Below are 72,089 nucleotides of genomic sequence, written 5' to 3'. Positions count from 1 at the left end.
TGACCTCTGAAAGGTCACCGGAGGTCAGGTATGATTTTTTTTAACATCTGATCATTATATCCATTGCCTGAAAACCTCTGACATAGACTGGGGTCATAGGAAAGTGGTGTTTTCAAGAACAAATAGTATAAATAATGTATGTAAAGTTCATTGACCTCACAAAGGTCACCAGAGGACAAAAATGAAATGTCTCCACATCTGAAAATTTTCTTCATGGCATGAAGAACCAACATGCGAAGTTTCATGCTTTAGTCACAAAGTGCACAATCGTATCACTCAACAGCCCCACTATTAAGGAAATGACCTTGTTTTTAGGAAATTTCAGAACATTTTACGCCCGGAGGGATTTTCTGAGGAAATGAAAAAAAAAAACCACTCATTTTGAGAAAATCCGATATCTGCAGGAATTTCAAAAAATATGATTAAATAAATGTAAAAATCATTAAAAAAAACGCTAAGGACACCTTACGGTCTTTTAAGAAACACAGGGGTTGAAGCTAGGGCTTGAGGGACGCTTCTGGCGAGATGAGCATATGGGTGTACGCTATAGCGTTTGGTCTTTTCTTTTCCAATAACATGAGAAGAAAAGATAAAATTAACCAATACAATTTCATTCGATTGTATGAAATTCGCACTTTATTTCCCTTTAAAAAAAATCCCCCAAAGCCTTTTGTAAGAAAAGAAAACAAATTGGGCTGCAAAACGGTGACTCGAACCCCCAACCTTGCGTTGCAAAATCACAGCACTATCGTAGATGGTGCTAAACAACCACGTATGTGGACTTAAAGGGGAAATACAACATTTGCAAACATCGACAAATAAAACTACTAAGTTTTTACACAATACCTTACTAGGAAATTGTCAAATGACAGTCTTATCCATCCTGTAAAATAATGACACCTGGTGTGAAGTCATTTTCAAAAAAAATGGAATTTTTGTATACATTTCCAACGGTGGTCGGCCGACCACTGTTTGAAAAACCTATTTTCAACTACTGCTCCAAATTTATCATTTTTTTTTTCAGTCCAAATTTTGTTTGCTATTGGTTACATGTTCGGGTGCAGGCCAGCTAGACTGGTTCCCTTACTTCACAATTTTCCGGCATCATTGATCCATTTAATCTTTAGTGGAGTCACGGAACCAGACTACTTGAACATTTTTGTTTTTCTTGGTTTTTCCAGCATTTTCTAACACAAAACTTCAAACATTTCAGTGTAACAATATTTGCTCTATTATATTAACCCCTCAAATAGTTCATTTCTGAATATTACAGCAAAAGCCAATGATTTACATTCCCTTTAATTTGGGAAAAACAAATTCGCTGGCTGGCCAGCCATCATCAAGAAAGCGCCGAAACCCCGCACTGTATACAAAATGTATACAAATGAGGGTAAATTATCAGTGTAGGAGGTTTCGAAGAGAAGCTGCATTATTTTGAGAAACTGAGAAACTTAACCTGTACGAAATATCTATTTTTGTTGTATTTTACGAAATTGCCAATATCAAGTTTCCAAAGATTGTCAGAAGTCTGGGGCGAATTGACCGTAAACATGCTACAGCGTGTACCAATAAACACTGTGCATGAAGTAATCGCTGATTTTCTTAAAGTTGGTCAGAATAGCTTATCAAATTGTAAAGCATTTTCAAACCTATGGTCTTGTTTATAAATGGTGAAAAAATGGTGGTAAAGCTATGTATTTTTCTGACCTGCACAATGTAATGTCCTCCCTCAGTATTTGCTTGTATATACCAATTATTGGGTTATTGGTATGTGTTTCGCAGTGCTTGAAATATTGCATGGCCTTTATTGCATTTGGATAAGGGTGTTCACAGCTAATATTTTGGATGCATAACATTATATTATCAAATCTGATACCACTTGGAATGCCCAATAATATATAAACTTTGACAAAAAGTTTGAAAGGACAATGAACATGCAATCTTTTTTTGACAGCTAAAATGTGTTGGCCTAAGCTTAACAACACGATTCTAATTGTGTAGGAGGAAATATATAGCCTTACAAAATCGACGATATCTCTGGTTTGCATTGATGGATTTTTTTGAAATTCGCACCAACTATAAACAAGACCATAGGCTTTAAAATAATATAAATTTTGATTAGCTAGTATAACCGTCACAGACTTCTCCATGCACAATGTTTGTTGGGACACGCTGTATTTAAAGTATGTGTCACAAACGTCAATATATTTGAGAAATTAATTATTTTGTGTGATCTATTTGATTATGATTGTGATTGTATAAGTTTGGTCCTTATAATTGGATAAGAGTCCTTGTTATTGTTGTATAAGATTATTGTTTATGATTATATGAAATTTGGTGAAGAAGTGTTAAAATCATGGTCGTTTAATACATGTAATGAAACTCACTTTAAACTACAAATTTAATGGTTGATTTGACACTAGTTGCCACTTTAAACCATGTGCATTCGCGTGTTGAGATATCTTTTGTCAACTACCACACAGGGAAAGGTTTACTTGTTTGGGTGTAATACAAAGAACTCTGTTCCTTATTTGGTTTAAACATGCAAATTGCTAAGGTGAACCCCACATTTGTAGAATGTCATTTGAAGAATGGTTTAAGAATTTCAGAGCTGCAATGCTATTTGTCTGTTAGGATCGGGTTGGTTAATCCCAACAAATATGTTTGAAGTGGTATAAAATGAAAATGTTTGGAGTGATGCGTCACTTAGTAGCTTACTCACCGGCTCGAGGACACGGGGGTATTGAGGCCCTTGTTTTGCTCTCCAGTTTGGGGAAGGCCGACGGATATGCGCTCAAATTTGTGTATTGCCGGCCTGATGCCGATGAATTTCGAAGACGCCCGTTTGGCAATGGGTTTGCCGAGTTCGGAGGGCTACTAAGTCACTTACCTAAAAAGCCAGATTTATTCTGTAAGTATTCATGTCATGCCTGTATCATTATTTGAAACTTGAGACGGCAATTTTTGAACTGTAATAGGGCCATGCTAAGGACACAAGTTACTGGTATTTATTTTGGATTAGAATAACTGAGTGAAGCATGAGATTATGATGGATTTCTGTTTAAAATGTTTGGGAAAGAAAACCTGTGTGAAGTAGAATGAAATTATTTAGAGGGAATATTACTAATTGAATTTCAGGGTTTTTTTGGTTGGAACGGGGACACGCTTTTTCACCTGAATGTTCTATCGATGAGCTACCGGGAGCGCCGCGCCGACGACCAGGATCCCGTGGACTGGACGTCACCCACTGGAGGCCGTCGACACCCGTAACCCGATGTCTCTGTTCGTGTCCGTGCCGGTATTCTTATGTTGGTGGTGGGGATTTATATTGTAATTAAATGTCAATTGTAAGTATTGTAATTTATTTTGATTAAGTTAATTGGTTGTATTAAATTTCTTTATTTCCATACAATTGGTCAAGTGTCTCGCATTACTTTTGTTGGTGAAGTTCATTTTCCGAAGTTTCTTTTACACTGTATCACCCTCACAGTTGTCCCTATTATGGTGGACCTTGTGAAAGTATGCTTTATAGTAGGCCTAGGTCTGATTAGAACAGGGCAACGATGTACTGAACGCACAAATTCACGTGGAAATATTTTCACACAAAAGTTATTTATTTTCAATGATGACTGATTTTACAAGCCGTCTAAACAGCAATGTTTGAGTGCTTTGGACGTATCAGGATCTCGGCACCATACCTCCAAAAAATTGACTAATTTATTCTAGATTGCAGCTACGTACTCAAATATTTCGGGAGCAGTTCTTTGACCGTAACAAAATGGGCTGAAAACTTAAGAAGGGGTTCGGTTTCGTAAACATTCTTAAAATCGGGTAAAGAAAATTCAGCTATTTTGCGTCATTTTACGAGTACGAAAGCGAAATATTTATCACAAGTCTGGTTACTTGCCCTTACCATTCATACAATTATGAAATGTTGGGGATGAATTATTAAACTAGGTCATTGACAAAAACGAAAGCATCTTAATATAAACAAGTAAGCAGTGGCGTACGAAGCCGGGGGATTGGCCGAAATCGAAATTGGGACGCCGATAGAAGCAAAATCAGGACGGCAAAAATAATCTTAGTTAACTTGACGTCAAAACTCCGACTACGCTGCTTTCCTAGTGTAATATATTATACGTACTAATAAAATACTGATAAATAATCATCCGTATAAATATTCAGTGATTGTACCAAATATTGATACGAAATTAACATCTTCGTATTATAAGTGGTACGTTGATAGAAATGGTACTGGTAAAATACAAGATATTCTTCAAATCACTCGAAGTTGCAAAATTAGCCTCGTTACATATGCAAATGTCTGGGCTAAGATATCTGGAGTCTCGATAGCCTCAGATTTAGATAGATACATGAACATACATGAACACATGGGATTACACTTGGTAAGAGGAATTTTGAAACAAATAAGAGTAATATTTCTTAGTAATATTCGGCATGTTTGGAATGTAATGTGCTACGTACCTTGTATTGACGCGTTGTCAGCCCTTCCCAACGAGTCCAAAATCCTTCAGAGACTGGTCTCAACCAGCGGTGACTTATCCTGAAACAAACGTCTATGTCTCTCCTGTCCTTGTATTGGCAGGTTGTCAGCCCTTCCAAACGAGTCCCGAATCCTTCCGAGACTGGTCTCAACCAGCGGTGACTTATCCAGAAACAAATTTCTATGTCTCTCCTCTCCTTTGCAATTTAGACCACCGATGGGTTTTGCGATGCCCATGCATCCATGATACGCTTTCGTCGGGGGTCAAGCTCCAATGTGACTCGCTACTGGCTTTGCGAGGTCTTGTAAGTGACAACCATGCAGAAGTGGCATGCTATTTTTCGCAAAGGCACAGAGCCTCAACAGAAGGCATCACAGGCCTCTCCCTGACGCGCTCGATGGAGTGTTTTCATTGGCTGTCTAACAACGGTTTTGCATAATTTGACTATCAATACCATTTTCTCCTAATAAGGGCATGAAATCGCTCCACAAGTTGCAAAAACCCGGATTTTTGGAGGCTTGCCAAATATGAGCAGCATGCGGCAGGACCGTTTGCCGGAGGTCAAAGATCGTATCTCTCACGCGCTGTCTGATCTTTGGTAGAGATAACTGACACATTACAAACACTTAAACACTTATTTTCCCCATTTTGCCCTGATACTTTGTTGATAAATCCTTTAAAAGCCGCCCCCTGACGCTTTGACTGTGATTGTTGTTATCATTGTTCATTTTATTTGCCTACTTGGCCGTCTAAGTCACCAGGGTACCGACTATTGCATGTGAAGAAGCTATCAACGTTGGACCCGTGTGCAAACAGTATTTTGATTACTTCTTTACGAGTTCAACAATTGAGTTTACCATCTTTACCACATGGGAAAATTCAGTAATAACGGCGCGTAGCGTAGCGCCGGAAAAACTTCGCTGCGCAACAACCCCTCGTCCGATTTTTATGTTTTTGGTGTCAAAAGATGCGCTTGAGGCTAAAAAGTCGTAAAAGCTCGGGTCGCGAAAATTTTTTTTTAAAGGCTATCGCAGAAAAAGTCCGGGGGGGGGCGGATTCCGCCCCCGGCCCCTTTAGGGTTAAAGTAATAGAAAATAATACTGAAAGAAGAAGGGCAACAGAAAAAAAATATCTGCGATATCGTCTGTCATGTCTGCCATATGTGTGCTGTTTGGTTCTCATTCATTGTTTAACTTTTAAGGGTAGTTACTAGTCATAAATTAAATACAAATATGCAAAAAAAATAGCTATTATACAGGCGTGTTACTTTCCGGATGATAAGGTGATTTCTTTTTGATTTTATATTGTGTCGCAGAAAATGGAAAAACATTGTACAAAGGTGTGTGTTCTTGGCAATTTCGTCTGATGTTTCAACTACAAACGAGACCTGGAAAATTCAAAGCCATTGAAAACTTATGAAATGGAAAGCATTGACATACAATATTTGGGGTGTGTAGGTAGCTCAAACATTAATTAAAAAAAAAATCGAAATTAAAGAAAAAAAGATTATTCTGAATGGCCCCAAAATACAGTTATGTTTGCTCTCAGCAACTCTAAAAGTAGCCCACCGACAAATATTTTGTCATCAACTGTTTTAAAGTTTCAAAAACACAAAAACTAGTTGAAGTTTTATGTTTGCCTAGTTGTATGATTGCCTACTTCCTTTTAAAAACAAAAGAGACAGGGCCTAGAGAGGGTTGCAAATAGGCAAAAAAATTAGGGCTTGTGTTTTAGGTGGTAGGGTAGTCAGTGCTGGTCAAATCAGATCTATTCCAAACTCATGTAAATTTAAACATAATTATTACCCAATTTTATGTATACTAAATTTCCAGCAACTTTAAAAGTAGCCCACCAAAACAAGATTTCGTCACAAACTGTTGTGAAAACAGATATGAAAACAGTCCGTAAAATTAAAATGTTATTGCAAAAGAATATTAAAGCATCACATGAAAATATACCCAAAGAGGTTTTTTTTAAGCTGATATCATGTTTCCATTCTGTCTCTGCAGCCAAAATACTAGAATGATGACATTGGATGCAGGCCTTGACTTGTGTTTCTTATTTCATTTCTAGTCCCAGCAAGTCTTTGCAAGGTGAGGCAGACCAAAATAAGAGGCAAAAGGACGCATCAACTTATTCCACAGCAACCCCGTTTTACAAAATTTCGCCGGATTTAGAAAGGGATCTTACTGTAATTTTTCTCAACCAGATGGTAAAACAATGAATAGCTTACAATGTGTACATCAAACGCAGCAGTTGTAGCGTAATCGAAAGAAATAAACTGAGGTTTGTTTATTAACCCCATTTTGTTTCTCCACGGATTTAAATACAGTTATGTTCAATTACATATTACACAAGTACATTCACACCCACGCAAACGCGCACGTTTGTTTTTGGTGTTAATTGAAGGGTTTGTATTGTATCTCTTCCCTTGTCCTTGTTTTCATACTTAAAAAAGGTTTTTTTTAACAGCTCTCATTGGCTTTGTACGGTTTCTAACCAAGGAGTCCTCCATTTGGTTCCTGTCCTCGATTCTTCGATGATCTTGCACGTGTGTGTCCTCGATTAAGACCATAAACAAGCGCACCCACCAATTCAATTCAATTCAATTCAATTTCCGTTTTATTCAAAATACCAAATAAAAAGTCCGAAGACTAAAAATATTAAGTTTACAAGAAGTAACATCAAAAATTAAGTAATACAAATTAAAATAAGACAACTTAGAAATTACAATTAAAAATTACAATCAGTAGAGGCTGCATTTAAAAGGCTGGTCATAAAAGGAATTGGGGACTGTTTATATCTAGAAGTTCTGGTTTTGGGAATACCTAGTTGTTGAGAATTTTTAATGTTACGACTTGATGCTGTCTGTCTGGTTGGTGGGAAGAAGTGGCGGTGTTTATCAGATAAAAGGCAGGATTTGGCAAATTGGGAGACTAATTGATTACGTCTGTAAGACAGAGGTTTGACATTAAGAAAATTAAGCAAATCATTATTTGGCAAGATTTTGGGATAAGCTATAATACGCAGAGCCCTTTTCTTGATGCGCTCAATATTTTGAGCTTGTGAACCACTTGAGCCAGATGACCATACAGGAGCTCCAAATTCAAGTATAGGCCGAATGTACATCTTGTAAATGGAGACGAGATCTTCAGTTTTAACACCATTTTTCCTCAGTTTACTCAGGATGTACAAACGGCGAGAGGCATTACTAGTGATGTGTTTGACCTGTTGGTCCCACTGCTTGTCACTCTTAATAAAAACCCCTAATAGTTTAATGGATGAGACAACCACAAGCTCAGTACCTTTGATCTTTAAATTAATGGCAGGTGGTGGATTGCGAAGGAAAAAAATGCATGGATTTTCATTTTAATGGGTTTGGCTTCATGTCATTCACATGACACCAATCAACGAGTGAATCAACGTGCGATTGTAAATTTGAAAGTCCGTTCCAACTTATCCAGAAACAAATTTCTATGTCTCTCCTCTCCTTTGCAATTTAGACCACCGATGGGTTTTGCGATGCCCATGCATCCATGATACGCTTTCGTCGGGGGTCAAGCTCCAATGTGACTCGCTACTGGCTTTGCAATCTCTTATAAATGATAATCGTAAACTAGTGGCGTGATATTTGTCGCCAAACCCAGAGCCTCCACACAATGCATCACAAGCCCCTTCCCGACGCGCTTGATGGAGTGATTTCATTGGCTGTCTAACAACAGTTTTGCATAATTTGACTATCAATAGCATTTTCTCCTAATAAGGGCACGAAATCGGGCCACAAGTTGCAAAAACCCGGCTTTTTGGAGGCTTGCCAAGTATGAGTAGCATGCGGCAGGCCTGTTTGCCAGAGGTCAAAGGTCGTATATCTGACGTGCTGTCTGATCTTTGGTAAAGATAACTGACACATTTAAAATATTTACACACTTTTTTCCTCCGTTTTGCCCTGATACTTTGTTGATAAATCCTTTAAAAGCCGCCCCCAGACGCTTTGACTGTAACTTTTGTTATCATTGTTTATCTAATTTGCTGACGTGGCCGTCTAATAAGTCACCAGGGTACCGACTATTGCAAGTTAAGAAACTATCAACTATGGACCCGTGAGCAAACAGTACTTTGATTACTTTTTTTACCACTTCAACAAGTGTGTTTACCATCTTTTTTCAAAATGTACACAAATTAGCTCTTGGCGTCTTCATGTGAGCACCAGACGCCGTTGATATTCATACAAATAAATATGCGTGTCGAAGAAAGATTTTCCCCTTCTTTGGCCAAGTGATATAATGCTTAAATTGATAAGTTTTGAACATGTATCCGAATGTCATTATTTCTGTCATTTTAACATTGACATTCACCACAGGGTGTATAAAAAAAGGAAACCCAGAATCGAATGTGAATTATGGAAAAAAAATATTAATATTTTCAAATAAGTTAAAAATCATGTAAAAGACCTTGACCGAAAACAACGATTGCTCAGTCATCCATTGCCACACACACAGTCAAGGTATCATTGGAAAGAGGACACAAGAAAAGAGTTTCCTTTGAGACATCCTGTACTGAACTGACATGAAAATCTACAGTCCGGGGCATCCCCTGCGTTTGTCACAAATACAAACGCCAACCATTTAGTAGGATTTTGTTTTCCAGTTTTTTTTTACTCTTAGTATGATTTTGAAACTGAACAAACATCAACCCTGATCCCAATGTGTCCATATTACTCTGACATCATGATGACTTCGCTAGGTATCAAATTGCAAATGACCTTGGTTATAATTCCTGAACCACGTGACCGATCATGTTCATAATCTGATCATAATCATAATCCGATGTAGAACATATGACAAACATTTGTAGATTCCAGAAAGAAACCACAAAGGAAACTGACTAGATGTAATTCAAAGCTTAGCAAAGCTCATTTGGTAGAGCGCCTGGACGGTATCCGGAGTTCGCAGGTTCAAACCCGCTCCAGTAAATTTCTTTGTTTAGCTCTAAAACTGGTCGTTCAGGCCACTTTTTGATGTTATTTACCCACGATTGACGTGGACACTTTCCAGGATCTGGCCATTCCACACCTCTAATGCTAATGCCCATGATGTTTGGACAGCAGTACCAAGGAGAGAGAACAGCCAGTGGAAGCGTACTTCTCGACGCCGTGGGGATGCGGTTGACTTGCAAAAGATATTCAAAAGCCGCCGTTCTTGGACTTTTTAAAAGTTTAACATATTATTTTCACATTTCCTTTTAGCTGGATTAAATAAGAAAGGTTTAATTTATGGATTTCACAAAGCCTCAAATTTGTCCCTTGATGGTACGTTTAGGTGATTAAACGAATTTAAACGTCAATATTCGTTATCTAATACGTGACTGCGATACTTGACCCTGGTTAATTATAAAAGGGTTGACGCACATCAGCGAGTTTTATCTTGACAATTCTTGCATTGCAATGTACGTCTGGACCAACCTGGCTCATCTTCCCTGCTATTTACTGAGATAACAGGAATTTAAGTCGAAATTGCAGGTTCCTTTGTCTTTTTGCACGTAACCCCCATTTCATGGTGCGTGCTAAGAGGAAACTATTGACTCGAATTCCCGTCCCATAAAGAACGATTGGGGTGTTAAATTTATATCATTTCTGAAATAGTGCAGTTTAATTTAACCCCCTTTGCATGGTGTATGGTATCAGGTGATTGACAATGTCACAGGGCATTGTGAACTGGTGATAAGACTGTCTGAGTAAAGTGGCGAAGCTGTCTCAAAAGAGTTTTAAAAAGGCAAATATTGACTCAAACTCGAAAATGATCGTCAGGGGAGATAAATGCACCTGTATTATATTGCTGAAATAGTGCAGTTTAACTTTAACCCACTATGCATGGTGTAAGGTATCAGGTGATTGGCAATGTCAAAATCACAGGGCATTATGGACTGGTGACAACAATGTATAGGTAGCGTGTTAAGGCTGTCTCAAAACAGTTAAGAAAAGGCAAATATTGACTCAAACTCCAAAAAGATCGACAAGGGTGTTATCATTTGATTGGCAATGTCCAAGTCTCACGCATGGCTTTATGGAATGATGATCAGAATATCTGGGTGAAGTACTGCGGCTGTCTCAAAAGTAAAAAAAAAGAGAGAAATGTTGACTCCTGTCCTAAACGTACCAGTGTTAAAATAGTGCAGTTTCACACGTTTCTTTGGATGTGTTTGTGAAAAAAAAGCAATATTAAATTTAACATTAAACAAAAAAGTCAAGAATAACAATTATTGTGAGGTTACTTGTAACTGCTTTTGATCGTTTTCAAGTAATCATAGGTACCCTCCGATAGTGAGGTGTTTTATCGCCATCGTATCGATCGCCAGGCTGATTAACTATTGTAGTCAAGGATTATCGTTCCCTTTCTCAGTGAGTACTAATAAAAACCCGCCTCCTCCAAAAAAATAATAATAAAATAAAAATAAAAAAGTAAGACTTGTTTTTTGGGGTTTTTTTTTAAATTGACCCCTTTAAACAGCAAAAAAGTCAGCTCCAACGGAAATGTATCCGTTTAATTTCAGTAATAATAATAACCGTATTTATATAGCGTCTTTTCCAAAGGATACAAAGCGTATGAGAGAATGCAACCAAAGACAGGTAAATGAAGTACATGAACATATGAGGCCCATTATGTAGCACCTCTCTTGCTAGGTGCTGCGGCGTATATTGCTGTCAATGCCAGAAACACTGGGGCAAACCCTTCTCTTAGCGACAAGTGTTACTAAGTTATTTAAGACCAAAAAAAAAAATAAGTCGGTCTCTGGTCAGCGCGCGCGTCGATTTTAATCATACGCGTCAATCTTTTTTTTTCCAAAATGTTCCGCGGTAGCTCCAACAGCGCCCTCTATTGCCGCACCTCCTCAATTTTTTTTTAACAAAGAGCACCAAGGAATGTAAAATTGCACCAAGGCAAATTATGGAGAGCAACAAGGCATATTATGGAGGACACCAATGTACATGAGGACACCAAAAAAAGCAAAATAGTACCCCACCTCGTCTGTACAATCCAAGCTTGAAGAAAATAAAAAAAGCCCCCCCCCCAAAAAAAAAAAGCCGCGTCCCCGCGTCAATTCCGGAACTTTGGTCTGACCAGAGACCGAATTTTTTTTTGGCCTAACGTGCATAACACAACACATGGGACCTAAGGCTTTACGTCCCATCCTAAGGACGAAGCAATAATGGTAAAGTGCCTCGCTCAAGAGCTCAATTTTTCATTGATATTATTCGGTCTGTCAACATCCATGTCCAAAACAAAACGCTACTCCATTCTAATGCATCAATGTCTATCCCGAGAGCCTGAAATGATGTCAATAATATGTTTGCCTTCCCCTACTCAAAGAGCAGTGACAGTAGCTAGTAGAAAAAAGACAATAGGCAAGCAATCATTAGGGCTTGGGGTTTGAGTGGTGCGCTTGTCATTTTAAAATGTATTAACTATTGCCCAAGGGGCCTTTAGAATAATCAAAGTTAACGAACAAATGTTCTCTCGAAATTGTGTGTGAGTGGGTCAAAAGAAATCAATGAAAATCAAAATTCTGTTGTTTGCTATTAACCCTATCCGCGATAGCCTTTCAAAAAAAAAAAGTGTTCTGACTTTTCAGTCTGGAGTATGGCGCATCTTTTGATACCAAAACATGAAATTCGGACGACGGGTTGCTGCGCAGCGAAACATTTTCGGCGCTATGCGCCGTGAAAAATGAATTCCCCCATATACGGAGTGTGCTCAAAGCAGAATTACCATTCGTGTAAGTGAATATTTAATAAGACATAAATTCAAACCTTTTAGAATTTGGGAGGCTAATCATCCTTTCTTGCAGCTGGTATGCTGAATTGCGAAGGACACGGCTAAAACGTGGTCGGGCCGCTGGCACGTAAAGGTGCCTATGGCTTCCGGCCACATCGACCAATATATGACCACGGAGCACAGCCTGAGATCGAAAGTGTTTGAAAACCGGAGGGCCCGGAGAAAAACCCTCGTGGCACAGGAGAGAACCAACGCACAACTCTACTCACATGCGATCCGCGGCCAGGTTTCAAACCGTGGTCACCTTGGTGAGAGGCAAACGCTTTACGCACAAGCCACCCATGCCACCCGATAGCCACGAAAGCCTTTGACCTATAGCCATGAAATGTCTTGGGTATGTTTATGATAAGTCATTATATGTATGTTTCAAGTTTCATAATTTTTCGTCACCAATCGCCGATATCTTGGGGGGAGGGGCGGAATTCCCCCCCCCCCCCCCGGTTGTGAGATGGTCAAAATAACCCAGCCCTTTTTAGGGTTCTTGCTTGTTTCATTTAAAGTTGTTCACCGAGTACACGCATGCAGATTAAAAATAATCATTACTAACTGTTCATTTGTCAGATATTTACAAGATACGATTATAAAAGATCCATTTTATTGACTAGTATTTGTTGGCAAAATAAGCTGGGTTAAGGTTTTGTGTTAGTTCAAATTAGACAGTAAACAAATAGTTTAGTACTAGTGTGATGGGTGCGGCAGACCTTTGTCTGTCAATTTCAATAACACATATTTTTTTTCCATGTAGCCTATAGCTACTACCCCTTGCATTCCCACTTTACAGTCGATACTTATCAACATGCTAATTTATTTATTACTGGATATCTGAACACAGTCTATACCATCATGAATCTGGATTTTAACAAAATATACATCTGATTAATATACATTGTTTGAAACCTTTTGGGGGGGGGGGGCTCAAGAGACTGTTATTATCAAAAACAGTTCTTATTCTTCAATGAGGGAATAACATATTTATTTGTTGATTATACGTGTCTTCCCATCCCATATCCAAGCCCAAACTAAACGCTACTTTAATTAAATGCATCCACATCTATCCCAATAGCCTAAATTTGTGTCAGTAATGCTGTGTTTGCCTCCTCCCTCTACGGGCACAGACAGGGCTATACAAAGAGTGGCCAATAGGCAAAATAATTAGAACTGGTATTTTGGGTGGTAGATTGTCATTGGTTTTCAAATCAGACCTATTCTACACTCATATAAATGTCAACATAATTATTATCCAACGTTAAGAACTATAATTAGTACCAAACGTTAAGTACTATAAAAAATATCACCCAACGCTAAGTAATATATGTTTGCTTCCAGCAATTGTAAAGGTAATGCACGGAGGCTTTTCTTGTTCTCTATTGTTCTAAGAAACGTGTTCATGGAGTACTTGTATAAAGCTGTACATAGACTATCGACATGCTGACTATTTTAAGCTAATTATGAGAGAAGATGTGATATAGTGATATGAATATAGTCCATTTTATTTATCTAGGGTTTATTCAGGAAGAAAGCAGGACTAAGGTTTTGTGTTAATTCAAATAAGGCAATTAAACAAATGTTTTAACTCTAGTGTGGGGGAGTGTGTGGCCTAGTGGTAAGGATTCGTGACTCATGATCAGAGGGTCGGGGGTTCGAATCCCGCCATTCAACACTGAACGCAGAGCTTCCACTGAGATACGCACCACTGAACACCGACCAGCCATTCTTTCACGCAAGCAAAGGGACACCATCCTTTGTGGTTTATCACACGTCCGCTTCCCAGGCACATATACAGGCTCGGGGCACTGTCTTGGCCATCCGACATCATGTCAACCCAAGAGTCAAGCCCTCCAAGTTCGCCGTTCCCTTGTGCCCAGGTTATTCCCGAAACTGATCTGTCTGACTCAGACTCGTCTGATAACAGTAAGAAATCTCTCTTTAATAGTCGTCTGGCCCATGAAGTGCAAACTTCAATAAGTCAGATCTCATCAAGAGACACAGAAAGTAAGGACAAACCGGCACCCAGGAAAAGAGATAAGCAACAAACCAGTAAAGACCACCGACTAGAACACGAGGACTACAAATTTGTCCGAAGTCTAGCGGGACCTCTCCAACAAATGGTTTCCAAGCGAGTCTCCCTGAACAAACAAATCAACCTGCTGGAGAACGCCGTCAGAACCAAGAACCCACCGAAGTACCTCCTGAGCCAAGTCCCAGTACCTACTCCACCCAGAGGCCACCGAATTCAATCGAATTTGGCGAACGTGTGGAAGGAGGTAGCCGTGTCAGCTGCACTCGGGCGAGCCCGACTCAGCCTACGGCAACTACAAAATGTTAATTAGCCAACCAAAATGAACAATTCATAACCAACCTCTCAAAGCTATCACTCTCCCCTACCGAGAAAATAGCTTTGGGCAAAGGTTTAAACTTTGTTCCCACCCCGGCTAAACCAACCCGTCTCTCACTTATCCAAGATATCAACAGATATCAAAGACGAATGAGAATTGCATTCTTGATGCACAAAAAAGTTCTAAAGAAGAGGCCCTTCAAACCTCCATCCACCTGGCAACCCAAATCCACTCAAAACCCCACACTTGAGAATTATTTGGAAGCTATCAAGATGGAACTCGCCCATGTCAGACTGAGGAAACCTCAGACAAACATGTCCCAAGCTGAATTATCAGCAATACGCAAACTCAAAAACAACCCATCTGTTGTTATCAAGCCTTACGACAAAGGCCGAGGCATTTGCATCATGAACCGTGAGGACTACCTAAACGTTGGTGCCATAACCAAACCCCCTTCAAAACACATCCGCACTCTCCTGGAACTCGTTCTGGGCCGCAACTATTTCCAGTTCGGAGGAAAATTCTTCCGACAAAAAATAGGATGTGCAATGGAATCTGTGGCTAGTCCAGAAATTTGCGACATTACGTTACATGATTTTGAGTTACAAATCTCAGCCCTCACAGACAGAATCCTGTTCTGGGCAAGATTTAGAGATGATATACTTATCGTCTACAACGGCCAACTCGAATCCTTCACCCAATTTGTTCACCAGTTGAATCAATTGCATCCCACCCTCAAATTCACATTTGAGGCATCTGAAACTTCCATCACATACCTGGACCTTACCATTTTTAAAGGCCCGCGTTTCCTCTCCACGGGTACCCTAGACACACGAGTGTTCACTTGGAAAGAACATCATCCCATCCAAACCATGTGTTCCAAGGTTTTATCAAAGGAGAAATCCTACGATATGCCAGAAACACAAACAATGAGGACGACTTCTTACAAAAAGTACAAAGTTTCGAAGAAAAACTACTGAAAAGAGGCTACAATCAAGCCGATATTCACAAGTGCAAGCAATCCATCGATTTCTCACAAAGGAAATCTATGATTCACACAGAACAAGTGAAAACCCAAAAAGAACTCCCCCTCGTCTTCACCACGACTTACAACCCCCATGTAAAACGCATGGACATCAAGCGTGCTCTCTCCAGACACTGGCATCTTATCTCAGGCAACCCAACTTTGAAGGAAGTTTTCCCGAAACCTCCTCTAGTTGCCTATAAGATAGCTGAGAACATCAAGAAGAGACTTGTCAGAGCCAAACTCAGCCATACGGAAGATAACCAATCCTCCACAACTGAGAACGAAGATAACACACTTGATATCCTAATTTCACTATTGGATGAACAAATCCCATCCGAATGAAGTTGTAATCACATATACCGGATAACTTAGACGCAACCTTTTCCGCAAAGTGAGCTCCATTCAACTCACTAACCCATACCTACAGATTCTTTGAATCTAGCGGCTGATGAGTCCCCGAAGGGACGAAAATGCATTCCCGCAATTGCCCTCAGGTAAAACCTAACCCACCCCACTGCCTGGGTAAACTTGGCTACGGTCAAAACTTCCATTGATTTCTCCCTCTGATTTCTACCCAATTTTTAAGACCCCTTCATGTGTCTTAATTGAAGAAATGAACCACACAATATCACACCATCGAATAGCTCAATGTGTTGTTCTTACGCACATTTTTTATTCACAAGCCAATCTATAGGAGAGGCGTCTCTGAATGGGATAGAGCCATCATTTCTCTTATCTGTTATATCAGAACTTTGTATTAAGAGGAACATCAGTCCCATTCACTGTGCACATACATGCACAGTCGGGACCAAGGTTTTATGTTTGTTATATTAGAAGTTTGTATTAAGTTAACATAGTTTGTACTAACGAGAGTCGACTGTATGATAAAAACGAATGTTATGCGCGTCAACAAACATGATGACGTCAATGTCTGTATAATGTGTTTGAAGTTTTCAGGTGTTTATCTGTCTCACGTCTTCAGTGGCGTATTTTGCAATGCCCCCTGGTTGCATTTGAACGGCGTGCTAAAAAAAAAAGATTTGTAAGACGCTTCATACGCCTCTAGAGTAGGGTCGTAATTCCCCCCCCCCCCTCATAAGACGATATGGAGACGCTTCTGCATTTATGCTTCCTTTTCGAGTAGTTGCGTCTCTCTTTCGCAAGACAACTTTCAAGGACGAGTGAAAATCAGCTCTAATCATTAAGCTGATTTATGGGCCCGGGAAGCGGTCATGGCCGCGGCCGCTAATCCTCATTGGAATGCAGTTGCCAGCTGTGGTATGCCGTGGCACACAGCTAGTGGGTAGTTCCACAGCTGCTGCTTTTGTGCAGTCCCGCTACTACACAAAGGCTGTGCAGTCATGCGGGCCACTTGCTCTATGTGTGGAGGAATGTCCCCATTATAACCCGTGCTTAGGGGGTTAAGAGGCTATCCAGAAGCTTAGTTGTTCAAAAGGCACGGCCTTTAATTGATAATAACCATTATGACCGCATCACTGCTTAAGCTTCCATGACAGACCAGCGACAGTACATCCCTATGTGAATTGTCTTCGTTTTGCTGAAAGAACACTTACCTTTTTTTGTGATCCGCGGACTGCAGAAGTTAAAAACGGTGTTTGCGTTTGTAAAGTACATGAGAAACGTGTATGATTCTTGTACTAAAAGAGAGCTTATGAAGTAGGCTTTCATATCCTAGATTATAAAAGTGCTACGTGCAGAACTTCACTAAAACAAATGGCACCCACACTCTAAACACTGAAGAGTTTAATATTAAATTTTCGATACAAATTTTGCAACAGGTTACTGGGACACTGCGTCCTGGAATACGCCAAATTGGGCCACAAAACACGTTTAAACCCTAAAGGGGCCGGGGCGAAATCCACCCCGCTCCTTTTTTCCGCGATAGCCTCGAGAAAGATTTTTCGCAACCAGAGCTGTTTTAATTTTTTAGTCTCAAGCCTTGCGCATCTTTTCATACCAAAAACATAAAAATCGGACTACGGGTTGCCGCGCAACGAAAAATTACGTAAACGCACCGTGAAAATTGAATTTCCCATATACGTAGGGTACATAGACCAGAATTACCATTCGCGCATATGATTATTAGCCATAATTCCAAAACCCTTTAACCTATAGTCATGAAATTGCTTGGTTATGTTTATGATAAGTTATTCTATGCATGTACCGAGTTTCAAAACTTTTCGTCACTCGATAACCGAGATATTGGGGGCGCCCCCCCCCCCGGCTGAGAGATGGTCAAAATAACCCGGCCCTTTTAGGGTTAAACGAAATGATGTTAATCTGAATGAGCATTTGAAGGTAGGATATAAACATCCACAAAACTATCCTTAAAATGTCAGTAATGTGTACATGTATTTTCAATGCATGTAAGTACGTATGTATACATAGCGACACCCATCGGTTAGTTATAAGGCTCAAACTAGCCGTCAATTTCGTACGATATAAAAGCACTGAGTATCATTAACATAAAAATGTGGAAAACATGTACATGTACACGGTTCCGCTTATGACATTAGTGCACTACGAAAATCTCGACGCCATAAATTACTTGGCTGACTTCGGATTTTGTCGATTTGTCTCTATATTTAAGCTTTTCATGGGATGATTAAATACCAATGAAGTTATTTACGGGACTGGTACGATTAAAAAGGCATCTCTTCAACAAGTTTTACAAGTTTTACCATGGGTCTGGACCCTTTTTAATAACAACCCCGCAAATGTGTAGGCACCATAGTGCGTACGACCCCATAATAAGAAAATAATCCACGCTTCACTATTTGTTTTGAGCATGATGTTTTAGAATAATACATTTGCAACTCTGCAAGTATTATTATTTCATGTGATGCTCGGCCTCGTGATCGAGGGCCTTTGGCTGGGCATTAAGGGTATACCAGCTCCTCTCTTTCCTTTATGGGTACAGGGTGAGTAAAAAAAAGAAACTCAAATGTCGGGACGATTGTTTAAGTGAAGCTCTGCATGTAGCACTTTCAAAATATAGGATATGAAAGCCCAACTCATAAGCTTTCTTTTAGTACAAGAATCATTCAAATCACTTATGTACTTTTCAAGTTACGGAATTGTAAACGCAACCACCGTTTTAAAGTTCCTTATGGAATTTGTTTTGGTATTGTTGAGAGAACACTGAACTTTTTTCTGATCTGTGATTTATGTCCGACATGATGCGTGCACAAAAGTCCGACATGCGTGCACGCGCGTATGATGCGCGCGGCAGGAAAATGCGGTGTGGAATTGGATTGGAGCACGTGTTAATTTGCCCACGTGCGCAGTGGGAGGGGCTTACTGGATCGGTCCATTGCAGTACAAACGCACACAACATAACAACAACGAATTGACGTATAATAAGGTTTATTACAAATGCTAACTTTTTAAAATCTCTTGATCAGGTATACATACAACACATTCTGTCAGCCATGATGTGACGTATAATGGTGACTACGATAATTAACTAATCTACTTATGTAATTTTTTTTATAATCTCCAATTAAGAATACGCTATACAATTGGAGGAAGACTAAAGATTGAGAACGCAAACTAACTGCAACGGTGAAACCCGACGGCAATTTTGACTATCTAATTGAAGTAAAGTAGTGCCAGAAGGGCGTGTCTTTAGCATATACACCTCTACATTGTTATACATTTTGTTATTATGAATTGACCTCGGTTATTTTTACACTTACATCACACAAAAATCCTCAAAACGACATATTTTTTTCGTCCCAGAACATCATCGAACTCAATTCTTAATTTCAATTATTTATAATATAGTTGCTTTACAATCATGCAGTAATCTAATATGCTTTTATTTTAATTCACATGTGATATATTGTATTTGTAATGTATTGTATTTGTACATGTGTGTATAAATATTAGTAGTGTATTTTAAGACAAAATGAAAACTTGCCTTGGAGAAGGTTTATCAGGCAAAGGCTAGGTACCGCGGTGTACACTCTAGAAATTCTAGGATCGAATCCGACCCGGAACTGTCATATTTGACGGTTGACCCTGACAATTTTCCGGGTCAAAATGACACTTCTCCAAGTCAAATTAAATGACACTTTTTCGGGTCGAAAAGACACTTCTCTGAGTCAAATTAAATGAAACTTTTCTAGGTCAAAACGACACTTCTCCGAGTTAAATTAAATGACACTTCTTCGTGTCGAAACGACACTACTCTGAGTCAAAGTAAATGACGCGCCTCTGGGTCAAAATGACACTTCCCTCGGTCAAAATGACACTTCTCCGAGTAAACTTAAATGACGAGTCTCTGGGTCAAAATGACACTTCTTAAGTTCAAATTAAATGATTCGTCTCCGGGTCAAAATGACACTTCTCCAGGTCAAAATGACCCTTCTCTGGGTCCAACTAAATGACACTTTTCCGGGTCAAAATGACACTTGTCCTGGTCATTTTCCGGTCATTTTGATCGGAAGTGTTATTTTGATCGAGACAAGTGACATGTTCAAGTATGACCTGGAATTTACTGACACAGTATTTTTAGACTGCATCACCTCGTGATATTCATAGTCAACCACTCGTTGGATATTTTTGAGGCAAACATTGTTATTATAACTTCACAACACGACTACATTTTTATATCGCCCTTCCCGTCCGATGTATGGATCCGCTCCTACCAAATTGTATGATGAGAACCATTTCTTACATAAAATGTACGAAGACGTTCTAAGGTATAACTTGTCGCTCGACTTGATTCAATTGTTAGTTGTTGTCAAGTTGGAACCGTGTTTTCATTTTCGAGACACGTTCCCTCATTGACGTCTCATTCGGACAGTCCAGTTTGTCAGCAATCTCTTGAATTTCTTTGGCCAATCTGGAGACATCTCCAGGGAACATGTCCTGTATGTACACTATGATCCTATCTAGATCTACTGTAAGGACCACGAACTGGACGAATTCCCCGCGGCCTTCGCCCTTAATCTTCTCGATTGCGTCCACTCCCCTTTTCAGATTCACCTCATCCACCCTGACCAAATCGTGAATGGAACCAATCAGTACCCCTTCTTCTTTGCCCTCCCACTCCCTCAATTTTAAATCAACCTTTTCCAGAGTCTCCTGGACTCTGTCGCATGCTACCTTGTCTTTGGCCATGATCATCTTCGCTTCATCTGTGGATATTTTGGCGGTGACCGCTTGGACGATGCCAGCCACAATCCCGACCGCGGCACTTGCCGCAGCAGCTGATAGAAGAGACGAAGCGCCGAATGTTAACAAAGCTAATCCAGCGCCGACTCCCCCGACCGCCTATGCACAGAAATATAAATTGAAAGAAAAAATCACTAAGGGAATAGACCAATGCGCCTTGCGTTTTTAAAACAAAGGGAAGCTGAATTAAAATTTCACACCAAAAGGCACTTGGATATTCTTCCCAATTGGTATTCAGCAGACAAACAGTTTAATAAAGCTATACCTTTTTATACGAGTTTGTTCACTGTTTACGATGTTTAGTTTAGGCTTTGGCACTTTATCGTATTTTGACAATTATTTGGGTAATCTCCTATTCTGATGTGTCTCAAATGTAATGTGACACCACGCGCCAGCCAATCAGAGTACACTTTAGAAATTGTGACGTCATTTCGAGCAGAAATTCGGCCTACGCTTTTGTTGGTGAACTAGCTGCCATGTTTTTTTAAATACAATAACGGTTCACCGAAGACCTGATAGAAGGCGTCCACTGAACGGTCAGAATTTGGAGGTCTAGACGCATTTGTTTCATCTGCTCGCATATTATTTTAGATTCTTTCAATAGTCTTAGAATCACTTTCATAGATGCTCACTGTGGACGTCACAATTAATGGACGTCACAAATCAACCAAGACGACAAATGGTCATTGCCCGAACTTGGACTTGGCTTAAATGAAAAGTTCATAAAAACAACAAAAAAAACAAAACACAAGTCAAATCTTACCGCAGCTTGTCTCTGGCGTCGAGTACATAACTCCACTAAGTCTTTGAGTAACTCGATCATCTTCACCCGGCAACGAACATACTCACCAGCTGCATCTTCAAATTCTTGCACCTTCTTTCTCAACTCATTCTTCATTTTGGCTGGAAAAAAGGAGAGGGGTAATTATTTTGGGCTTTTGGGTTTTTTTATGCTTATGCAAAATCTATATTCATGAGCGAACATGTGATGTCATTTCAGGCAGACACCTCAATGTTACAACTGTTTTCAGCACAAAAACGTTGCCAGAATTTTGGGTATTTCTTTTCTCTAACGATTCGTTGTTGTGTCAGTATACCAATGAGCAAACTTTTCTCACACATGTTTTCAATGAGCACAATTTTGGGTTCACAATTTGAACAGAAAACACCTAAAATATACCGTGTCTTCCTGAAATATCACATCACAGCAACAGCGCCCTCAGTGCAGTGGTTCAGTAAAGCTTGGACATTTTTGTTCGATGTTAAAAGAAGTGCATTTTTGTTGCAAAAAATTATGTTTCTAAGAAGTCTTTAAAACAAGGCAGGCAAAGGGTGGTGGCATTTTTCGATAATATCAACCACGTCATCCAGATCAACAGGAGCTGTTTAGAGTCTTAACTCCATCTTAGGCCGCAAATAATGTAGGAGCGTCCAAACCTGAACCCGCCCCACTACCATTGACTTATCAAAAAGGTCGGCAAGCTTGAGAAAAAGATGAGAGGGATCTAATTGTTGGAGTTACTTAAACAGTTAGTTTTGTGATGATCTACACGAACCCTTTTCCTCCTCAAAGAATTTGCGCGCCTGTACGATGTCTTCCTCGACCACCCTCAGGCTATTGACTGGGAACTCTCTGCCCAGGAGCTGCTTGAGATCTCCGCTATTGCACATGGCCAGGAGTTTCTCCAGGCCTTTCGGGCTCCCGACCCGCAGGGTGAGCTCCACGCATCCTTTGCGGAAGTAGATGACGTTGCCATCGCAGAATTGTTCGAGTTCGTTTATCGGAATCGACACTATCTCCCTCCTATCGTTAATCGTGCCACAAATCTGATGATACAACTCTGGGGGCCCATCCAGCTTGAGACGCACCTCTGTTTGACAGGTCATTAATTGCACACATCAACAATACTGTAAATGCAAGTCCAAAAATCATATGTGACCTGCTATATCACAATTAGGAATACCCCCTCTTTGACTTTTCAAGTTATGTACGTCCTGTTAAAGCACTATAATAATAATAATAAAACCGTTCTTATTAAGCGCATTACACACGGAGTCCCAATGCGCTGTACAAATTAAAAATAGGACAAAAAATTAATCAGAATTGAACAAATGGGTTTTGAGGAGGCATTTGAATTGGTCCAGACTTTGTGCGTCTTTGATGCTTTGGGGGAGTTTGTTCCAAAGAGTGGGCGACGATGTAGAAAAAGCACGCTGGCCGTATGTCCTTGTAGATGACGATGAACAGGTGAGTAGGGATTTTGAGTGGGAGCGGAGTTTTCGTGGAGGTTCATATTTGTTAATCAGATCCTGTAGATATGTTGGCGCATGGCCGTGGATGCAGTTATACGTAATCAGAAGTACTTTGTACACAATCCGTTGCCTAACCGGAAGCCAGTGTAGGTCGCGGAAGATTGGTGAAATATGGTCACTACTTTTGGTTCGGGTGACCAATCTGGCTGCCGAGTTCTGAACTCGTTGTAACTTGGAGATTGTTGAGTCAGGTAGGCCAAGAAGAAGGCTGTTGCAGAAATCAAGGCGGCATGTGATAAAAGCGTGAACTAGCTTTTCTGTGGTAGGTTTGTCGAGAAATTTGCGAATTTGTCCAATCTTGTGTAATGCCAGGTATGATGATTTGCAGATGTTATTTACATGGATGTCCATCTGGAGATTGGTCTGAACAGTGACACCTAGATCACGCACTTTCTGTACAGGTTCTATTGAAAAACAGCCAAGGGAAATTGATCTAAGGCTGGAATGGTTTCTGAAACGAGACGTAATGTGGATCACCTCTGTCTTTTCTTCATTCAATTTCAATTTATTAGTGGCGGACCATGCCTTAATGTCGTTAAGGCAAAGTTCAAGTTTTGCGAGGACTGATGAGCGATCTCGCTCGTTCATGATGACGTAGACCTGCGTGTCGTCAGCGTATATCATTCTGTCAATGCCATGAGCCTGAATGATGTCTTCAAGGGGTGATGTGTATAAAGTAAAACACAGAGGACCAAGCACAGATCCCTGTGGGACACCACAATTTGGCACACGTGGATCAGAAAGATCATCCTGGATGACAACACTCTGAGTGCGATTCTTGAGGTAGGATCCGAACCAATGGATTACATGACCGGATATGCCATATCTGTTCGTTAGACGCTGAAGCATGATGTTGTGATCTATAGTATCGAATGCAGACGAATAATCAAGGAGAACAAGAACAGCTTCCTGTCCCTTGTCAGCAGCTAAAAGTAGGTCGTTCTGGACACGGAGAAGGGCAGTCTCAACGCTATGATGTTTCCTATATGCGGACTGCATGTTGCCAAGGAGATTATTGTCTGAAAGGTAATCTTGGAGTTGGGCCGCAGCAGCACGTTCGATTGTCTTTGAGAGAAACGACAGATTTGCGATGGGCCTGTAGTTCTTGAGAGGTTCAGTGTCCAGGTTAGGTTTCTTGAGAAGGGGGGTGATGTGGGCTCGCTTCAGTGCTTCAGGAAAATGTCCATCCAGAAGAGAACGGTTGGTGATATTCGTGATGATTGGAACAAGTTCATCCAAACACCTCTTCAGAATCCACGTAGGAATCGGGTCAAGTCTGGATGTTGTAGAGGGTGAACCAGTGATCAGCTTTCTCACCGAGTTTGCAGACAGGGGTTCAAACTGGTGAAGAGTAGTCATGCATGTGTCGGACACTGGCTTAGAAACTACGGGATCAGGAATGTTGTCAAGTTCTTCAGTGATGTTTTGTGTTTTGTTGGCAAAGAACTGTGAAAATCGATCAACAAGTGGTTCAGATGACAAATTAGCCGACGGAAGGGTTTTTGGAGATTTTGGAGTGCACAATTTGTCAACTTTGCGAAACAGTTGACGGGAGTCACAGTCCTTTAGTTGTGTCCTGTGATATTCAGATTTGGCCTTGATTATCAGTTGATTATAGTGGTAGCTCTGTTCGTTGAGAAGTTGTTTGTGGAACTCTAGTTTGGAGGATTTCCACTGACGTTCGCACTTTCGAAGTTTTCTCTTTGCTTTGCGAATGTTTTCACTGTACCATGGTGCATGAGGTCGAGATAAAATGGTACGGGAGATCAGGGGGGCGTGTTTGTTCAGAAGATCATTCAAAGTTGTGTCATATTGATGAATGAGCGAGTCTAGGTCGTTGGCTGGTGCAGTGGTTAGTGGTGAGGCAAGAATGTCTAGACGAAAGGCCTCAAAATCAATCTTGCGAAGTTCACGAAGCTTGATTTCTCTTTTGACAGGGTCAGGTCTATTAATGTTTAGCAAGCATTTTACAGCAGCATGATCTGAAGGCAGGTAATGAGTAGTGTCAACCTGGGAAATCGCGTCATCTGTTGAGCGCGTTAAGAGAAGATCTAGTGTGTGACCATTGCGGTGTGTTGGGCCAGCGACATGCTGCTCGATATTAAACGAGTCGATGAGGTCACGAAAGATTGTAGCTTCACGGTTAGATTCGTCGTCAACGTGAAAATTGAAGTCTCCAGAAACCAAAATGTACCCTGGCTCAGATACAACAGATTCGATGAGGGTGGAAAATTCAGGGGAAAATGTTGGACCTGTCAAACGGCCATCGGCTAGTCTTTGGGGTCGGTAGATGACAACGAGGCGAAGAGGGGTATGAGAGCGGGCGTTGATGGATAAATCAATATGTTCAAAGGATTCAAATGATCTACCTTCATTTTTGTGAACATCAAAGCTATTCCGAAGAAGTACACAAACACCTCCACCGGCTCGGTTTATACGAGGGATGTGATGGATTTGGTAACCAGGAAGTGTAGACGTCAGATCAGCAAGTGCACGATGATCACGATTATCACCAGATAACCATGTTTCGGTAACAGCGAGAATATCAATAGAACTTGAGATGATGAGGTCACATATGACGGAGATTTTGGGCTTCATTGATCGTGCGTTCCATAATGCGAATTTAATGGGGACCATTGGTTTAGTACAGGATGAAATGGGTACAAGGTTGGTAAGGTGTGCACCATTTTGACTTGGTTGGTAATCAGGATGAAACTCACGAGGTGAGCAGTCATGACGAGTCAAGACGGGGATTGGTTTCTGTCTTTTAGCCCATGATCTGCGGCCCCTTTTGGTTGGTCTGGCTACACTGATTCCAAGCTCCTTCAGTCTGTTGTGGACATGAAGAGGGACTCTTGTTTTTACTGAGGGAGCCATGTTCAGTAGATCAGTTCTGCTATAGCAGTTTGTTGTAGTCAAAACCATGACTACCGCCAACAATAGCGTAAGCACAATGGAGAACAAAGCAGAGTCAGCCATGCATCAAGACGGTTGTTGAAGCACAATGGAGATCAAAATCACTGCTGGGGAAAGCTACTATGCTTTCCTGAATCACGAATGAGAAAACGGATGAAAATCTTCGAATTCTGCAGCTTGGAAGACTGGAATTTCGCGATCTATGAACCAGAATGATCACTGTGATTCAAGGATCCACCAGTATAATTTAGGAAGCTACCTAGATGACTTTAGGCAACAAAATATGGAAATTTGCGAGAGCTTGTGATGAAGGTGCAACCTGAGGCGCTACCAACTACCAACAATCTACTCCTTAACGCTTTCCAATGACACCAAATTTATTCCTGTAGCTTAACTTATTCCAAAGATAAATGCCGCAAGAACTTCAACAGTGTCCCACCGAACTTCACCAACCTCCCATCGAGAAAATCGACGGCTTTGAAAAAAGAAATACGCATTGCGCCGCCAACGGAAATGGAAGGCGTTCTTAATTTTGTGACATTTTTCCCCAACAAAAAGGCATAGTGTGAATTCAACTTCAGGCGTTGATAACTCAAACCATTAATTTTGGGGTACATTCCTCATTTTGCCACAATAGGTCACATTTATCATTATAAACTATAAATCAAGACGACTTTCATTTGGTGATGTTAACGATTTCTCCAACTACCCACCAATAAAGGGATAAGTTCCTTGAGGTTAAATGAGACGATGAGGGGCCTGTTTCATCATTTTGAGACAGGAATTTTAATTTGGTAGCTGCTTCACACTCTAAAAAGTTCCTGGTCATATTAGGCCCGTAATGCGGGTTCTGTCGGACCTGACAGGTTTTTTCCGGGTCCACATGACATTTTCCGGGTCGAATTGACAAATTTCTGAGTGGTAAAATGACCAATTGCTACGGGAGGGGGCAATAATAAACTATACACGACATCTTAATTTGGGCGATTTACAACACAGTGCGCCACCACGAGTTTGTCATGGAGAGTCCATTTTTCAAGTTTACGGTCGATAAAACATGACCCATTTGAATGAGTGTCCGTAGAAAACTTTGTAGAAATTCGTATTTAGATTGGGGCTTAGCGTTCTGCCGTGTTACAAAAACAAACACCAACACGCCAGTGATAAAAAAAAAGGCCAAACAGATACTCAAATCATTCGCTTACGAAACTACATGTAATGACCGGAAAAACGAACAATTTCAAATGTCCCGCCCGCGCTTGAAATTTGTCGACATCTCCCACAATGCACGTAAGGAGAAATGGACTCTCCGTGGCAAACTCTAGGCGCACTGCATTGTTAATCGCCCGAATTGGGTGTTTATATTTCGTGTGAATAAAATCTTCTTTAAAAAAATCTTTGTATGAATTACTACCTGGTCCGTAGTTGATTGTGTTCCCAGAGCTTGGTCCAATGGTAATGACGCCGTTGAACGTTTCAATGTGGAAGTGATTTTCGATTTTGCGGCGATTTTTCTTCTCACCTACAGAATTTTAGAACATAATTAATGATAACATATACAGCAGCGGAATCCTGTGATTCCCATCATAAATCGAATGTTGATGTCAGACGTGAATAGGCCTATTAGTAATTCTGCCCCCCCCCCCCCTTCATGGTAGTCCGAGCATCACCACGGAGCCAAGTCTCCTGTATAACGTCTGATATGTCAAAGCATACAGATTTATTCGATCTTGCGCCTCAACCCATCGGGGTTTGCTAAATGGTGACGTCATTTCATTCCCAAATCAGGAGAAAAACTGTGATTGGTTAATTGGAATGCAGAGTTTTGAAATACAGCAACAGCCGGGCACGTGTCGCGTACACACAGAGCGCGTGACCACAGCGTTTTTGTTGCTGTGTGCCATTCCTTTATCCATGTCTATGACGCGACAACAGCTAGTCAATGACCAAAGACCCGATATAAAAAGCGCCCGCTGATTGGTCAAAATGTAGAGGTCAAGATGCGCCGGTTGTCTTTCATAATTAATCAGCGAATCTGCTCAAATGTTGTAGAAGTAATGCATGGCTTTCGCCATGGTCTATTGCATAGACTACCTTCCGGGTTGGGACCCAGTAAATTTGTCGCGGAGGGGGGATAGGGAATGCTGCCCAATCAAGGTCAATCTGTCCCCCGCCCATGCAGGCCAACAGAAAGTTAGTGCCTCTGACTCCGGCCCCTACAGTTAATGTGTCCCCATAGCTCCCATGCAGACTTGGTTTTTCCAAAGGCTCAATCCCTCACTCAAAAAAAATGCCTTTGCTATACAATGTATTCTCAGTCTCAAGGCCTTTTTATTCTTGTCCAGGCCTGGGGCAGTGGCAGGTGTTGCCTTAACGACAGGAACAATGGCACTTGGTTTATCTCCTCCACAAAGTCGGTCATGCGCATAGTTATTGCATACAGCTCTCGTAGACTACAGGTATTTATTTATTCCTCCATGGTATATGGAGCAGAAATAATTACAATGTGTGCCAAACCTTGAGAATTACGCGAGCAATTTTCGTATGGACTCATGTTTTGTACACAATCGTCAATCGTGGACCTGCAGACAAAAATGTTGTTCCCCGAAATCCTTAACCAAACCCTAACCTTACCCTAATCCTAAGGATTTCGGGGAACATCGGTATTGGGGAACATAGGTATTGGGAACATCGGGTAGACCCCCAAAACATAATGGGAAGTCTTCCTATAAAAACCTGAAGTATACAAACAAAGAGGGAGGTCCACGATTGAAGGTGTCTTACACACTTGTTTGGCAGGGGCGGATCCAGGATATTTTGCAGGGGGGGGGGTAGACTTGGCCAAGTCTGGGTTGCCCTCAGTCTGCGCCTAAATCCACTCACTGCGGCGCATGTCGCATACGTCCTTACAGTACATAACGCGCGCCCTCATGCGTCGAATCTGGACCATCGTGTTAAAAACGTACATGTACATGTTATTTTCAAGTGATGCAGCAACCAATCAAGTCGGAATTGCTAACTTTTGCACCTCATGTAATTATGCACATGCTCTGCAATACATGCACAAACAGGTACGTGTAATACGCGTGTTATACAATGTATGTGCGCATTGTTATACGGCACTGAAGTGGAACAATTCCGACTTGAGTCAAGTCTAGGGGGGGGTGTGGTACCATTTTTCAGCAGGTCAGCAGGAGGCGCTGTTCAAATTCGACGATTATTAACACTAGATTACAGAATGGTGTACCGTATTTTGAGCAGGCGGACATTATACCAGTATATTTTTTGGGGGGGTGTCACAGCAGGGGGGGGGTCGAATTATTTTGTAGGAATTTGTATGATAATTGGGTTTTTTTTGGACAGAGACCGGGGGGGGGTTGCCCCCCCCCCCCCGATCCGCGCCTGTGTTGGTGGGTGCACTGAAAAATTGCCTGGATTAATACAAGAAAGGGTGAAAACTGCAACTACCCAAAATTAGGTTGTCCTATAGCCAATAGACCGATCCAAGAAGCCCCGCCCACTGCGTACTGGGCAAATTAATACGTGCTCCTCTCAAATGCCACACTGCACCATTTTCCTGCCGCGCGCATCATACGCGCGTGCACGCATGTCGGACTGTTGTGCACGCACGTCGTACATAAATCACGGCTGTGATTGGTCAGAACACCATGGGGCGGTGCTTACTGGATCGGTCCATTGTTTGGGCCATTGGAATTTCTATTAAAGCCAGATTCCATCAGCTATCCAAAAAGTAACTGGCGTAATTATTGTTGAAACACATACTTGGTTGAAAGATAGTAAGGGGACTAAGGGGACTCTCTGCGAAATTATTCTTTCTGGCAAGCTGTCATTTGGAAGAAATCAACGAAAATAGGTCTTTCCAGCGGTGCGTCTTAAGACAAATCACCACTTTTCTGTCAAATCACCAATTTTATAAAATTCTGCTAAAAATCTGCTTAATGAAATTCTGCTAAAAATCTGAAATTCAGCTAAAACGGTCACCCTGGCTACTGCCGAATCATTACGTGGTGTAGTGAATCTATTATGCAGTGTTGTCAATCCATTACGCAGTCACTCCCGAGTTTTTGGAGCTCCCTGTACTAGTATGATATATATACATATACTCACGTGGAAGCATGCAGGTATGGGCGACCATTAGGGCAAAAAAAGACAAAAACAAAAATAAAACGAAACCACAAAATTAAACGAAAATACACAGAAATAAACGAACAACTCAGAAATATACGATCAACTAAAAAATAAACGAACAACTCAGAAATAATCAATCTACTCAGAAATAAACCAACAACTCAAAAATAAATGAACGACTCAAAAATAAACGAACAGCTGAAAAATAAACAAACCACTTGAAAATAAACAAACAACTAAAAAATAAACGATCAACTCAAAAATATACGAACAACTCAAAAATAAATAATCTACTCATATATAAACGACCAACTCAGAAATAAACGATCAACTCAGAAATATATACGAACTCAGAAATAACCGAACAACTCAGAAATAAACGAAGAACTCAGAAATAAACGAACAACATCCCCAGGTTGTCGAGCAGCAGTACGCACCCACCATGTACCATACAGTACAGTAGTGCAGACAACATCTTAATGTTTACCGCGGCATCCAAAATGGCGGACACCTTGCATTGCCTCACGCGATGAACACGTAGAAAAAAAGGAGGGTAAAAATGTACTGAATTTTCGTCGACGACCTCCGAAGCCAGAAAGAAGTCTATGCGAAAGGTAAGCCTGGGTTGCAGTTTAATTTTTATGATAAAAAACGTTGACTTTGTAAACGTTTACCATGGCATTCCGTCATGTCTAGTCTGTACGACATGTGTACGAACGGTATGCCAACGCCGGCGGGGTTTGGCCACATTATTAACACCTTTAAACCATTTTTTTTCCAGTTCGAGTTGAATTTTTTTTAGTACCTTTATGTAACAAGTTTTACAAACAGGAAAGGCCCTTAGTACTAGTACATCGGATGATTGTGATGCTATCTGTCGATTGCGCGGCCACCAGCGAAACCGCTTCTCAAATACTAACAGCCATTGGCATGGTTAGTCAACTGTTTCTATACCTTATGTTTAGCCTAATATACTCAGTGAACCCCAAATAAACTGTGATCTGCTGTGTGCACATTGCATTATTTTGGTGACCCACAAAAAATATCATGCATTGTGTGTTTGGAAGCAGAGAAAATTAAGAAAAAAATGAATTGGACTTACTTAAACAAAATCAGCAGTTTATATCAGTTCTCTTTGGTTCCACTGGTTGCACAGGGTACAAGGGTAATGGTAGTAATCAGAACAGGATGTCAACATGATGATTAATTTGTAACTCTCAAAATTTGGTTTCAGGACAATTCTAGTAACATGGAAGCAAAGCCTGTGATGAAACAAGATCCTGCCGAGAAGCAACCATGAAGCGGAAACTACAACTTTAATATGCCTCATTTTTTCATGGGAGCAGACCAAATGCAGCCTCATCAGCTGGTTGAGTCTGTTGCAGTAGCGAGTGCGACCGTTCAACGGTAAATGGGGAAACAGTGACATTTTCTTGGAAAGAAGATACCCCAAACCTACAGGAAGCGTTCAAAGTGCGCTGCTATGCTACAATATTTGGCCCTGACTAAATGAAGTAGGCCTAGTTTTTTGGTCAGTGTAGCCTACATGTACATGTAGGCCCTACTTTAGTCTTCATTGTCACTCTAAGTCTAATCCATGTCACATTTTCAGTTCTACATGTAAATTGTAACTTTACGACATCTGCACACAGAAAGTTAAAGAGGTGCTACATTTTATTCTGCAGATATTTGTGAAAATTGGACAACATATTTGGTATTTATTATCCATGACGTTATTTAGTAATAGAAAAGTGTGAGACTAAATTGTCAATAGTTTCAGAATCTAGATCTGGATGGATTACACAAGATTTGTTTCAATTAACAGTTTTAAATTTGGCATATCACCATAAATTATATGATTGATGATGTACTTCAAGATTGGATATATCAAAAGGTTTTGTAGCCACCGAGTAGAGAAACACATCTTAGGCTGAAACTTTGATGACTATATTGCCAATAGTTTCTGAAAACCCAATCCACATGAAGGCCCAGGCAGAAATCGAACCCTGCGATTAAAGGCGAGGAAAGTAACCAATGAGCCAATCTGACTCCCCAAGCGCCAACCTGGCTCCCCAAAGATTCAAGAAAAACATGTGACTAGTTCAAATTATAAAAGTATTTTAATAACTACAAATCCTTTACCTTAACATTTCAGCATGGTTTTCCAAAGCGAAAAACTCAAAAGTTAGGCAAACCTCTTGACAGAGGCTTCGGATATCAAGTTTTCCTTCTGATATATCCAATCTTAAAGTATGGCACCAATCCATCCAGATCTGGATTCTGAAACTATTGACAATATAGTCTCACACTTTCTATTACTAAATAACGTCATGGATATTAAATACCAAATATGTTGTCCAATTACAAATGACTTATGTAGGATTCACTAAATCACCCAAGTTTGGCAAGCTTTACTCTTAATATTGCAATTTGTAATTTTCAAACTTTATTTCCAATGATCGAGTACCACATTTCATAATATCATTTTTATAAATAAAGTGAAGATGAATACATTTAAAGTTAAAAAGGCTATTGCAGTTTGTATGCTATAAAACAAGGTCAGCATTGTTGTCAGGACAAAATAAACTACAGTGAAATCTCAGCAAGTCAACCTCTGATAAATCAAACCTACTGTTCAGTCAAACAAAGACTAATTATTCCCTTCAGTTGTATAACAGTGATATACAACCCTGCTTGACTCAAAATCAGCATAGCTCACATTTTGAGCCCATTCTCTCAAAGTTTGACTTATCGAGATTTCACTGTATATCAAAACATAAATGTCTCATAAAATTGATTATTTGTCCATTTGTATGTGTACCATATGCCAGATATATGTTAAAAACGGCTGCCATTTTAATGGCCAATGGGGGAGGGGGGTAGGGTGGGGCAGATTTCCACTTGTTGAGGTGTCCAGAGGTCTTTGTGAGAGTTTGAAAGAATGTGCAATAATTCGTATGGGCTCACACAAGCTTCCTTTTGGAATACACGTATGCCCCCTTTTTATGAAAAAAAAGTGTGACATGCCCCCAAATTGGAGCCAAAGAATTTATGAGTTGACATGTAACCATTTTTCCTAACCAAATTATAATGGATTGAAACAAAAACAAAACAAAAACAAAAACCTCAAGATTGCCTGTTACAGGTCGATTTTCTGTTAGCGACATGTGACCCCCACTTTTTAAAATGCTGCCCACCCCCAAAAGAGGCAAAATTGTGGAATGTTTTTCTTTAGATGTAGCACTTGGGTGAACTGTCCGAACGCGAAAAAGAAAAGTAAAATTTTTTGCAATATTTTTTTGCGCGCAATGCCCCCATTTTTTAAAATCATGGCCACGCCCACAAAAGGGTCAGAAAAAAATGGCATCAAGTGGTTTTGAACTTCTTGAGGTATCCTCTAGTGATCCTGAGAGTTTCAAAGAATGTACCCGAAATTGCATATGGGCCGTGTACTAGGTGCTGAAACCACAACTTCAGGAAGGCTATTCCGTATGTCAGTGCATCTGTGCAGAACCGACCACAAAACCTGTTCCCCCACGTTCGAGGAGCGATTTCCGCCCTTGAGGGAAACTATTGGTAGTTTTCCTAGCCCAGATAATCTGATGTTGTGGGGAAAAGTGCAGCATTTGTGGAGTTAGATAGATTGTCCCTACTCCACATTCTCAACATGTGCCCAGTGTCTTTCGAGCAGGGTCGATTCACACGACAGTGTTTTAGCATGCTTAGTTAGGACCCTAAGTCCTTGGCAACAGTGGCGTAGCCAGGAACTTTTCAGTGGGGGGGGGGGGGGGGGGGCCGCTGGGGGCTGGAACATTTCATGAGGGGGGGGGGACGTCATGTAGATCAATGATATTTTTTTTTAGAAACTCAAAATCTCAGTGGGGGGGGCACTGGGGGGCGACCCCCAGTGCCCCCCCCCCCCCCCACAGGCTGTCGCCCCCCCCCACACGCCCCCCCCCCTCCCCCGTGGGTACGCACTGCTTGGCAACATCAAAACATATAAACATGATACTGTATGCAAATCTATGCAAAGCATGGGCATCAACTGGGGCACCGTTCCAGCAAGTTTTCTACATGGCTCATCTGCTTTATTTTTTTGTTCATATTCCCCTGTTTCAAGTAGGTATGTAAATTGTGGTTAGACGCACTGCAGTTCCTACTTATTGATAGTTTAACGAATGGATTAGATTATCGAGATCGTCAGTGTTTCAACAAAAGCAACACTAACCCTTTCCAACTACAAAAGCATGATAGGTTTCAAACACTGAACATTGGCGCCCCTCTCTTAAATGACAGTTGTCAGAGATACTTTCCAATTCAGCAAAAAGGAAGCTTATCACCACACAACTTGCACATAATAGTGGTAAACCTTGTTACCATTTTGCTGGTTCCGTGCAGGGTTCTGGGAAACAAAATATTACTGTGATTTTGAATGGTAGGTCCAGACGTAGGCCAGTCCTGCATAGGTTTTGCTTGATGAAAACCTCCTAACGTATTTAGGATTCATTGCTAGCTTCCTGTTCCTACATTCGAAGTGTATCCGGCAAGACCTGCACTTGGGGTGTTTTTTTCATGTGATGTTTCATTCAATGGTAAATAACGTTTGTATTGTTATTAGAGAAATAACCTCGAAAGTAGCACGGAGTGTCATCATTATCTGGAACTCCAAAATAGTTAAAGCACCGTCTTTCGATCGCAATGTCTCCAAAGTTCGTGGCCCAACTGAATGATTTTTTTGCTGATCAAAAGCAAAACAGTACTATTTTCGTTAGTGGAAAGTTTATTATGACTTTAATCATTTCCCTTTTTAGGAACGGTGAAGTTAGCGCATGCGTTCGTCATGTAACTGTGCTCAGTTGAAACACTTCGCTCGAACAGGACAATGCATGGAAATGGCTCATGAATTCAGGCTCTGATTGGATAGATTTTGCGTAACCTGTGACCTGAAGTCATTACGACCACGACCCTGCAAGGTTTTAAACGGCCGTTAGGACTGATTCATTACTCTGCATAAATGCTTTTGTTTTTGTTGAAAAGCGTTATAATGTAGGAAAAACTTAACTGTGTTGTAAATTTGTGATTTCCGTCATTTGCACAGGCTCCGTTTCGAATTCCCGAAGGGTCAATGATTGCATTATGCGATGCTCAAAATTGTTCCACAGTGTCCGCAATGACAAAGAAATCACTTCCGTTATGGAATGTGTGCATTTCTATGGGAGGTTTTCGGATAGCATTTGCGCGCATTGTCTAACTGCGGTCTTTAACAGCTGCAGCCAGATGCTTTATATGAAGGTCATAGGTCACTTCCTTCACAAGATTTTGTGCAGCTCATCAGCCCTTCCTTGCGCCCTGTTTCCAGAGCGGTGGGTACGAGCGATTGAAATACACACAAATAAGCACAACATGTATAAAATCAACACGTATTTCTTCGGTTGAAATCTTATGAAATGGCATATACAAACAAGGCAACATAACTATCTGGCATAGACAATACATAAAGTTTGTACATACATTGAAATAATCGTCGGAGGTATGCCATGACTAGTTTAGCCTGGTTGACTGCGTGTAGGCAACGGTTCCTTGTTCTACGATACGTGTAGTAGAAGTACGGTGAGGTTATATACCACTATCAAAGAACACCCTAAGTTACATGTCAACGGACAATAATAGTATCCCCATTTTATAAGCTGACCTTTAATTTCAGCACACTACCCAGAATTACGAACACACGTAGAAACTTTGTACCTTGATCGGTCTACCGTTGCAGTTTGCTGATCATTATTAGACTGGATAGCTGATCCCATACTAACACGCTGGCCTGATTCCCAGTAGAAGATTGTGCTGTACGCCTTTTTTGTTGTGTATGCCTTCCATACACAGGCGTGCCATACTCATGCCTAGAAGGGCATCGCGCATGCGCCTGTCTGTCTGAACCTTGTGGCAGCGGGGCTGTGTTTTTCATGTTCGCGCAGTCTCGACAACTATGTAAATAGAACGTCTAAATTATGAGTGTTCTTAGAGTTTCTTGCCTTTTGTTCTGCATCCACATGTCCTTATGTAAGTTGACATCATTTGTTTTGCTCTCAGATAATTAGAGTAGATGATTTGGGTGCTTAAATTGTGGAATTCTTGTGGGATAAATTTAAGCTTCTTTTCTTGTATAAGCCATGTTATGTCTCGTAGATTCTCTACATGTATCGTTGTTAGGCTTCGTGTTATGATTATTTAGAGTCCCCTTTTATTACTTGTTGCAGGAGTTACACATTATTCTGCAGTTTGGACAGACGTCGTGGAAGAGTATGCTAGGTTTTCTAAACCTTGTGAGTGTTAACCTTTGAAGTTTGTCAATGTTTAAATTATCGTTAGAAGCCTAACTTTGGTTATATTCTTGTGCGACCCTTGACATGCTCTATATTGTGTATTGTATAATGTACTGTGTATTGTATAATGCGTTGTTATAATCATCTCAACTGCACACACATTGTTTAAGGGCCTACATTTATGGATTGTTTTTACAGCGTGATTACATGACACATCCATAGAGCTTCTGATTTTCCAGGAAGATTGGAAATCCACAAGTCTGTAAGTTTTTGTTGACTGGACATGGTAGCTTTTCATTTCATGTACACATACCTGTAATTATTTTGGTTTCACGGAATTTCTCACTATTTTGGATTCCCGATGTATTTGAATGTTTTGTACGATCACATGAGGATGTATCTGTCTTTTTCTTAAACTGTGTTAGGTCTTTATTGAATGCTTACTTTTTCACATATATGTACATGTACCATGTAGACATGCATAACCGATACAAGTTTTTTGTATTTTTCTTACAGTTTTACCGTATCTAGGCAAGGGAGTAGTTCTGGATTAAAGATGAGTAATTTCAACTCAAGTGTCTTCCAGTTTACTTCTTAATGCCGTGTGGTTAAACTACTGGATAGGGGCTTTCTCGTTTTGCTTCGAGGCCAGTATAGTAAAAAGACTTACGTCACCCAGTCATCGACTCAACGTGTCTCCTGGAGGACTTCAGAATTCATCATGTCAATCAAGTCCGAAAAGCCAAGCCAACCGGACTTCAAAGAGGAAAACTCTTTGGAAATGCCATTGTTATCTGAAAATGGAAACTCTCACTCAGCCCCACAGGATAAAGCCCCCAGCCTGATTTCAAAACGGTCCAGTGCCAGTGCACTATCATCCTGTAACTCTGCTTCACTGAAGGCCCGCGCCAAGGCTGAGGCGGCCAAGGTGAGGTTGGAGTTTGCTCGCAAGGAGGCCGAGCTTAGAAAACAGAATGCGACACAGGAAGCTGCCCTCCTTCTACTCAACGCAGAAAGGGATGCTGCTATGGCGGAAGTGGAGGCTGCGGTTCTCGAGACCGGACAAGACGTATGCGGATCCTCAAGGAAGAGCGATGACCTGAATCTTCCCAGCGGAGGCTACAAAGAACGAGTAGAACAGTACTTGTCCTCTTGTAAAAATGCAAGTAAAACTGTAGATTGTCAAGGACATACACAGGTTAATGATTCCCTTACTGCCCCCTCACCCCAGCATCTTGATTCAATAAAGGTAATATCTGAGGTGAGCAACATGTTAATGAAAAAAAAGTTAGTAACTAGTGGTTTAAGAATGTTTAATGACGAACCAGGTGCTTACAAATCTTGGAAAGCATCTTTCAAACAGGCTACAGCAGAAATCAAAGTAAAGCCCTCGCAAGAAATGGACTTGATGCTCAAGTGGCTAGGAAAAGATTCTTGCAAGTTGGTAACACCGATCCATTCGATCCATGTCGACCGCCCGGATGTAGGTCTCAGCAGGATGTGGAACCTGTTAGATCGGAAGTACGGCACCCCAGAGGTCGTCGAGCAAGATCTGCAACAGCGAATCGAAGGCTTTCCAAAGATCTCTCATCGGGACAGTGCCAAGCTCCTTGAATACAGCCACTTACTCATGGACATTGAGTATGTCAAGGACATGGACAACTGCCCAGGATTGCTACACCTCGACTCTGGCAGAGGGTTACGCCCCTTAGTGGAGAAGCTGCCGTACAACCTTCAGGAGAAATGGCTGATGGAGGGCGCTCGTTACAAAGACAAACACCAAGTGACTTTCCCACCATTCAAGGTGTTCAGCGAATTTGTGAGTTACCAGGCGAAAGTACGTAATGATCCCAGCCTTACAACGCCTCACGACCCCAAGCAACACGATGCCACCAAGAGGACTGTCAGTGTAAGGGCTACTGAAGTTGGGAACGTCAAGCAACCTAATGCCGGAGGAGAGCACTGTCCCATCCATAAGACCGCTCACTCCATCGTGAAATGCCGATCCTTTCTTTCCAAAAACCAACCACAGAAGAGGGCCATTCTGAGGAATCATCATCTCTGCTTCAAATGCTGCATGCCGCAGCATTCTGCACGTGAGTGCAAGGCAAACGTCAAGTGTGACTCGTGTGGCAGTGACCAGCACATGTCCATTCTTCACAACGATCACCAGACCCAATCAACGGAGAGGTTGCAAAAGCCAACTAATGCTGCTCAACCGCAAATCACCAGTGCATGCTCCAAGGTCCAGGGGTCGATGTGCTCGGCCGGGATGTCCTGTGCTAAAATCGTCCCAGTTCTAGTGAAGTCAAAGAGGGACCAAGGCACTTGTGTCAAGACTTATGCCATCATCGATGACCAAAGCAACAAAACCATAGCAACACACAAACTTCTGGACAAGTTCAACATTGACTACGGAGAGGTCAATTACACACTGCGAACCTGCAGCGGAGAAGAGGCTGTGCACGGCCGGTGGGCAGATGATTTCGTAGTTCAGGACATCCATGGCACGGTGAGTGTAGACTTACCTGCTGTTACCGAGTGTTCTCTCATCCCAGATTTCAAAGATGAGATCCCCACGCCAGATGTCACCAAGGCGTATGATCACCTGAAAGGTGTAAACATACCGGAAATCGACAACAACTGCACGGCAACTCTGTTGATAGGGAGAGACGTCTCGGAGGCACACCATGTCCTGGAGCAAAGGATCGGGCCCCCTGATACACCGTTCGCACAGAAGTTGAAGCTTGGCTGGGTAATCGTTGGCGAGGTGTGCCTGCAGGGTATCCACAAGGGTGACAATCATCGGAGCAAGATTTCATCATTGCGTACCCAAGTGCTCTTCACAGGACGACCTACCTTTCTTGAGCCGTGTCCGAATGAGTTTCAAGTGAAGCATCTATTTGACAATGACTCCGATGGTGTTAGCCTGTCCATCCAAGAGCAGCAGTTTGTAGATCTGATGAAGAGGGAAGGAGGCCTGGAAGATGGACAGTGGACAGCACCATTACCCTTCAAGCAGCCAAGAGACCGACTGCCTAATAACAGACAGCAAGCCTTCAAACGTGCCCAAATTCTTCGAAAAGGCATGGAGAGGGATTCCACCAAGAGGGAGCACATGCTGACATTCATGGAAGGGGTGATTTCTCATGGCCACGCGGAAGTTGCGCCTCCTCTTCAACCAGACGAAGAGTGTTGGTACTTACCTTTCTTCGGCGTGTACCACCCCAAAAAGAAAGACAAGATCAGGGGTGTCTTTGATTCTTCAGCCGAGTTCCTAGGCCACTCTCTCAACAAGGTACTGTTGAAGGGTCCTGACCTCACCAATGACTTGGTGGGCGTCCTCATGAGGTTCCGTCGGGGACGTGTAGCAGTTTGTGGAGACATTGAATCAATGTTCTTCTGTTTCTCTGTGTCGGAGAGACACCGGAACTTTCTTCGCTTCTTCTGGCACAAGAACAATGATTTCAACAAACCTCTCATCGAGTTCCGTATGCGTAAACATGTGTTTGGCAACACACCCTCACCAGCGGTAGCTACGTATGGTTTGAGAGATCTGGCTAAAGATGCCGAACCTGATGTCCGAGAATTCATCAACAATGAATTTTACGTGGATGACGGACTTGCGTCATGTGATGACAGTGACACAGCCATCTCGCTTATCAAGCGCACCAGGTCCATGTTGATGGAGAAGGCTGGTGTTCGTTTACACAAAATTGCTTCCAACTCCCAAGAAGTCCTCGATGCATTCGAGCCAGAGGAAGTCCAGAAAGACATAAGGAACCTCACGCTCAGCGACGGTGTACCCACACAGAGAAGTTTGGGCGTTCTGTGGAACATATGTGATGACACCTTTAGGTTTCAAACGGACCTGGAGGAAAGGCCCTACACGAGACGGGGTGTTCTGTCAACCATCAACGGGGTGTTCGATCCTCTTGGTTTTCTCGCACCAGTCATGATACAGGCAAGAGTCTTGTTCAGGGATATGACTGCACACAACGCTGGTTGGGATGATAGCCTTCCAGATGAATATAGAGTAGTCTGGGAGTCTTGGAAGTCTGGGTTAGCTGAGCTGCAGTACCTGTCAGTTCCCCGTACCTACCCAGCTCACCCTGAGAATGGAGTGCTGCACATCTACTGTGATGCTTCTGAGGTGGCGGTTGCTGCGGTTGCATACTTGGTAGGAGCAGAGGAACCCAGGTCGGGATTTGTCTTCGGCAAATCAAAGCTGGCTCCTAAAGCAGGCCATACTGTTCCTAGACTCGAGCTTTGTGCTGCAGTCCTGGCGACGGAAATCAGCAAAGTGATATGCAGGGAGATGGATATTCAGCCTTCAGGTGTGAAGTATCACACAGACAGCAAGATTGTTCTTGGGTATCTGAACAATACTACCAGACGGTTCCACACATACGTCGCAAATCGAGTTCATAAGGTTCTCAACTTCTCTAGGCCTTGCCAATGGATGTATGTGCCCACAGGCAAGAACCCTGCTGACTGTGGCACACGTCCGATTGCTACACAGAGCTTAAAGCACTCCTCGTGGCTTGAAGGTCCACAACAACAGGTGCCGGTATCAACGGAGGTCACGTCATCAGAGTTCCCCCTGGTAAACCCTGAAGACGACATCGAAATAAGGCGCGAGGTGAAAATCCAGGTAACTAAAACCAAATTGGAACCAGCAAATCTTGTCTCACGGGCCAACAGGTTTTCAACGTGGACCAGCTTGATCAGAGCTTTCAGCCTGCTTGTTCACGTGGCCAGGTCCTTCAGCACAAGGAATGAGCAAACCCAGAGTCATGTCAAAGATGTAAAACTCAAACGTGATGTCCAGACAATGATGGTGCGGATGGTACAAGAGCAGTTCTATCATCAGGAACTCATCTGCCTGCGAGAAGGTACACCCTTACCACGTGGCAGTCCACTCCTAGACTTGTCGCCAATGCTCAACCAAGATGGGCTGATCTGCGTTGGTGGACGCCTAAGGAAGTCTTCCCTTCCAGTGGTATTGAAGCATCCGGTACTGATTCCTGGAAAGAGTCACATTGCTAGGCTTCTTGTCCGACACTATCACAGTGTTGGCCATCCTGGTAGGCAGTTAACAGAGAGTTCTTTGCGCGAGGCTGGTTTCTGGATAACAGGCTGCAAGAGATTGGTGTCCTCGGTCATTCACCACTGTGTTGTTTGTCGAAGGCTAGAGGGAAGTTGGCATCACAGCGCATGGCAGATCTCCCGGAAGAACGTCTCAAACCCGGCCCTCCCTTCACTCAGGTTGGCATAGACTGTTTTGGGCCTTGGGAGGTGGTCAGCAGAAGAACCCGAGGCGGGACTGCTCAAAGCAAAAGATGGGGAATGATATTCTCATGTCTCACGTCCAGAGCTGTCCACATCGAAGTCATTGAGGAAATGAGCACTTCATCATGCATTAACGCCCTGCGACGCTTCATAGCCTTGCGAGGCAAAGTCGAAGTGTTTTGGTCTGATCAAGGATCAAATTTTGTAGGAGTGATGAACGACAAGCTCTTTCAGTCTTACCTTGAGAAGAATGACACACAATGGAAACTGAATCCTCCCCATGCCCCTCATATGGGAGGAGTTTGGGAAAGACTGATCGGCGTGACCAAAAAGATTCTCAACGGCATCCTGCTCGAAACCAAACATCAAAGTCTTACTCACGAGACACTAGTCACTTTTATGACAGAGGTCATGGCCATAGTCAACGCTCGACCTCTCGTCCCGTTGACCTCCGACCCAGAGGATACTTCCTTCCTCACCCCATCAATGTTGCTGACTCAGAAACATGGAAGTATCGATGAAGTGATCGTCGAAGACTCCGCTTCCAACATGTACAGGGCTCAGTGGAAGATGGTTCAAGTTCTCGCCGACCGGTTTTGGAAACAATGGAGGCTCCGTTACCTCCAGAGTCTTCAGCACAGGCGTAAATGGATCAACCCGGAGAGAAACATTGCAGTTGGGGACGTAGTGTTGTTGAGAGATAAAGACATCAGGAGAAACCAGTGGCCTCTGGGTATTGTTGACGGTGTCAGTCCTGGAGATGATGGATTGGTTCGAAAGGTGAATGTCCGTTTGCCATCAACTGGAAAGACGTATGCCAGACCAGTGCACGAGTTGGTTCTGTTGGTGGAATCTGGATAACCAGATGCCTTTGTCTTCGTAGGTGTGAAGTCATTTGACGTCTATTGGACGTCGGTGGGGAGTGTGCTGTACGCCTTTTTTGTTGTGTATGCCTTCCATACACAGGCGTGCCATACTCATGCTTAGAAGGGCATCGCGCATGCGCCTGTCTGTCTGAACCTTGTGGCAGCGGGGCTGTGTTTTTCATGTTCGCGCAGTCTCGACAACTATGTAAATAGAACGTCTAAATTATGAGTGTTCTTAGAGTTTCTTGCCTTTTGTTCTGCATCCACATGTCCTTATGTAAGTTGACATCATTTGTTTTGCTCTCAGATAATTAGAGTAGATGATTTGGGTGCTTAAATTGTGGAATTCTTGTGGGATAAATTTAAGCTTCTTTTCTTGTATAAGCCATGTTATGTCTCGTAGATTCTCTACATGTATCGTTGTTAGGCTTCGTGTTATGATTATTTAGAGCCCCCTTTTATTACTTGTTGCAGGAGTTACACATTATTCTGCAGTTTGGACAGACGTCGTGGAAGAGTATGCTAGGTTTTCTAAACCTTGTGAGTGTTAACCTTTGAAGTTTGTCAATATTTAAATTATCGTTAGAAGCCTAACTTTGGTTCTATTCTTGTGCGACCCTTGACATGCTCTATATTGTGTATTGTATAATGTACTGTGTATTGTATAATGCGTTGTTATAATCATCTCAACTGCACACACATTGTTTAAGGGCCTACATTTATGGATTGTTTTTACAGCGTGATTACATGACACATCCATAGAGCTTCTGATTTTCCAGGAAGATTGGAAATCCACAAGTCTGTAAGTTTTTGTTGACTGGACATGGTAGCTTTTCATTTCATGTACACATACCTGTAATTATTTTGGTTTCACGGAATTTCTCACTATTTTGGATTCCCGATGTATTTGAATGTTTTGTACGATCACATGAGGATGTATCTGTCTTTTTCTTAAACTGTGTTAGGTCTTTATTGAATGCTTACTTTTTCACATATATGTACATGTACCATGTAGACATGCATAACCGATACAAGTTTTATTGTATTTTTCTTACAGTTTTACCGTATCTAGGCAAGGGAGTAGTTCTGGATTAAAGATGAGTAATTTCAACTCAAGTGTCTTCCAGTTTACTTCTTAATGCCGTGTGGTTAAACTACTGGATAGGGGCTTTCTCGTTTTGCTTCGAGGCCAGTATAAAGATAGCAGGCAGTAATCTGCATTCTTGTTCTGAGTGGTCCCTACCATGAAAAGCCCAGTGTTGTCTGTGAGCCTTTAAATTTAATTGACTAACGGACTGACTGACTGTCCGAAGGCGACAGATCGACGACCGAGCGACCCGCCAGCAAATAATTATAAACGACCGACCGACCGTTGTAGACGTTATTACACAGAGTGTCATGAAAAATGGGCTGTCTGCTTCCTTTCACCCATACTCCCTATCCGTGCCGGGTTGTAGGTCAATTAAAGAGCTAAACTAGTAGTTTTTGTCCAAAGTTCGGTAACTTATTGTAAGTCCTTGCCTATGCTGTTTCCTTCCATTCAATGATCTATTCTCCTTTAAGAGAATTATCAATTCCTACCTCCAACTTCCCTGATTATAATTTTTCTTTTCAGGATAGTTTTCTTCTTCCTAGCCCTTTGCCAAGAGTGGCTTGTATAGTCTTGCTTGGGCGATTTTCTAAAAAAAAAAAACAACAAAAATAAGGTCTCTTGTGAAAATCAGATGCCGTGAAAAGACTTAAAATAGGTATTAGAAATGAATTAAATGTGATTTTTGTATGTGCTTTGGAAACAGCATGACTAGGTTAATAGGCTTCTATTATTGACTAAAGGCAGTATGATAATATCATGGTTTCCAAGTGTACAACTGAAGGAAAACCCTTCCTGATTAAGGGACAACCTAGCTGACACCACGTTTCCTCTTCAACTGCCGCACATGCACATCACCAGTCTAATTATGTTAAGTAGGGACTTTTCCAAGTGTGCTTTCGCAATCAGACCGACGGTGAAGCACAACAATGTGCGGTTGCTATGGAGCACCTAAGGTGACAGTGCAAACAAGGACATATTGCACGCTCGGTGACCCTGCAAATAAGGCCAACAAAAAAGTCTCCGGTTTCTGGTATGGAGCTTGCCCAAAAAGTGGTGAGGCGACGCGGCTTCCCCCCTCCCGTTTTTTTTTGCTTCAAATGTCGGCTGATGACTGCAAATGGTGCCCAACTAAACCAAGTGCAAATATATGGGAGTCCAGATAGGCCACATAAAGCTTCTTCTCGATCATAACCCCATCTAAAAACACGTAACAATTGTGCAGCAGCAGGATTCCAGTCAAACCAGTTAGTTTGGCGGTTTTGAGACATCATCTTTTATTGAAAAAAAAAACTTTTTCATTTTGCCGACGCGCATGGCTACGGCGACGCGCGAGCCTTTTTTTTTGGCCTAACCCGGAGCTGTTTTTTCGAAATCAGACCGACGATGAAGCACAACTTGAGGCGGTTGCTATGGAGCGTCTAAGATAACAATGCAAACAAGGACATATTGCACTCTTGGTGACGATGCAAATAATCAAGGGTAGCAGCTTTTGTGTAGCTACTTTTGTAATTTAGGGCCTTTCTAAATTTCAAAATAGTTTTATTCAAAAATAGATTGGTTGAATTAAAAAAACCTTAAAATCCTGAAGCAGCGGTGTAGCTAGGGGAGGGGGAGGGGCGTCTCTCATAAAAATCCGCCCCCAGTCTTTTCCAGTGCACATTTGGCAATATGATCGGAGAAAATAAGAAAAACATGATTATCGGGTTTAAAATAAGGTGTCTTATTTTTATAATTTTGGCGACTATTTCTTTTTCTTTCAAAATTGGATTTTAACTTTAGCGTCCCGTGCATTATAACGATGCCTATACATTGTGTGACGATGACCATGAATTTGGTTTTGAACAGCGCCCCTATTGAAAGACGAAGGTTCAGTGTCAGGGAAAATAAACCTGTCTACTTTTCAGCACGGATACAATTGGACGCCCCAATCTGTAACATCCAGCCCCCTCCCCACTCACCCCCCCCCCCTCCCCCAGGATGACAATCCTGGCTACGCCGCTAACTGAAAGCAGTGGCGTCACCAGACTTTTCAGTCTGGGGGGGGGGCACAGGGGGGGGGGGGCACCAGCATTTGAGGGGGGGGGGGCACTTAGGTGGATACGGATCGCCGTCCTGGGGGAGGGGTCTTTGGAAAATTTTCGCATACGGAGGATGGGCTAGATGCAAAATGGTGCCACATTTGATGCTAAATTCGATCTGAAGATATCTCAAGAAATTGCTATTTTTGAGGTAATGATTTTAACAACGCGCAGAATTTTGCAGAGGAAAGGGGGGCACCAGCATTTGATGGGGGGGGGGCACTCGGGGGGCACTAGGTTTTCCAGGGGGGGGGGAGGCACGTGCCCCCCGAAATAAAAAGTCATAAATGTGAATGATTTCAAAAAGAGTTTATTATTTTATGTTAATATTATGTGAGAATCAGCTGTACTGGAGCAGCAATACCTGCACAACCACAAGTAAAAGTAGTCCTACAACGAAGGGGAAGTTTCTCTTTCCGAGATTGTCAACGATCACACGATCAACTTAAGTTATGACCTCCATTTTCATTTGAAGTGAAAGCTAATTTCAATAATTCCTTTCAGGATTCGGGCTTGAAGAATTTGGAGCCATATTCTTTCTTTTTCAAAAGCAATATTGGAACAAACTCGCTTTATAAATGACAGGGCAGATGTAATCTAAGCGATGTTGTGTAAACACAATGTGCAAAATGCACATGTTAGCAAAATTGCTGAAAAGCTCAAATGTCGATCAAGAGCACAAAAACAGTTAAATCTTTTTTTCACGATTTAAAAATAAAGTTGATTAATAAACTTGACAACAAAAATACTTGAGTATGTTGTGTGTTTTTGTTTTTCAGAAAACATGTAAACGAATTTTAATTTAATTTATTTTAATGATAACAAAAGTATGTGAGTGGACGAGACTGATACTGATAGGTCACAAGTCATGCACATGCCTAGTGCATTTTGTTGAATGGAGCTCAGCTATCCAAGCTGCTGCACTGACAATAGGGGCATTGTTGATGGACCACAGACCCAGATTAAGCTTGAAAATGTCCTGGAAATCCTGTGGTTGAGTTACTAATCCTCTGAAGTGGTTTATGTGGCTCTTGCTTTTTCTTTTGAGTAAGGAATCAACCATTGTACAGAAACAAGTGGGCATTTTGTGGTCGCTTTTCATGGCTTGCGGTCGTTCTGTACAGACTTAAGCATTCATACGGAAGCAAAATGTGCGGTCGCTGGTCGCGTTAAGCAGGTGGTCTTTCTATACAGGACTTAAGTAATGGGATTTGTCAGCGGGGGACTTTTAAATGGTCGTAACGGACAGGTGGTCTTTCTGTACAGTGGGTCGCTAAGGCAGGTTTGACTGTAGTTCATCGTTGCAGTTAGACCGCTCCGTTACCCGCATACATGATGATCAGTCACGGTATGACCAGTCACATTCTGACAAGCATGTGACCTCCTTTGTGTATCTGATTGGTTAGCATAAACATCCGGTGAAATCAGGTCCGATGCAATCGGATGCAAACAAAATCAAACATGTTTGATTTCATCCGGTCGCCTGGTGTAAGGTCAGTTCGGTCCAAAGTTTCACCGCGCACATCTGCACGATGGCCCGAAGATCTTGTGAAACGGTACAATCGGAAAGGTGTGGGCAAGGCATTAGGTCCATAAGTCATGCAGTATGCACGTCCAGTCATTCCAGGCCTGGTTTAAGGTCAGGTCGAGTCAGGTTAAGTCACGATACGTCGTGCATGTCACGTCCAGTCACGCAAAGTCACCTCTGTCCCTTCAAGTCACTTTATTGTACGTCACGGTCGAGTCACGTCACGGTCACGTCAAGTACCGTCACGTCAAGCCACATCGAGTCACGTCACGTCACGTCACGTCGAGTCTCCGTGAAATCAAGTCAGCTTGCGTGATATCACGCCGCAGTCCACGTGCCGTCAACAACGACGGATGTGAAGCGACCAAAAACCGGTTGTCCTTCCCAAGCCTTCTTTGCCAGATCACATAGCGCCCTCTATCCTTCACGTCGTGAGGAATCAATGTTTTCCCAGAACCCTGATAACTATCGAAACGCTCGTATAGTTCGAGTGCATATCATTTACAAGTTAAAACAATGCAGGTTCGCCAGTTCCCTTTCTACATGAAATTTCCTTTTTCTTCAAAACGTTCGAAATAATATGCGTACAGTCTTTCTATCGCTTTTTGTTTCACTTTCGAAGCAGTGAGTGTCCTTAGCAGAATACGTGTGTAAACTAAATCACTTCCTCGTTTGCCTCGAGCAAATACGAAGCACGCAGAAAAAGAAGACTTTGGGTTCTTCGTTTGTCTTGTTGACATGTCCATGATGAAGTTATTTGTGGTCATTTTGCTCTGTCTGTGCTTCTGGATGAGCTACATTGGTAAGTCAAATAATCAGCGTGATTTTAACTAATATTTTAACTGCCAGGTTGTCAAAGACAATCGACCCAAATGATTTGTTGTGTGAATGATTTTCATATTATAATTAACAGAATACCCAATAATTATGAAGTTACGTGTTGCTGTTCCGCACATAAATTTTAAGTTAAATTTAAGTACTCTGCCCATTTCTGTTAATAAGTCTGTTGAATTTTATTTTTAAATAATTTCATTAAATGTTTGAATTTTGTTTGTTTGTTCAGTGTGTTCCTGAAAAAGCAGGCCCAGACAAATCAGCGGCCATATCTAAGCAAATATTCATGTGAGACTAAAAGATTTTAATTTTTTTTCACACTGTCGATATTGTTTACTGACTGGAGAAAAACATAGAAGATGACTACGACAGTTATGACTAGAAACTTAAGAGCTTCATAAAATCAAAATTTACACTTTCTGCGGCATTAATGGAGAGAGGAAGACCACGAACCTGTAACCACGAACACATTTCAGATGCGAACAAGAACATACTTCATATATTCAAGGGGTAATGTTTAATTTACAAGAAACAGATTTAATTTATGAACATGACAAATATATGTGTTGTGAAATAAACACATAGTTTCTTCTTGTTTGCAAGTTGCATAGTTACTTCTTGTTTGCAAGCACCTTGTCAATCCTTAAAGGTGCTACTTAATGGGTCTCATATTTCTCATATTGAGGGCCTCCATGGAAAGCAGTGCCCTGCACTGATCGGAGCTACCCTCACTAAAGATGACGTAAATAAAAACTGCATGTGAAAAGTGTTCATGTGTGATATAGGTTCGTGTTCTCTCTCTCTCTCAAATATTTTACTAGAACCAGCTAATGCTGCAAACAGTGTACACTTTGATTTTATGGAGCTTTTATGTTTCTAGTCATTTTTTTTTAAAGTTTTAATCAATTCAAGATTTTTTTTCCTCAGGCAATAAACAACAAAAACTGCATAAGAACACACACACAAAAAAGTTTCACACGAATATTTGTTTAACTATGACCGCTGATGTGTCAAGGCCCACAATTTTTCTGGAACACACTGTCAATAAGTTAATATAATGATTAATACAAGATATTAAAAAAAAGTAAGGGACTTGTTTCCGAAAGCAAGCCTTGAAACAAAATGCTGATGTTACCAGAAACATCTTAAATAACAAAAACAAATTTGTGAAAATTCAATTTTGTGAAAGTAAAACATTGTATAGTTCACATTGGGCTATAGGTGCCGTTGTGAACATTGGCATAATAATAATTAGAATAAGAATGCATTGATAACAATCGATCAGAAAGATTTCCTTTCAGAACTACCCAAGATTTTTTTTGATATGCATAGAATGCGTACATAAATAAACAATAAATGAAAAGGGCTGTGGGTTTATTCGGTATCGAAAAGTGTCAAACAGTAAACAGCAGTGTTTCTCATCAAAACAAACTTTTGATTTACCTATGAAGGGATCTGCAGTATGAAACGGAACATCTTAGTTGGTCAATGGTTAATCAATGCAATCACATGATACTATTTCAATTTCACCCAGCAGGATTTGAGGAATGAAAATACTTCTGTGTAGCCAAGCTTCAGCCAATACATTTTTTTATTGTAATGGGAGCTGACATGTGTGTAGGCCTAATTTACATAACTAACGCTTATCCTGACTTTTGTTTTATCTAAAGACAGATTTTGATACATTAGTTCTGTCCATTAGCTAGATACATTATCTCGTAGGAGAGAAGATCATTGTCTTAACTTTGCAAAAACATTCAGTGCAACCCTCGCACCGAGTCTTTATTCCCTCCTTCCAGATTTGAAAGCCATGGTAGAAATCTACGGAATTCTAAGAGCATTACTACTCTTTACACAAAAACTCATCGTTTTAAAAAAAGCCCCACCCCTTCCTTCATCAACGTTTTAAATTCTCAGTAATACTGGCCAATTTAACCTAAGTATGTTTCAGAGTGGTTTCACTGAGTAATTCATTATCGCCAGATTTTCTGGTGCCAATTTTTATTACGTTTTGGTTACATTTCTAACTTTAATGTTCAAGTTAATATGTCATATTGTGCCCATTTTTAAATGTATTTACTGTCCTTTACATGTTGATATTTCATTTTTGTAACCATGTATTTCAGCCGCAAGAATGCAAGACATTGGATTTGTAATAAACCAGAAAAATAATAATAAAAATAATAACAACAGCTATAGATCAGGAAATGTTAGTTGTTTAATGGTGCACACTGACTATTGATGTTTTCTAACAAAATGTTTTAAAAGTGTGCTTGTTTATGAGCATAAAACATTCCAGTCAATGGATTTACGACGTGGAAAAATTGTGGAATAATCTTTGGTGGTAACGTTATGGAAAATGAAAAAAAATATCCGCTCTCGGCTTTCGCACAGCGTGTTGAGGTATGGATCAGTGTTGTAGTCACCAACAACTAATGTGACTCGAGTGGAGTCCGAGTCACGAAAAATGTGACTCGAGTCTGACTCGAGTCCGAGTCCTGGGCTCGATTCCTACAACACTGACATGCATCATATATATATTTGGTTTATTGCTATTTATATACAATTGTATGCAATAGAAAGTGTAGTGGTTTTCGTGCACAAAAACATTAAAATACATTAAAACTTTATATTACAAACATTAAACTACCATATCATTAAACTAATTCCCCCTTAAAATATCTCTCTCTCTCAAAAAAGTCATTAACAAGACAAAATAATGATTACGCAGTTAGGTTACTTTATTCCATTAAGTCCCCTGATCCCCTGAAGAAAAAAAGAAAGATGCATAATGACATAAAACAAGCAGCAGCAAAGCAGTAAAATAGATAGCCAGTCTCATTCAGGGGAGTCAGTCAGTCAGTCAGTCGGTCAGTTGATGGGGAATCGGTCACTCAGGGAGTCAGTCGGTCAGTCAGTCAATCGGTCAGTCGGTCAGTCAGTCAGTCGGTCGGTCAGTCGGTTGGTCGGTCGGCCGGTCGGTCAGTCGGTCGGTCGGTCCGTCGGTCGGTCTGTCCAGTCAGTCAGTCAGTCAGTCAGTCGGCCAGTCAGGAGCAAAGAGGAATACAGGATGGCTCCTTTTGGAACAGCTCACGCAGGTTTTATCAGCTTAACATGTTATATCTTGTTAATGTTCCTGCCTCTAATATTGAAATGTTTAAATCACCTTTACAGATGAGAGTTACGTGGGGCTGATCGTCGGTGTTTTAGTGGCCGTCACCGTGGTCTTAATAGTTATCGTTTTCCTGATATGCTGGAAGCGTGATAGAGTAAAAAGAACATTCTTTAAAGAAGATGTACACCTTGAGGGACCATCGATTTTATCCGGTGAGTAGGAATCACATCCCTTCAAAATGGTTGGTTTTGCTTGGGCAGTTTACTTTTTTAATTCATTACTGGGTAACCCATTTAATTGGGAAGCCCACGAGTCTCTGGTGGGGCCTAATAAAGAGATGGCAACGTGAACAAGTTACAGTTGGCGAGGTTGGAATGGAAAAACAGCAGAACAATATTTCGAGGACAGAGACTGAAAACCCAATCCACATATATACCAGGACCGGAACCAAACCACAGTCACAGCGGTGGAAGGCGAGGAGCCGCTCTTCCAACCCGAAATCCCCCCACACATTTCTGTTAAAGGGAATGTACAACATTACTCGCTGCAATTTTCAGGAAATAAATGCATAGGGGAGGATTAGTATGTGATAGCAAATATTGTTAAGCTGACGTGTTTCACGTTTTGGGCTCTGAAATGCTGGAAAAACCAAGAAAATCAATTATGTTCCTGTAGTCCGGTTCCCTGACCCCACTGAAGATGAAACACAGCAATTTATAGACTTTTGGGAATAGAAAGGTCAGAGAATCATTCTGGCTAGCTTGTTTTTCTTCACATGTGTGTAAATATGGATAATTTGGCTCAGTTTTTCGAAAAGGCCAGTTTTCTCCAACGATGGTCGGAAATTTCTACTGTTCTTTTAAATGTCAGCACACCAGGAGTCACAATGTTACAGGATGCTTTAGTCTGTCATTCCTTAACAATCCAGTGAGGTATTTTGTGATAATTTGATCATTTCGCTGTTTGATGTTTGCAAATGTTGTATCTTCCCTTTAAGTGATAAGGATATTGTTTTATTTTATTCGTTTCTGTTTCATACAACGCAGGAAACCAAGACGAATGGACGCTCGAATTCTACTTGGGCCCCAAGGGAAATAACTTTGGAGGTAAATTTTTATCCCTGAAGAGTGTCGCCAGTTTTAACAGCTCGTACCTCGCGGTTCTCGATGACAACGGTTTGCATACATTCTCACCCGACCTCACTGGCCTGGATCACGTGACCAAGCTGAAAGCTACGCCCAAAAACTACGTCACCATGGTAACCCACCCTGACGGTCGTTTTCTGCTTCTGGGCACCAAAAACGGAGACGTCACCAGCGTGAGTTTCAAACCTTTCAGTGAAAAGTTGTTGTGTTCGTTGTCGGAAGAAAAAACTGACACAGACGAGAAATACGAAGACTCTGGTTCCATTCATGAAGTAGAAGGCCCGGCAACTCCTTCTAGATTTTTCACCGGAATTACAGATATCATTACAAGCAATCCTCACACTCCCAAGCAGACGACAACTACTGATTCTGTCCCAGACACAGAACCTGCTACTAGTAGTGAGAGTGTCGCTTTAACCATGGTATCGCATGAGCTCACTGACCTCGCTGTAGATGCAAACGGCGACGTATATGCAGGAGACAACAGCAACCACACTGTCACCATTTTCACCCCAGGCCAAAAGGGTTGCTCAAAGCGATCCTTTGAGTTAAAGTTCCCCCCTAAAATACTAGCTGGGGGTTCGGAGGGAGAGATATTTGCGCATAGCGGTGACCACAGAAGCCCGATAAAACGCATAAGGGTCAATGGTGAAAAAGAAGAAACGGTTTTTCTAGACGTAAAAAACTCACCTATAAATCCCGTCGATGTTCTTGTAGACAATTCGCATGTGTTCATCGTCAGTGATACTAACGTCAACGGGCAGATGGAGATACTACAGTATGACAACAAGGGCAATTTCCTTCGGCCGTTTGTCAAACCCTGGCTGGGTATTCAGGGGATGTGCATGTTCGCGTCTGGAGAGAGACTAGCGTTGTACGATCACTCCATCGTTAGGATATACAGGAAGCAGCTTGCTAAGAACCGCGTGGTATACGCGACAGAGTTAGCGTGATGGAAGATGGTGATAGACTCAATTCCAGCCACAAAGATGGTCTTGATCACTAAGACTGTTACATGAAATGGCTTGAGCAAATGGGTATATCACGGAATTTGTTTGTGACGCCAAAGGACTCAGAAATGAAAGCCAATTGGTTTGCGTGCAATCACTGCGGTGGGAAGGCAATATAATTATTAAATAAAGCTAAAGTGTGAGTAAAAAAGTAGCAGAAACCCAAACCCTACAAACATTCAATATTTTTTTTTACCATTAAATTGAGATTTTATCGCTGGTGGTGTTTGAAGACAATTGTGAGGACGATTCTTTAAATCGCATATTTGTCAATGAGTTGAAGGGTCATTGTGTTTAAATGGTGATATTCTTTGAACGGATTGAGCAATTTCATTTTTTTTTGTTACATCTAAAAGTAGTTTATGAAATTGGCTTTCCAGTCATTGTTATGTTTGGTGCTACATATTTTGTTAAAATATGAAATATAATTTTGGGGGTTTGGGTTCCGCTTTTTGTGACTGATCCTGTAGTTTGCTTATTCAAAAATGGAAATTACATTTTCTTTTTTTAGAGAAGTAAATGTTTTGCACTCGCCCTGTTTTTCGCTGTAAAACGCAATCACATTAACGCAAACTCACATTAAAAACATTAAATAAAATAAAAAATCGAGCAAACAGTGAATAGTCTATGAACACAATTAGAAGTAGTCATTTAACGGTTAACATTTAACAGTTATTTCAAAGAAAATAAATCTATCGGAAAGTGCTTTTCAAAACTTTAAGAAAAGTTATTGTAAAGAAAATTATTACACTGGAAAGTGCATTTTAAGTTTCAACAGATGATGACTTGTATATTGAATAACTTCGTAGAAAAATAGTATTTCATTTTTCACTTTGTAACACTTGATTGTAATCAGATGTACATTCTCAAAAACACAAACGAATGAGATACATCCACTAAAATTCATCATATAATGCTTGAACTCTATATACACACGGTACTGCGCAGATACAGGAAATTAAACAGGAATTATATTGGCTGAAATTGTCAAATTTGCACTGGCAATAATTTAAAACAATACAAAATACAAAAGGTTTATTATGACATTTCGTATCCAAACATTGTATCCAAACATTGATTTTATGTGTCTTATAATACATGCAATAAAGTTTGTACCGACTAATTGAAATGCATTTTATTTTGTTCGTTTTGATATTTTGGTAGTGCCACCACATACAGGTGCACGCGGAGAAACGCATACTTTTTTAGCTTCACAGGGGGCAGTTTATAGACCAGTATTAAAGTTCTAACCATACCCTACTTGTGGGGTGATGTTCCTTTCAGAACATATCATCCCACTATTGCTACAATAAAAAAACATCATCCCAGAAAAGAATCTTTAGAAAAAGGGATAATGGGAACACAATGCTATCACCCAACTATTACGTCTGGCTGGGTTGTCCGCACACCTATCCTTGTTTGCTCCAAACATTATTCGCAAAGAACCCATTTCCATGCAATATGAAACACACTGATTTATTTAGCTTCAACATCAGAATTAAACTTTTTGATGCTCACTCGCAGACTTCAGTCTTTGGTCTGCCCTTGGCTAGACAACTTACAATAGTGTCAACAACGTTTATACGAGGGCCGCCCGATAGTCCAAAGGTCCGATAGTCCAAAGGTTCTTTAGTCCGAAGGTTCCATAGTCCGAATGCACAGAATTCCCATAAGAGGGGGTTCGTTAGTCCGAAAATGAAATAAGGTTCGTTAATCCGAACATTTGATGCAATAGTCCGAAGGTTCATTAATCCGAAGGTTCATCAGTCCGAATGTTCATTTATCCGAAGGTTCGAAAGTCCAAATTTAGAACAAGGTTAATCAGTCCGAAGGTTCAATAGTCCGAAAGGAAAATAAGGTTCAACAGTACGAAGGTTCAATAGTCCGAAACGAAAATAAGGTTCAACAGTCCGAAGGTTTATTATTCCGATTTGACTTTAAGGTTCGATAGTCCGAAAATACTATAAGGTCCGATAGTCCGAATCGACAATAAGGTCCGATAGTCCGAATCGACAAAACGGTCCGATAGTCCGAATCAAAAGTAAGGTCCGATAGTCCGAAGTGTCATACTGACGAACCGTATTGCCCATTCGGACTATCGAACCTTATTGTCAATTCGGACTATCGAACCCTACCGTATATTCGGACTATCGAACCTTATCTTCTTTTCGGACTTTTGAACCTTATTGTCGATTCGGACTTTCGAACCCTATCGTATATTCGGACTATCGGACCTTCAGATTAATTAACCTTGTTCTATTTTCGGACTAATGGGCCCTTTGGACTATCGAACCTTCGGACTATTGAACCTTCGGACTATATGGCTGTAACCGTTTATACAGCGTATGTAGCAATTTATACAATGTATAAAATGGTCGAACCTTCCCGCTAACTGAATAAAAGATACCCACTAAATAAGCAGTATTTATATAGAGCCTATGTCCGGATCGCGCGCTATTAGTCTGACACAGAGCTATATGTTCGCGTTCCCTGGAAACATACTGTGCCGACGGCGGATCATGAAAAGTCTGAGTATCACCCCTTATCCACTGAGACAGTCTCCGTTTCATGTCTGATATATGAAAGCATTCAAAATTATGCGATCTTTGGACTCGGACAATCGGAGTCGACTTTACTAAATCGTGAAGTCATTTCATTCCCAAATCATGACTAACAGTTATTTGATTGATTAATTCGAATGCAGTATTTTTGTAATACAGCAACAGCTGATCACAAATCGCGTAACTTAATACAGAGCACGTGACGCAGCCTTTTTTCGCTTTATCTAGGTTTTTTTTAAATCCTTTTGTCGATTATGCGTCAACAGATTCGCTGATTAATTAATCAAGACCCTGCCTCTTGACCTCCTAGATTTTGACCAATCAGGGGCGCTTTGTATATCGGGTTTTCTGTCATTCACCCGTTTCACGTCATGGACAATGTATAAAAAAAAAACATGTCACGCACTCTGTATATTGTTACGCGATATCGCGCCCGGCTGTTGTTGTATTACAAAACACTGCATTTGATTTGACTGATCAAACCATTTTGTCCTGATTTAGGAATGAAATTACGTCACGATTTAGTAAAGTCGACTCCGATTGGCTGGCGCGCGGCTTGCATATATCTGCATGTTTAGACATATCTGACGTTATACAGGATTTGGCTCCCTGGATAACGGGTAATGCTTGGACTAGTCTATAACGCGACAACTGGTGAATGACCAAAGACCCAACGTAGAGAGCGCTCGCTGATTGGTCAAAATCTAGAGGTCAATATGCGGTTGTCTTGCATAATTATTCAAGGAATGTGCTTAAAAATAACAGGTCTTGGCTTTCGCCATGGTCTATTACATAGACTAGATTATGACTGGATGATTATAAAAGGCTCCAAAAAGTGTCCATTTCAGATGCATCCGGGCACAGCTAGCAATTCTATGACGAAGGCCCCCTTAAATTATTGTGCTAGCTACTGTACAGATAATGCGTCACGAGGCAGTACAGCTTTGTACAACAGTTCACTGACTTTTTGACAGACCGACCGACCAACCCACCCATCACCCAACAACCCATCGACAGACCCACCCACCGACCCTCCGACCGAACGACCGACCGACCAGCCGACTGCTTACTCCAAGACTAACTCCAAGACTGACTGTCTGACAGACTAACAGACTGACAGACTGACTGTGAATTCTGACTTGGCATGGTGGTTGCATAAGTGTATTTTAACTCCGGAAAATTTCGCATCGAATGTTTCGCGACGCGAAGATGAATACGAATATCCGATCTGACGTCAGGACACACTTGCTGCAAAATTCGCAGGAGTTGAAACGTGTTTTTGAACTTTTCCAAATTCGCAGCGCAAACAAAAGTGAGGTGACGTCAGAAATTTGCGTATAGGGTAATTTTAGAACATGATGGGATGCTTTATATCTCCAAACACCGTTTTGTGTATTATGGAGTTTTGGTCATAATGATGAACGCATTCAGCTATATCGTGTAGCTCTGATTGACAATAAACTCTTTGTGTTGACGTGTACTGTGGGTTCACAATGCTTCCGTGTTTCGCAATAAATCTAGGTTTTCCCCATGGCAAGTGAGCAACACATTTAGACTGGTTAAAGATATACCATTGAGGTCATCTAGGCAATCTTAACTACAGGGCCTGCGTTATTCGTTGCTATATCTGCCCCAGTGAGTAATGAAGAACTGCTTCAAGTTTAGGCTGACTATTTTTGGATGCATGACATCATCTCTGATGCTGTTGCGCTCTGTAGACGCTGCTCCATCACCTCAGTTTATTCCAGGCATTTCACACCCACGGTCACAGTAGACAGCAATTGTACATCATACTCAATCGCACAGTTCACAGATTAGTTCTTGGTAAAATTGTAAAGTACCTTGCAGCAAATTTTTATCACACCAGTTAAAACCAGTTGCGCTTCCGTAGATGAGACTCTACAACTGGCAAACCGAAACACTGACCGCAGCAGTGCGCGTGAACGAAACTCTACAGTTACACTGAGTTCAAACCTCTGAGTAACCTCAGCGTATAAATATCGTTTCAATCCAAAAGCTGAAGCAAAATTCTTGAAGCAGATTTGAGTTTGATACCCGATGGACTGGTCCAAACGAGCATCCAAGCCAATGACCCAACAAGCAAACTACGAGATTTCGTCATGAAAGAAAACTAACTCAAGGGATGGCCACAATGACAAATGTTATTGCTGGTGAGTCTGATAAGTAATCTTCGATCAATCATTCCTAGTTAGTCGGCGTGCTGTTTACAATCGATAACATATCCGTGAACGGGTGTTTGTAGCTAGTCTGGTTGATTCCTCGACTTGAAAGTTCCCTTACGCCTATAAATTGCTCCGTTTCGTCCAAAGTAGGGTCAGGGAACCAAACTACGAGAACAGCATTTTTTTCAGCCTCTATGAACACAATACTTTAAGAAGTTCAGTGAAACGAAAATACTAACCCCCAATTTCATTTATGTCTGAAAATTACAGCAAAAACAAATTTTGTTGCATAATTCTCACCATTAATTAAGGTAACGTGGACGGGAATTTATTACTTGAAGATTTCCCATTTTACGTTATTCTGTAGAACGGCGCCTGCTGCAGCTGACGGGAGATTCGGGAAAATTGGAGGAAGCTGCTCTAAACGTGATCCACCAGAGACAGTCAACTGAAACTACGCTGAGAGTACTGGCCTATGGCCTTTACGTTAAGTATCGACGGACACATAAACTCAAGGTGATGTGAAAATTGTGTATTATTTGTTTTTAGCTTGAATTTGTTGGATCATTTGTTTTGATTTGTTAGTTTTGAGATGGGTCAGCGTGAACTCCCCCTTGCGGACTGGAAGCCAATGCCCAGCTTACACGCATGACTGCACAGCGGCCTAAGTCCGCTACCATCTATAGGGCGAACGCAGCGCGTTCCCGCATCCGAGCACGACTGCATGCATACCAGTGGGGATTAGCGGAAAGCGCGTTTGCGGCCACGGCCATCATCCGGGCGCAAGGGGAAAACCAGTTATATTCAGTCTCACTGACTTCTAAACTGGACTTGGGGAACTTTTCCACGAATTGAAGATCGCTTGCTTTGAAATGTCGTATCACCCTAGCCGCACGCGAACGCGCAGTAAAAACGATTTTTGTTTTAAGGGTACTATGTTTAAGGGTAGATTCTTTTAAGGGTAGTGTTGGATTGTATTCTAAAGATTTAAGCTTGGCAGCAGAAACAATAATTATATTATAAAAAAAAACGCTTTATTTTTTGTAATCAGACGTCAAAACCAAAAGAAAATTGATTAATAGGGGAAATGTTACATAAGAAAAACAAAATACCGAAAAGTTAGTTTTGGGGAACAAAGATGGCGGATGAGTTTCTTTAAGGCGTATTACTCAACCGGCAGACAGCCCAATTAGTATCGAGGTCAGTAATTAGGATTTTGAGATCAACTATAGGTAATAGGGTAATGGTGAGGTGATGAATGCCGTCACGTATGGTGCGCTTGGACAGGTAAATTCCATACAGCTTCATTAAATTGTTACTAAACTCCGGCTAAACCGGCACTGTCGGGACCCGAGCATTTGTGACGACTTAAGCCTATATAATGCCTATAAATGCTAGTCGTCTTCTTGCCGACTTACATGAACGGTCTTTTGCACACATGGTTTATTGCACTAATTGGCTTCGATTTACCCTGGTTTATCTCCTTAATGCTTGATTTGAATCCAGCAAATTAATGCTCGAATTGTATCATCACGTTTGGGGTGTTGATAGTGGAGACCACGACACATTGGTTCGTGCACAGTAACGAATTAAATGCGTGCGTGGTCAGATATATACCACGTACGTATTGACTGCAGCAGTAGTCGAGCCATTCGATAAAGGTTGCAGACCAGTAAATCGGTCCGAAATTGCCCACACCGGCCAAATCACGATTTGCATGCCCTCCAAATCTTCAGTATCATCAGTTTTTAAGCATGCTGTGGGCCATGAACTTTGTGAAAAATATGGGTGGAAGCCGTGCTCATTTTGGATGAACTGGGGACCCTTAACTATTTTGCAATGGAGCGTAGACATCGTTTTTCAATGGCGATGGGCTTCATGACTATTTTCATGCAGGGGTGATCATCTTCGAATGGAAATTTCTCCTAAAGGTCATCAGTTGCTCCCCCCCCCCCCCGAAAATTGAAAAGAAAATGAAAGATGATGAAATGAACTTTAATTTGCTGTGTGTTTCGAATACCTTGGAGAGTTGTGAGTGTTTTTTCGAATTTCAGAAGTGGGAGCATTTACCATTGAGGTCATATGCAACCATAAGACGATCCCCAAAATAGACAGATCGCATGCAGCATAGAGAGGCACTGGTAATTGATACGCTCACGATGCACGTGCGATGTATGCAGCAATGATCCTATAGCGCCGCGTAGTGGTATGCAGTAGGACACCCCTTTTCGACACCGTTGCAAGCAGCGATCACGGGCCGTGCGAAACCACTTTTCACTCGACACTTTGCAAACCGCAGCACAGGAAGTCGATGCCAATGACCGGTTGAATGCCGGCTTACACAGCAAATTTTGTAATGCTTTTTTATGGAAAAAGGACCAGGAAGAACACGACGACTTGAGCGAAATGGCGACTCGTAAAAGCCGACATAGAAATTAAAAAATCGATGAAGATGCATTACGGACAATCGAAACTTCATTCAGACGGACGACTTGAGCGATTTGACGACTTGTCAGATGTCAGTTTAGTCGGAGTTTCCTGTATTACTAATTTAATTTAGCTTTATGGTAAATTAACACCTTTTTAAAGAGGTTGTGGAATGCTCGAAGACATTTCAGTCATTTTCCGGGTATTTGTAGCCTAAGGTGTGATGAAATAAAAACGACTATTGTGTCTGTCATGAAATGAGTACAAAAGGTACTTTTGAGAGCTGTTTTTCAAGGTCTGTCATACCTGTTTCGACCCGAACGTGCACTTTGTGTAAAAATCGTCGTTGCGGGCAGCAAACAAAAAACAGTGAATCGTGACGTAATAAACAGGACTCCCGATGCAGAGTAGCATACACGAGTCCTGTTTATTACGTCACGATTTACTGTGTTTTGTTTGCTGCCCGCAACGACGACTTTTACACAAATTGCACGTTCGGGTCGAAACAGGACCTGGAAAATAGCTCTCAAAAGTACCCTTTGTACTCATTTTATGACAGAAACAATAGTCGTTTTTATTTCATCACACCTTAGGCTACATATACCCAAAAAATGACGGAAATGTCTTCGAGCATTCCACAACCTCTTTAAGTGTGGTATAAACCTGTCCACACCATGTCATAATAATGTGTTACTTTTATCCAACAGATTTTCGGAAGTATAGTTGGAGTGGTAGCATGGCTCGTGATCTTCACGGTTTATATTGGAACCAACACATTTGGACAGTCTGTAGGCTCTCACACTGTTGTCGGTGTGAGCGCTATCCTTGCTACTATTTGTGACTGGGCTGTCATAATAGCGATTCTTGTTTTCTCATATCACTGCAAGAAATTCAAAACGCGCGCCAATGAAATAATCTACGACGAGAGAAAATCACGCAGAGAACTCTGGCTCTCTATGCAGACGAAACACATGGTTCTCACTTTGAAGTATAATATAAACTTGTAATTAAGAAAAAATATTTTTAACAAATGAAATCAAAATCCTTATAATTAAAAAAAAATCATCAAATAATTCAGTAGGAAGTGGCCTGGAACCGCCTCAGATTGCTCAACAAAACTCTGAGAAACCACAAATCCCAGGTCCTATATGCATCGAAAGTTCAAATCACCTGATTGTTATAAATCGAACTGGTCCCACACTTGAAAAATACCTAGTCATTTTGAGTCGGAATTATCCGGGTTCTATTTGTACTAACACTACATGGTCAAATAATGACACTTTGATGGGTCAAAACGACACTTTTGTGGATACTTGTCCAAGATATGTTGACCCTGCAGCCTTGGCAGAAGTGTCATTTAGACCCTGGAAAATAACCAGGCCAAGCATTACCTGGATTCCGGGTCAAATCTGACCATGGATTTTTATGTAATAGGTTATACATACAGGCCAGCCTACTGTCCTCTTTGTATGCATCGCTGGCTGGCTACCTGGCTGGCTGACCGGCTGGCCGGCTGGAGGTGGGCTGGCTGGCTGATTGGCTGGCTGACCGGCTGGCTAGCTGGCCAGCTGGCCGGCTGGCCGGTTGGCCGGCTGACTGGCTGGCTCCCCGGCTGGCTTCCCGGCTAGCTGGCCGGCTGGCCGGCTGGCCGGTCGGAGTTGGGTTGGCTGGCTGACTGGCTGGCTGGCTGGCCGGCTTTAGGCGGACTTGCTAGCTGGCAGGCAGGCTCCCCAGGTGGCCGGCTTGAGACTGGATGGCTGGCCGGCTAGCTGGCGAGCTGGCTGGCTTGCTAGCACCGGCTATACGGGGATTACCTTGACTGGTTCGTATGATATTTACTTATTTTGGGGGTTTTAGGATACTGTATAATATACCTGAAACTGCACTATTGTAAACGCTTAGTTAGCAATGAGAAATTTCAGAAATACCAATCACAGGCATTTAAGTCTTTTGAAACAACAACTCAATAGAACTTGAATAAAACGCAACTAATAAGCTTATTTTAGATGTGTAGCTCAATCGTCTGCCAAAAGCGGGGACATCAATGAGAAAGCTTACCTTTGAAATCAAATAAAATGTTAGCTGATAGAATGCGAAAGTGCTACTTACACAGAATGATGCGACATTTTTTTTTAATACTTTCTTGGGTTGTAAAAAAAGGTGTAAAATTATGTTTTTAAAATACTTTCTTGGAATGTAAAAAATGGTGTAAAAAAGGTGGACAGAAATGGGATATTATTTTCGCTTACAATTCCCATCGTAAGACTTGAATAAACCTATCGGTTGTCATTTCAATCAAAGTGTACTATCGTAATTTCTATTCGTATTGGAACATCAAATCCCTGGGTTGAAGTAAGGGTGGTTCAACACTACAAAAACTATAGGTTAAATTTAACACCAACGGTATTTTGTTAAGGTCCTGTTATTATTTATCAATGACGGTTTCTAATGAAATTTCCTTCAGTTATTATACATTATCACAAATAACTGGAAGAAATCTTAATTTAATACATGTTGTATTTCTTCGGTTGTTTCTCGAAAAACGCGGTTGTTCGTTTTGTTCAGTAGTGAGGAAACATCCGGTTGATGCTTTGTCAGTGGTGGTAACCACTAGTTATGTGGCGCGCCCTCTCTCCATGTTTAACATACATTTTTAGTTGATAAAGGTGTGCAGGTGATTTTGTTTGTAGTTATGCCCTTGAAACGAACGAACTTTCTATTCAGTAAAACAGGTATATTTTTTTTTCAGAATGTGTTGCTTGTGCTCCATGAAAATTGATTGGGATTGTATTTTTTGCGTTTAAAACACTCTAAGATCATTGGTGTGCATATTTTACACCAGTGGTCATATCACTGCTGTGAACTTGGACTTTACTTTTTTTTTGCAGTGCACCGTTTCCCCACACACTTTAATTTGCCATATGTTTGGTAGCTCTGAACAATGCTTAATTTACTAGATTCTCGACATTAGACCTTATGCGTATCAGCCATCTTAGACGGCAATGCCTTTGTTTTGCTTGGATATGCATTAGCGAACCTTTGTGTGTATGCGGTTGGTAATGACTGACAGTGACAGAGTATGTCCTTAAAGATAGGTCTATTTGACTTCAACATGAAATCAGGCAAGTCAGAGGGGAACGGTTTTGTATCGCTGTGATAGGCCTGAGTAAACCGAATGTTCATTCATACATTTTAACTGAACCAAATTAACACTGAATACCCACTAAGATACCTGTAACGCATGAGGGAGATATGATGATAAATCTTAAATCTCAAACGCCGTGTGTGCTGACCTTGTGTTCGGATACTTGAATATACTGGCTGTTATAGAGATCTATACAACACCTAAACATATCATCAACATTTGATTGATGGGACGTTGGTCGTGTTTCACTCGTCCCAACGCACGTACAGTGACGCTGCACGGCCAAAAAAATATTAGAATTTCCATTCCTGGGTAACTAAAACTTCCATTGCACGGTCACACTTTTGACGGCTCCGACCAATCAGATGACGAGGATTGTTGTTTTTAAACGTTGAATACAATATATAACGAATGTTTCACCTTCGTGCAATGGAAAACAAAAATTCGATGATAAATGAAATGTTCCATGCCACTTGGCTTCGCCTTGTGGACTGGAACAGTTCATCCATCACATCAAGCAGTTAGTCTCACAAGCATTCGTTATTTGTGTACAGCTATTGTACTGCGACTGCCAGGCAACATGCTACTTGTAATTCTATTACTCAGAGTGAATAACCCCTTTAGTATTGTGATCGATATATGCTACATATACAATAGGCAATTAGGCATGACACAGGTAAATTCCCTGTGCAGTGATGATTGCGGCACAACACTTACGTTCCGTGTTGATATTCCTACATAGGAGATTTAGTATGACAAACAGGTTCAATCCAGCAATTATCGGGACAATCATTTGGTTGCTGTTTTAAAATTTCGAGATAGTCAAGTTTAGTGGAATGCAAACTTAAAGGCGTGCATACAAGATGCAGCGAAAAGCACAGTTTGCCTACCACCATTTGTGTTAGGTTACGTGTAGTCATATGGGCTAAGGTGAGGATCAGGGAATGTTTGCAGGGGGGTCAAACCCGTCAGATTCTCTTTATCAGCAAATCAGCGCTGAAAAGTTTGCAACTAGTCTCCGTAAAATCGAAAAGCGTGGAGGTGGGCTGGGGAGAGGCGGGAGGGGGAGGGGGGCTGGGGAGAGGCGGGGGCTGATATTCCACAGTCATGCTCACTATCACACAAGCGTGTGCAATTACTTATACCCCCGCTGGCTACGCCACTGTGTCCGAGTGTTGCGGACAGGAAGACATATAGGTAATTGTTATTACTATAATTGCCATATTATTTTTTTTATTTATTCATATTTTGGTGTCAGAGCAGCCCCCTCCCCCTGGATCTGCGCCTAAGGTTGTGCCACCATGGCGCCGCTAGTAGTTAGTGTAATAATGCAAACGGTTTAATTCACCGTTTGAAACACAGATATATCAGATTTTATACAGAAGGACATGTTTTGCAATCGTCATGAGGTCGTTCTATATATAAATGTCATTGTTTGGTCTAGGAATTCCCCTTTAATAATATTGTAGAATTATTCATAGCGCAACTACGTCATTAGACTTGACAGGAGTCTGTCAGTGGCCCTTTATATCTGAACGAATGCACGGAAAAAAATATGGCAAATAAAGCGGTGACCTATTCAACTAGATGAATTTTGTTGTGATCTCCTTGATCTTGGAACACTACAAACACAGTTTGAATCAAATAACCCGCGCATTTTACGCGTCTGCTCTATCAACTTTGACCAATATTGTATCAATGGATTTTCCCAGTACAGTCTAATTTGTCACGTGGTATCGAGCTGAAAAAAAATAAATTATTGCACGTCGTACTGCCTCCAGGGAGAGTTGAGAGTTGGGCACATATGCTTGGCACACATACAGCAAAATACGTCGCAAATTTGCATCATTCTTTCCGTTAGCTAAAATCTTCTCATACAGTTCAAGACTTACGAGGTCGCCAACAATGGCCTCTGGCGGTAGTGGTACGTATATGAACTTAATGATTATCCTTTTTGATCATTGAATACTGATAATTGTCGCTCCGATAGCATAACATTTTATGTTCTTTGTGCTGTCACTATTGTGTAAACAGTATAACGCACAACATGTCGGCCTACATGCAATGCCATGTATCGCACCTGACAGAAAATCAATTACTGCAGTGTTCATGTTCATTTTTAGCCCAGGCCTACATAGCTTTTGAATTTGAATACAGGGGCAATTCCATGAGAAAGTGGACACAGCAGAAAAAAAGAAAAAAATGCGAACAATTCAGAGCTACAAGCATCACAAATTAAATGTAGTATCAAATTAAAGGGAACTACAGGAGCTTTTATTTGATTAGGGTGTGCCAGTGAAAGACAACTTAAGTTGGTTATTTTTTTAATGATTTTGGGCCCAAATTATGAATTGTAGGTAAATAATTTGACCCCTTGTTTATTTAATTGGTCTCTTTAGTTAGCTATTAAGTCACATTTCACTTGAAGGAAACTTTTGTAAGAAAAATTCACCCCTAATGCTGTTACTTTATCCCAAATCGAGTTACTGTGGGAAAAAAAATGAGTGATTATCTTACGGTATTTTCATTTGAAAAATGTATGTCTTAAAATGAGAGTAACACGTCAAGGAAACTGCAAGTTTGACACACGTTTCTCCTGTACGTTCCAATTTCATGAAAAATTGCTTTATCTGAAAAATAGGTCTCACCAAGGAGCAGAAAAAGGCAGGAGAAAAAGCAGAAGTACAGGCCGAAAATGTTTACAAAAACTGCATTGTCGTTCAGGACTCAAGAGACACAAACATAGCAAGTAAGTTGGTTGATTTCCTGTTTCATAAACTGGTTTGTAAAGCAATTTTAGTTTTTAGTACATTTCCAGATTTACATGAAAGATATCACAAATCTTTACTATTTTTTGTGCCATCTTTGCAAACTTGAGAATTTAAATTTGAAATTTCTCATCCCTCCCCCCTTCCTTAAACAGTTTTACCGGCTAAGTGCAGAAGGTCTTCTTCGGGGGAACTTCTTCTTGAAGAAATAGATACAATGGTGACAAATGAAAGCCTGCCTGAAAAAGTAGTGCAGTTATTCAGATCTTGCGGTTGCTACATTTCTGGTGTGGTGCAAGGATGTATAAAGCTCCTCTTGGCTTTCAGAAGCGTCGAAGTCCTAAAGAAGTTCTGGGGCATATACTCCAGCGGAGAATTTCAAAGGTGTCTTGGCAAGGAATTGAAGATAGATGACATTAAGATTTCAGAAGAGGATTACCGCAGCGCTCTAAAAGTCCTTGAAGATGCAAAACGCCAAGAAGGTACGAAATCTAATTTTGACAAATAAACATCGTGACACCGTATTTTTAAGGGTGCATACAAGGAGTGCCTTAAAAGTGTAACCCTTTTATTATTAAAGTTAGACATCAACCTTGATAAGATCTATTGAGAGAATCAACATTGGGAAAGTAAAAAAAGAAAGAAATAACGACACATAATCTACATGCTAAGGTTAACTTGAATTATTTTTCTGATTATTCTATGTAGCAAAACTGCGGGAAAAGTTGTCTCAGAAATGGGATGCTTTTGAAGAGGCAGCGGAGGAATATGTTCGTGCTCGTAAGGAAACGATATCGTGTCTGGAGATTTTGCAAACCAAGGTAGAAACTGCTCAGAGAGGAGGAAATGCTGCAATGGTAACGTGTTTTTGACACTGATTCTAAAGAAATAGTGTTTAGCCGGATTAGTTCCTAGTTACCTTATTGAAAAATTAACCAGAATCGATGAACATCGTTCACATCGCACAAGATCTAGTACTATGGGGAATGTTTAATATTCTGCCACGACCCAAAACCGAATTTGGTAGGAAAACTTTCCAATATCGGAGTTCTCATGCCTGGAATAACCTACCAGCAGGGTTAAAAGATCCGTTTCTAACAACTGTGCAGACCATTATCAACCATTTTGACTCTTGACTATGGATGATTTTGTTAAACTGATTTATTTTCTTCAATTTTGATCATCATATTTGCAATAATGGTTTCTGAGGGATTGAATAATGTGCCTATCGTTGGGCACTAGCTGCTGGATGAAATGACTTTTAATGTTTATGTTTATTGTTATGTTAAATTTCGAAAGCTAAATTTAAAGCAATTTTTATGCTCTCCATTTTTAAAATAACGTTTGTTTCATACTGTGGAATGAAAATATACATACTGTACTTACAGTCAGTGGCTGTGTCATGCACACAGCCCTGTTTGACCGACGTTTCTTGTACCGAAGTCAAGCACGCAAGGCCCAAAAACGTTCGCGAGATTTTACGAGATTTATTCGAGACTACAGAAAACACGAAAAGTGCCTAATACATTGCACTGTTTGGCAAAGATAACTAAATAAGTGAAAAGTTGAAATCGTGTGCTTTATTTTGATACCAAAAATACCTGATTTTGACAAATATAAAGTGTTGTTACGGCCTGTCAAACAAAATCATATTTTAATAAACAAAATCGAGGGTTTTTAGTTTTTGGGGGAAAAATTCCATTCCTAAAAAGGCCGAAAGCAATATTGTCAAAATCCATCGAAATCCTTTTTTTGAGAAAAAAAAGATACGTTGATGGATGTATGAATAAGGTCTGTCACTACCTAGAACAACTTTCTTCGTTTGTTTGAATCGGTCGTGGTTTGCAATGAAATTTGCGAATTTTCTGAAGCCCTTTTTACGGCCTCGTTCGCTGGCCTCGCGTTGCTGTCAGTTGTGTGGACGAGAAAATACAGCAGCTAACCTGACATGGGAACTGACTACTTATAATTTGATGTTATTAATTGCATGTTCAAATTGTGTTTTGATGTAGTATTACCCCTACTTGGACCCATTGGAGATAAGTTCTAATAAAATTACTGAATGGGACACCAAGTATAAAGTAGAAATAACTAAATCAATAAATAAAAAGAAGCCAAACATTTAAGGCTTATTTGAACATGTAAGCCTATTAAAACTTAATTCATTCCAACTTAGACTAACATAACTCGTTCATTTCAGTGAGTAAAATCAATTTATTTGTTGACAGAAAATTTGTTCATCGTGTAACTCAAACAACAACGTTGGCTAATTTTGCAAATGTTTACAATTTCTTAGGTGTCTGCAGGAATAATAGCCTGTGGTGCTATTGTCGTTGGAATCGCATCAGCGCCCTTTTCTGGTGGGACATCACTTGGAATGGGTCTTCTTCAGGCTGGTATAACCCTTGGTCTTGTGTCTTTTGGGGTCTGGAGCTTAGCCAATCTTATCATGTCGATTGTAAAACTGTGGCTTGCAGAAACAAACGCCAAGACCATTTCAGAGAGAGATGTCATTGCAACCCAAAGCTTTCAACGTGCATTTGATGAGCTGAATTCCGCCTGGTCAGAGCTGAAGGCATTTGGCACAAGTGAAGGCAGCGGTCCTAGTGCCTTCAGAATCGAGCGTACGTCGCACCATTTGTTTGACGTGGCAGCAGATCCCCAGCTTCGCTATCGCGTGAGGGATCCTTGGGCTGAGTTGTCGGTCGTAAGGATCCCACCAAATTTCGAGGAAGTCATCACACCTGCCATCATCGTCCAGCGTAAGAAGCTCAAAGAAGTGATAGATGCAATTCACAACGTCACTGGAGCAATCAAAGCCCCCTCTGAAGGCGAGCTCCGCACTCTTCTTGACGATATGAAATCTCACATGGTAAATTAGACGAAAGTAAAAAGATGGCTTGGGTGTCAAAACACTTTTGTCTGATGGTATGTTTGTTCCCCTTTGTTTTTGCCAAGTTATTACATTTTGGTTTAGAAATGTATCTAATATCAAGCTGTTATTTGTGTTGCCGAGCAAGGTAGATCTGTTTTTAATGTTGTTGTGGAAATGTTTGAATTGTGACAAATATACTGCAGTGATTATTTGGCAGCCTTTTCAGCAAGATATGTAGTTGACTTACATAAAAAAGTCAAGTTTTATTCATAAACATTATTGTCATGTAACAGCGTGGTATGTCGTGGCACTAATTAATTTGGGGGCAAAATGTTTGAATTTACACATAACTTTGTTCATAGCCATTACATTCTATCATTTCAAACCTTCAAAAAAGCCAAACGCTCGCCAAGTCAGGGTCGTCAAACAATTATGCATTTGTGTTGAGATAGTTGCCTCTGTAGGTTTTTACTTACGAAGGCCTACTGGAATTGTCATGATACATTATATTTCCTGATAGAGGTAAAACATAACACTTGCTGATTATGACTGGCTGAAGAAAATCAAAAAATCATTTCACGCAAAATTAGGAAACTGTTTAAGAAACCAATCCGTTTTTTTTTTTTTGGCAGGGATTTTACACAAAATTAAAAGAATCAGATTATAAACAAAACGGTGAACAGATCTAAAGGGGAAAACGAATAATCAAAGAGTTCAAAATATGAACCAGATGATTTTTTTTAGCAAAAAATCAATCCGAATTTACAGCATTTTAGACAACACATTTTATATAACACATTTTTACTTTATTTCATTTTATTTGTTTGTGTTATTTTGAATTTGTTTTTGATATGCACTTTAATGCGTGAAAAAAAATCCGACTGTGTAGCATTTTGAAAGTAAATACATATATGTTTTCTCAGTGAATCTAACGTGATATGCCTCCTGGTATTGATTACGTTGTGTGATTTCGTTTGTAAATTGGCTGCTTTTAGAAATGTAATTTTTCGATTAAAATTGATAATGATAATAATGCTTAAAAATGCTGTTGTATATTTCAATTCACTTTGAAATTTTGATTTTGCGTAGATAGGGCCTACATATGCTAACACAGAATAATGTATGTAAGGTAATTTGTGATTTCGATCGTGTGTTATTTTTGAGTTCTTGAATCCAATGTAGTATTTTATACTCATTAATGGAGATCGTAGACCTACATGTACTATTTAGACAGTATGTTAGTTCGTAGAAATTAATGGGCAGTGTTAATCAGCTTTGATCATGTGTATTTCAATCACGAAGTCATGGAAAGTTAGGGTTTTTTTTTCAGTACCGACCACGAATTGTATTATCAAATCATGTACAGTTAGCAAGTGCAATTGCACAATTGATCTATTGCGGTTTATGGGCTTTGTCCAGGAGTCAGCCATATTAAATTGAAAGCGAGTTAAAATCTTCATGTTTGGAACTTGCGAAGAGAAATAAAAGCAATGCCACAATTGAAAATAAATACCAGTCTGCTCTGATCATGGGCGTCGCCAGGAATTATTCTAGATGGGCCAAAACAATTTTTGTATTTCGTAACATATTCTCGATGTATCAGTTTAAGCGGGGGGAGGGGCGGGGACATTTTGCCCCCCCCCCGCCCCCGCCAACCCATTAAATTTACACCATTATGACTTCGCACCTCTTTTTCTTTTCTTTCTTTCCCTATTTTTTCCCTACCTATTTTTTTTTTTGTTTTTTGGGGGTATTTTTGCTCGGGGGGGGGGGGGGAACGCCCCCTCTTCCCCCCCCCCCCCGCAAAACCCATGGCTCTGATAACAAATTTCAATTTGTGATTAATCAGGTCCCTATTTTTAAGCCACATTAACACACGAAAAAACAACGGTGAGGCTAGAATGCATAAAGAGTCGGGCACCATCCCATTCCACAAATCACGAATAATATAATACATTTAGGGAACACGACCAAAACGGCTTCCTCTTAAGGCCCATAGAAACTGACTCCTGTTTTATATTGTTGTCATGCATGCGGGTGACTGTGATTGTAGCCATGCAGGCAGTATAGGCCTACACACTGTGGTTTGGTGAAACACTGCTGGGCAGTGATGTAACATTAATATAAAAATGCATTAATTGTTAGTTAATTTGGGTAAAACTTAATCAATTCTTGAGATGAATTTCCGTCAGAAAAGTTAAGAAAGTTGTTGGTGACCCACTTCCAGCTTTGTTTGAGTGCGGTATATTAAAGAGAATGTACATTTGCTTTTGCTACAATTTTTAGAAATTTGGAGGATTAGTATGTATAGCAAATATTGTAACACTGACTTGTTTCATGTTTTCGGCTCGTAGATGCTGGAAAAACCAAGAAAACCAATCATATTCTTGTATTCTGGTTCCCTGTCGCCACTTAAGATGAACCGGCGCAATTTATAGACTTTGGGGAATTGTTAGATCATGAGAATCAGTCTAGCAGGCTTGCGGTCTTCACAGGTGTGTAAACAATTGCAGAGAAAACACAGTCGCACTTATTATGAAAAAATAGGAGCACTTTTTGAAAAAAAAAG

At 41.0% G+C, this 72,089-nt stretch overlaps 4 protein-coding genes and 1 long non-coding RNA gene across 5 annotated transcripts; 4 read left to right on the top strand and 1 right to left on the bottom strand.

Moving 5' to 3' along the window:
* Positions 1 to 19,626: 19,626 nt before the first annotated feature.
* On the bottom strand, positions 19,627 to 29,081 carry LOC119725104. The gene is made up of 5 exons (XM_038196500.1): positions 29,015 to 29,081; positions 27,546 to 27,653; positions 22,459 to 22,773; positions 21,666 to 21,805; positions 19,627 to 21,001 (listed from the first exon to the last, which is right to left on the bottom strand). Exons 1-5 carry the CDS (start codon positions 29,079 to 29,081, stop codon positions 20,459 to 20,461), a joined length of 1,173 nt encoding a protein of 390 aa, XP_038052428.1. The 3' UTR covers positions 19,627 to 20,458.
* Positions 29,082 to 36,210: 7,129 nt separating this feature from the next.
* LOC119736437 lies at positions 36,211 to 37,197 on the top strand. The gene is made up of 4 exons (XR_005272313.1): positions 36,211 to 36,337; positions 36,535 to 36,600; positions 36,799 to 36,862; positions 37,117 to 37,197. It is a non-coding gene; the product is annotated as an uncharacterized LOC119736437 (long non-coding RNA).
* A 124-nt stretch (positions 37,198 to 37,321) lies between these two features.
* LOC119725005 lies at positions 37,322 to 41,795 on the top strand. The gene is made up of 3 exons (XM_038196408.1): positions 37,322 to 37,732; positions 37,964 to 41,602; positions 41,739 to 41,795. Exons 1-3 carry the CDS (start codon positions 37,322 to 37,324, stop codon positions 41,793 to 41,795), a joined length of 4,107 nt encoding a protein of 1,368 aa, XP_038052336.1.
* A 12-nt stretch (positions 41,796 to 41,807) lies between these two features.
* On the top strand, positions 41,808 to 43,896 carry LOC119736334. The gene is made up of 4 exons (XM_038210389.1): positions 41,808 to 43,035; positions 43,233 to 43,298; positions 43,497 to 43,560; positions 43,816 to 43,896. The coding sequence occupies exon 1, from the start codon at positions 41,818 to 41,820 to the stop codon at positions 42,751 to 42,753; it is 936 nt and encodes a 311-aa protein (XP_038066317.1). The 5' UTR covers positions 41,808 to 41,817; the 3' UTR covers positions 42,754 to 43,035; positions 43,233 to 43,298; positions 43,497 to 43,560; positions 43,816 to 43,896.
* Positions 43,897 to 48,204: 4,308 nt separating this feature from the next.
* LOC119724928 lies at positions 48,205 to 53,523 on the top strand. The gene is made up of 3 exons (XM_038196288.1): positions 48,205 to 48,259; positions 51,466 to 51,618; positions 52,453 to 53,523. The coding sequence occupies exons 1-3, from the start codon at positions 48,205 to 48,207 to the stop codon at positions 53,502 to 53,504; spliced, it is 1,260 nt and encodes a 419-aa protein (XP_038052216.1). The 3' UTR covers positions 53,505 to 53,523.
* Positions 53,524 to 72,089: the final 18,566 nt, after the last annotated feature.

Source organism: Patiria miniata, unplaced genomic scaffold, assembly GCF_015706575.1.
Source record: "Patiria miniata isolate m_02_andy unplaced genomic scaffold, ASM1570657v1 HiC_scaffold_1, whole genome shotgun sequence".
Taxonomy (NCBI): domain Eukaryota; kingdom Metazoa; phylum Echinodermata; class Asteroidea; order Valvatida; family Asterinidae; genus Patiria; species Patiria miniata.
Note: the sequence above shows the minus strand (reverse complement) of the source record. Positions and strands in the feature narration are given on the sequence as shown.

Excerpts from the sequence above, each read along its gene's own strand:
- LOC119724928 (XM_038196288.1), top strand. The coding sequence starts at position 48,205 with ATGAAGTTATTTGTGGTCATTTTGCTCTGTCTGTGCTTCTGGATGAGC. Across the intron at positions 48,260-51,465 it reads CTTCTGGATGAGCTACATTG|ATGAGAGTTACGTGGGGCTG; the intron begins GTAAGTCAAATA and ends TCACCTTTACAG. Across the intron at positions 51,619-52,452 it reads GGGACCATCGATTTTATCCG|GAAACCAAGACGAATGGACG; the intron begins GTGAGTAGGAAT and ends CATACAACGCAG.
- LOC119725005 (XM_038196408.1), top strand. The coding sequence starts at position 37,322 with ATGTCAATCAAGTCCGAAAAGCCAAGCCAACCGGACTTCAAAGAGGAA. Across the intron at positions 37,733-37,963 it reads GCGGAGGCTACAAAGAACGA|GCTACAGCAGAAATCAAAGT; the intron begins GTAGAACAGTAC and ends TCTTTCAAACAG. Across the intron at positions 41,603-41,738 it reads GGAAGTCTTCCCTTCCAGTG|GCTGCAAGAGATTGGTGTCC; the intron begins GTATTGAAGCAT and ends TCTGGATAACAG.
- LOC119725104 (XM_038196500.1), bottom strand. The coding sequence starts at position 29,081 with ATGGTCCAGATTCGACGCATGAGGGCGCGCGTTATGTACTGTAAGGAC. Across the intron at positions 21,806-22,458 it reads ATTCTTTGAGGAGGAAAAGG|CCAAAATGAAGAATGAGTTG; the intron begins GTTCGTGTAGAT and ends CCTTTTTTCCAG. Across the intron at positions 21,002-21,665 it reads GACGCCAGAGACAAGCTGCG|GCGGTCGGGGGAGTCGGCGC; the intron begins GTAAGATTTGAC and ends TTCTGTGCATAG.
- LOC119736334 (XM_038210389.1), top strand. The coding sequence starts at position 41,818 with ATGGCAGATCTCCCGGAAGAACGTCTCAAACCCGGCCCTCCCTTCACT.